The 69,771-nt window shown below is 43.0% G+C and overlaps 7 protein-coding genes and 1 pseudogene across 11 annotated transcripts in view; 4 read left to right on the plus strand and 4 right to left on the minus strand.

The window, feature by feature from the left end:
- Positions 1 to 79, plus strand: part of LOC133924911 (probable protein-S-isoprenylcysteine O-methyltransferase) — a 5,527-nt gene extending 5,448 nt beyond the window's left edge. The window contains exon 5 of the mRNA XM_062370646.1: positions 1 to 79. This exon is cut by the window's left edge and continues 241 nt beyond it. The gene's annotated coding sequence lies outside the window, so the exon portion shown is untranslated.
- A 1,327-nt stretch (positions 80 to 1,406) lies between these two features.
- On the minus strand, positions 1,407 to 4,580 carry LOC133924912 (E3 ubiquitin-protein ligase MBR1-like). 3 transcript variants are annotated; one of them, XM_062370649.1, is made up of 6 exons: positions 4,404 to 4,580; positions 3,446 to 3,881; positions 2,401 to 3,169; positions 2,182 to 2,253; positions 1,881 to 2,027; positions 1,407 to 1,784 (listed from the first exon to the last, which is right to left on the minus strand). In XM_062370649.1, exons 3-6 carry the CDS (start codon positions 3,154 to 3,156, stop codon positions 1,650 to 1,652), a joined length of 1,110 nt encoding a protein of 369 aa, XP_062226633.1. In that variant the 5' UTR covers positions 3,157 to 3,169; positions 3,446 to 3,881; positions 4,404 to 4,580; the 3' UTR covers positions 1,407 to 1,649. The 3 variants fall into 3 exon arrangements, with proteins under 3 accessions (XP_062226633.1, XP_062226632.1, XP_062226634.1); XM_062370648.1 differs by lacking the exon at positions 3,446 to 3,881 and having other exon boundaries at positions 4,404 to 4,579; XM_062370650.1 differs by lacking the exons at positions 3,446 to 3,881; positions 4,404 to 4,580 and adding an exon at positions 4,101 to 4,374.
- Positions 4,581 to 10,202: 5,622 nt separating this feature from the next.
- LOC133924914 (uncharacterized) lies at positions 10,203 to 14,370 on the minus strand. The gene is made up of 2 exons (XM_062370651.1): positions 14,007 to 14,370; positions 10,203 to 10,882 (listed from the first exon to the last, which is right to left on the minus strand). The coding sequence occupies exons 1-2, from the start codon at positions 14,089 to 14,091 to the stop codon at positions 10,692 to 10,694; spliced, it is 276 nt and encodes a 91-aa protein (XP_062226635.1). The 5' UTR covers positions 14,092 to 14,370; the 3' UTR covers positions 10,203 to 10,691.
- A 2,343-nt stretch (positions 14,371 to 16,713) lies between these two features.
- LOC133924915 (villin-4-like) lies at positions 16,714 to 27,767 on the minus strand. 3 transcript variants are annotated; one of them, XM_062370652.1, is made up of 22 exons: positions 27,650 to 27,767; positions 26,720 to 26,819; positions 24,203 to 24,271; positions 23,847 to 24,089; positions 23,588 to 23,765; positions 23,375 to 23,507; positions 23,060 to 23,222; positions 22,580 to 22,730; positions 22,388 to 22,488; positions 21,973 to 22,128; positions 21,161 to 21,229; positions 21,025 to 21,093; positions 20,790 to 20,927; positions 20,555 to 20,683; positions 19,599 to 19,746; positions 19,460 to 19,470; positions 19,226 to 19,366; positions 19,010 to 19,135; positions 18,791 to 18,856; positions 17,584 to 17,899; positions 17,309 to 17,475; positions 16,714 to 17,222 (listed from the first exon to the last, which is right to left on the minus strand). In XM_062370652.1, exons 1-22 carry the CDS (start codon positions 27,703 to 27,705, stop codon positions 17,109 to 17,111), a joined length of 2,844 nt encoding a protein of 947 aa, XP_062226636.1. In that variant the 5' UTR covers positions 27,706 to 27,767; the 3' UTR covers positions 16,714 to 17,108. The 3 variants fall into 3 exon arrangements, with proteins under 3 accessions (XP_062226636.1, XP_062226637.1, XP_062226638.1); XM_062370653.1 differs by lacking the exon at positions 19,460 to 19,470 and having other exon boundaries at positions 19,226 to 19,305; XM_062370654.1 differs by lacking the exons at positions 16,714 to 17,222; positions 17,309 to 17,475 and having other exon boundaries at positions 17,635 to 17,868.
- Positions 27,768 to 32,711: 4,944 nt separating this feature from the next.
- LOC133924917 (xyloglucan endotransglucosylase/hydrolase protein 24-like) lies at positions 32,712 to 34,011 on the minus strand. Its single transcript, XM_062370656.1, has 3 exons — positions 33,642 to 34,011; positions 33,344 to 33,543; positions 32,712 to 33,248 (listed from the first exon to the last, which is right to left on the minus strand). Exons 1-3 carry the CDS (start codon positions 33,924 to 33,926, stop codon positions 32,888 to 32,890), a joined length of 846 nt encoding a protein of 281 aa, XP_062226640.1. The 5' UTR covers positions 33,927 to 34,011; the 3' UTR covers positions 32,712 to 32,887.
- Positions 34,012 to 39,068: 5,057 nt separating this feature from the next.
- On the plus strand, positions 39,069 to 39,914 carry LOC133924918 (xyloglucan endotransglucosylase protein 1-like). The gene is made up of 2 exons (XM_062370657.1): positions 39,069 to 39,268; positions 39,369 to 39,914. Exons 1-2 carry the CDS (start codon positions 39,069 to 39,071, stop codon positions 39,751 to 39,753), a joined length of 585 nt encoding a protein of 194 aa, XP_062226641.1. The 3' UTR covers positions 39,754 to 39,914.
- Positions 39,915 to 56,107: 16,193 nt separating this feature from the next.
- LOC133924919 (WRKY transcription factor WRKY51-like) lies at positions 56,108 to 57,398 on the plus strand. Its single transcript, XM_062370658.1, has 3 exons — positions 56,108 to 56,774; positions 56,870 to 56,995; positions 57,091 to 57,398. Exons 1-3 carry the CDS (start codon positions 56,179 to 56,181, stop codon positions 57,287 to 57,289), a joined length of 921 nt encoding a protein of 306 aa, XP_062226642.1. The 5' UTR covers positions 56,108 to 56,178; the 3' UTR covers positions 57,290 to 57,398.
- Positions 57,399 to 64,177: 6,779 nt separating this feature from the next.
- Positions 64,178 to 69,771, plus strand: part of LOC133925603 (uncharacterized) — a 7,329-nt pseudogene continuing 1,735 nt past the window's right edge.

The raw sequence follows: 69,771 nt of genomic DNA on the forward strand, positions 1-69,771 counted from the left end.
CTGGAAACGTGATGTTCGTTAGATTTGAGCTGAACAGTTTTGAGGTAATGTTAATTTCTTGATGTTTGCTGTGACGAAATATTTTCTAACACAACTTTGTCTGTTTTTTTTTCAAACGATGAACACAACTTTGTCTGTGCGTCGAACGTGTACTCCGCATCCGCACGGACTGCATGCTTACTCTAGACGTGTAGAAGAAACCTATTCCATGGAATTTAAGTAGCATTTTTATGGCATGTTGCAGTGTTTTTCCTGTGATGCACAGCAAACTCTACAATTCGCTTCTCAGCCCAAATCTAATTGTGTAATTAGCTAATGTATAGCTTTGGAATGTGGACAATCCGAAAAAGTGTCATATTCTGTCAATCGAAACTCATCGAAGTTACTTGAATGTTGGAGGAGTCATATTCTCAGAAGCGATAAGAAAAGGTGTCATTCTCAGATGCTCCTCCTCCTGCCACTGCTGTGGTCATCAGTTTTCCTTTGCTTCTTTTACTCCTCCTGCCGTTTTCATCCTTGTTATCTTCTTCTCCTCGTCATTCTCCTCCCGGCTCCTCTTCTTCGTCTCCTTACCCCTGTCCCGCTCACCATTATTACCCTCCATCAGTCCCGTTTTCTCCCTGAAAAACCCCTATTTCCGAAATCGAACAAAACAGGTTAAGTAGCGTGTTACCACTATATATATATATATATATATATATATATATATATATATATATATATATATATATATATATATATATATATATATATATATATATATATACACACACACACACACGAATAGAAACATCAAGGAAAATCTAACCAACCGGCGTCCTTGTCGACACAAGGAAACCCTAATCCCGACGAGCCGGTCGAGTGGGAGTCTCATCACCTCCAAATTAACGCGGAACGAGCATACGCAACATGTTGCATAGAATTTTTTTTTCTAGAGAGGAGGCACAGAGGCGACTGCAATATGTGATTATTGTTTTTTGGGAGGAGTTTTTATGTGATTATTAAAGAGAGTGCCGATGGCCTTTAATAAATCTGGCCTAACACGAGAAAGTGGTGCTGTCCAGGCTTGCCGCAAGCAGTAGGGCAAAACTCCACAACACCAGCGGCAAATCATGTCTGCGTATGCTGCGATCCGATGGACTGACATGATTCGATCAATCGTCAACCCTGAAATGTCTCCTGCAAACAGTGCTATCCCTTTGAACATTGTACGAGTATTTTTTTAATACCTTCTTTGTCAATCTCTGTATTTGTCTAACCTCCAACCACTCCCCATATGATAGGATGTAGCTGGACACGGCTAACAAATCCTTATCCATGTTCAATGTTTCTAAAAATCTGCGCTTAACAATAACCACCCCTTGAAAATAATGTGGTGAAAATGTGTGGTATTTACACAAAGAGCATGAACTGAACACTGACTTCAACAGTAGAATAATGACAAAGTGAAATTCCACCAGAGTTATTTCCTGTTTCCTTGTCCTCACTGCAAGTTAAGAAACTGAAGGAAACCAAGAACCAAGGAAGTCTGAAGGTCCAAACAAATGATTCGTTTTGTTCTGGAAAAGGTCAAAAAGAAGAGAGAATACCATCTGTGTCTAGACATGAAGAATCTATACACTTTGCTGAAGAAATAGTAAAACACGTTGCTACTTGGTATTCAAAGCAACGGATTTGCAGATAGGGCACCAGTTCTTCTGCCGGAGCCAGTGCTGTATGCAGGAAATGTGGTAGTAGTGCTTACACTCCATCTTGCCCACCTCGTCACCGGCTGAGTACTCCTCCTGAAAAATGTTTCATTCAACGAAAAAAATTAGCATGATGCTGCAGGTCTGCGAATAGCACCCCATTACAGAACAATCAGATACAAATGAACTTGCCTGGCATATGCTGCACTTTTTGTCACAGTCTTCATGAGAACCTAAAGTTGTGGGCATGTAGAGGCTCCTGTTTAGGCACTTGGACAATGCATCATCTGAAAGACCAGTGTTCACAGTACCAATTCGATCCCCCAAGGCAAGCAATTCCTGCAATGCAAAGTGTCACAAATTATCTAACGACTGAAGAACAAAGCATGACAAACAAAAAATGTTGTGGACTGAAACGGGAGAAGACGAGGAAGTAATGAAGGAAATCAGCTAACAACATCGTCAGAGTAAGGGATCAGACATTCAGACATACTTCGTAAGACATGCCGTCGATGTCCATCCTCATTCCTATATGCCGATCATTGAATATGAAGTAGTTTTCAAGCTGCAAGGTACAATATAATTGCATATAATTTACAATGAATATATAATTGCTCCAGCTGCAAGGTACAATATAATTCCATATAATTTACAAGGAATATATAATTGCTCCAATACTTTAGCAAGATTGTGCTGCGATAGGATGCCTTACCTGTTCAGTTCCTACCATATCAAAGCGCCAATATCCATTTGAATCCTCAATGCTGTCCTCCAGAGACGAAAGCCCTCCTTGAAGGCCACTTCTGTATCTTGCCATGAATCCAGAAACAAACCCTTCAGTATACACATGGTCTCTTGTTATATGCTCAACTAGCAACAGATCATCGTCATTCCTCTCTGAATTCCTCCTAGCGTCTCCAGTGACATTTCTGTGCACACTGTCAACACCAGCACTTGCACCTTCATCTGCTTTTCTTATCCGCGAAGCATGCGATGGCCTTGAGATCGACCGGCTACTAGTGGAGGAACTAGCACTGAATCCATTTGGTGATGATGGGCTGTTCTCTCTTTTCAATGATCGCTTTCGTGATGCATTGACCCTCTCCTTAAGCCGATCCAGTAGATCACGCCCGGGAGTGTCTCTTGACCTGTTGCCGGTTTCACTACAGGGGCTTCCAGCATCCCTGCTGATGCTGTCTGAACCACTGTTTTCCAGTGGAGGCTTTCTGTTGGGCTTTCTGAAAATTTGTGATCTCCGAGGGGTAGCTGGTGTCGATTCATTGGGCACTGCTGCTCTGTGCATTTCCTTGCCTGTGCTTTTGTCAACCGAGTGCCGACTGCTACAACCGTGGCGCGAGCAGCAAGTGTTAGCCTTTTGGCGCGAACCGTCTTCTCTGAAGAGAAGAATTGAGCCCCCCTTGGTGACGAGAAGGCCACCGACTGTTCGTCTTCCCATGTGTTCATCCATGTCAGGTAATCACCTGAAATCGGAAATGACACGAAGAAGTCAGATTAAATCAAGGTGGTCATGGTCAAACTGATGAAGTTAATCTATTCTGGACACAAAAAAGTGGCCAATCGTGGTAACAGGCCATGTGTTTGATTTAGAACCTACACAGCTATTACTGATTCAGTGGTCCTCTCAGGCCTGGTTTAATTACAATATAACTGAAATATTGTTTAGACTTCAAACTGCAAGAAAAAAATCTTCAAATTGCACTATTAGGTATTAGCAGGCATGCATAAGAAGTAATCACCAGGGACCGTGTGGTCGCAGTAGGACCAAAATGAAGGTGGATATAATTCTGATCCTTCAGGCAGGTGATCTTCTCTGTAATTGTATTGTACCTTTTATTTAGCAGCTTTTCTTATATGTGATCCTGCTTATAATACAAGTATACAGCGAAAACCTCTTTTTATGTCGACCGAAGGAAGCTGCTACTGCAACCTTTTTCCCTTCTGTCTGAAAGTAGTGCCTATTCTCGAAAGGTCAGTTTGCTCATGTCTACTCCAGCACGGCACAGCACAGAACTGTATCAAAACCGAAAGGTGTACTGATTTTGCTTTTCGAAGATAAGAGGGAATCGGAGGGACTTGATGCTTTGATGGTTGACATATACGGATTCCGTACGGCACTACATGCATAGTTCAATCATACACCAGAAGAAATACAGTAGAATCTACGTCTTGTAACTGAAAAGAAATAAAACACTGAATAAAAATTTGATGGGTTTCAGGCAACAGAAACAATTGGAACATGCAGCGGAAAACGCAGCCTTCCCGTCTTTTAAGAGGAAAACAGAGCGTAAGAAAAAACAGGGAATTTTGAGGGTTAAACAGAAAAAGAAACTATTGCAAAAATAAAATGGATTGCAGAGATCAAGAAATAAGAAGTTTCATGGAGCCGCCAACCTTCCAAATCCCAGGAAATCAGTCCAACATCGGTACCGGTTTTCCAAACCATGCTTCCGTAAAACTCACACAGAACAACTACTGATGAACCCGGCAAGAAAGGCTAAAAAGATCGAACCATGTATCGGCTTACTCTGCCATCCTGAATCCCAAAGGCGAACCACGAACTCGCAGAGGGATATGAACGGACGAACGAACGAAGAACACCAATCCAAAGGCAAGAAAATAAACAGAAACAACAGAAACAAACATAACATCTGAACAAAATACTAGGAAATTAAAAGCAGAGCGGCCAAGACCAACCTTCCCTTCCAGCCTCTCCCTCTGTCCGGGCGATTCTCCTCCAATGGAACAGGCCACGACAGCGACGGGATCGATCTCCGGAATCGAAGAGAGGAATAGAGAGGGACGAGAAGAAGTCAGAAGTGATGGAGTTGTTATATTCGCATGGCCACGAAACCACAAGGGGAGAAGAGAGCAACGGGGGGCGAAGCTTACTTAAACAGAGAAGCGACGGCGAGGGAGACGAGGGCCGGCGTGGCGGGCAGGAGGGGACCGGAGGCGGGGCCCACGGAACAGGTCCATTCAGCGCCGTCGGATGACGCGCGAAAGTTAGGATCGGACGGGCCGAGGGAAACAAGGCCGGCTCAAACGGAGCCTCCGAACCGCCCCCACCACCGACTTTCCTGCCCGATAACATGCCGCCCGTACATGCGTGTGATCGAGTGAGTGGACCCACGGAGGGGCTGACAGGTGGGCCCATTCGGTTCCTTGCGCTTTTCCCCTAGTTTTTTTAGACATTTGTTGTCTGTTTTTCGTGAAGCAGTCTCAGTGTTTTTCGTGAAGCAGTTTGATGCACAATATATATTGCGCTTTGTCCGTTTTGCTATTTAAATAAATCAAGTTTCTGCCTCATAGATAACATAGCAGTTGAAATCAAATTTTATAAGGATTGTTTGGGAGGGATAGCAGTCGATCTAGAGCTAATGAGAAAAAGTCATTTACTAGTGCAGTATTTTTCGTGCATTTTACCCATATTTTTCAAATAAAATATGTTGTACGAAATGATATAAACCGTGCAGCATAAGAGTGATGCGCATCTCTTAGATATTTTTACATGTTCAAATTTGGTTGGTATGCCATGTTGTAAAGTGAAAAACCGAAGGCTAAGTACTAACTTTTTTAGTGTGATTGGTTATTTTTAGGACGAACAGTCGAGCTGTTGGTTACCAACTTGGATGAGGCTGTAAAGTGTGTGATGCATACTTAATTGTACACCAGTACTTAACTTTTGCACTCATTTCTCTCTCTCTCTCTCTCTCTCTCTCTCTCTCTCTCTCTCTCTCTCTCTCTCTCTCTCTCTTAACAAGATCACTCGTTCTTTTTCTCGTGTGTATGCCTTCTGCTTCTCCTAAAACCATGTGCTTTGCGTTTCCATAGAATCACAGTAGAGAGATTCTCAACAAAAAAAAAAAAATCACAGTAGAGAGGCTGTATACTTAATTTATAATTAGAATTTGCGCATAGTAATTCTTATTAGTCCTATCAGTTTAGCCGTGTTTATAGGATGATAATAAGTAACTTTCATTTGGATATATGCAGACGTCTGCAAAATATCCTAGCTGCACAAGAGATAGAGGTAGAATCTTCCTGAAAATGCTGGATAATATTTTGTAAGTGGCATCTCATCGTTCTGCGAAACGGCAATCGCTAGAATTGTTCAGATAGAGGATCGGAAAAAAGAAGCCTTTTTTATTTCCTGTAGTTCGTGGCTCACGACTTGCTCTGATTATACGGCACAAATACGCCTAGAAATCATTTTCGTACGAGTGAGCAGAGGTACCAAAAAAAAGTATACAGTTCCATCTTGCGCTTGTTTTAGAAAAAATATTTGGTGATTGTCCAGATATAGAGTCAAAATAATGAATATAATCTCATCGTCTCATACAAGAGTCACTATTATCCAAAAATAGCCAAGTTTGATGCATAATCATAATACACTAGAACTGGTCAGCAAACTAATATTTCAGCAGATACAGTGTGCAAGTACATGCATGACATACAACGATTCTTCACTTTATCTTTTGTTTGGTGTAAGTTACTTAAAGGCTATATGGTGTGTATGTGAGTGCAGTCGGCTTTGGAGTTGGAGTTGGAGCAAGACTGACTGAACCGTGCCACTAGCAGTGCGACAAAGACGGAGCAGGCCGGCACGAAAGGAAGGGCAGGCAGGCCAAAAGGAACCGGCATTTGACGTACGGGAGTCGCTGGCCGTCGCTCTAATTTAACGTACTCCTGCTTGCTTTCCCTGTCGATTTGCTTTTGGGCGTCCGGTTGACTTACCAGGAGCACATAAATGGCATAAGCATCAGTGCAACATGCATATGACATGCAGAGGTCAAGTGAATACGGAATATAATCACAGTATAACGCGAGAAGATGGGAACTATCAGTTTGCGATTGTTGTGCTGTGCTATACCGGTTGTGTTACCAGCAGACTAGTTTTTGAGACATGGACATGCTGTATAAGAGGCCATTGGGCTATGCTATAGCCTGACGACCTGCGGCAGTTTGTTTGGTATCAATCGCTGGCTCTGAACAATCCCAAGAACTCGAGAAGTGTTTGGTGCCAATCGCTGGCTCTGAAAAATCCCAAGAAGTGCTCTGTCAAAACGACCTTTTTGTCGTCTCCATTTGTTGAGTTCAGCAACGGATGTTGATCCAAAGCTGCAACGGAAAATTATCCTCCTCTTTTCTGCAACTGCGAGGACACAAATAGAAAACTTCCACCTGGCTTTGTCGAGTTCTCTATGTTTGATCTTGTAGTTCTTTAGCTCTGGTAAACTGGTAAGTCTGTAAAGCTTGACTATATTTTATTTCCTCAGCGTAAGAGATCGACAATTTTGGAAATTTCACTCACACTCCTTGCACACATGCATCATAGCAGCCATGACTCTGAAGGATTAGACCTCACTTTTCTGCATCTCCTTTGTATCATCATGATTACAGGGGGAATCAAACAAGAAAGCTACACAATTATACAGCTCGGAGCCTTTTTTTTTGTGTACTCTGTGTTAGACAGAGTCACACACATCAGGAACCCTTTGTCTTTGCTTTCCTTCGCATCCTCATGTCCGCCCTCGGTCTTCTGAACACAATGTACTTATTATATTCTCCTCGTGCTGTATCAACATCATATGATCGTGATTCTATTCAATTCTCGCCATGATGAATATACATAGGCCATCCGGTGTTTTATATTTCCTAGAGAGAGAGAGAGAGACATGGCAATTGGCAATTGCTTGTTTCAATAACCGTGGCCTACTAAGCTGCGTACTCATCTCTCTGTAATCACATAATGCAACAATCAAGAGAGCAATTTATTTGGAGTAGGTTTGATGCTTTGTTTTCGAATAGAGGTGTATTTCAGTGTGTTGGTGTGATAACTCAACACGGCACGGCACGGCACCATTTAGATGATAAACATCTTCTAGGTCTCTTTGTCGTGTTCTCTGATCAGCACTTAATCTTCTCCACAAACAAATCATTCTTCCAAGTTCTGGATAAGACAGCCTTTCAGTTGCCCCCATGGTCTTCTTAGGAGTCGCTTTCTTTCTCATGTTCCTTGCTGTTATGAAACAAGGATATACGGATTTGAGGTTCCAGTTTTAGCAAATTCAGGAGCTGCTTGCTGCTTCCCTGAATTAATCTTATTTTCGACCAACAATGTCACTTTCACCAGACCTGCAAGGTGACACCGTGTCGTTTGTATACAGCATGCTTAAGCTAATAGATGAAAAGAACCAAATGCCCAGCTCATGCTTCAATTCGGTTCATTAGTATAATTTCAATCTCCGTTTCAACTCATGTAACTCTGTTGTAACACCTCTAGCTGGTTCTCGACAACATTCAACCCCCGTAATTCTGTGACCTGCTAAGGTCGTTGTAAAACTTTCTTCCTTCCTTAATATAAGACGCGCAGCCCTCCTGCGGGTTCTAGAAAAAAAGAAAAGAACCAAATTCGCTTCTTATACGACGCCTGCATATTTCTGTCAACTTCATGATGAAAAATTTCAACAAGAGCATGTCTCAAGAGTGATCGATCGTGAGCTTCGGCGTGACTTCAATGGAATTGTGATTACCTTTTGGTGAAATATATGGAAGGAGCGGAATCGAAGAACATTTCAACACAAAAATGAAGTGGCGCTCAGGGTTGCTTTGTTAATCAAAGAGCATGTCAATGACCTCCTGGTGGCCTTGCCTTTCTCTTCATAGTCTTTCCGTCTGGTTGTAGCCTTTTTTCTTTTGCTCCTTCCTTGTGGCTTGCTGTAACTTCACTGGAGTTTAGGTGAACTCCAGTGCGGTTTTTAGTCTGGCCGTAACTTCACTGGAGTTTAGGTGAACTCCAGTGCGGTTTTGTCGTTGCGGGCCTTTTTCGTTCTTTCCGTTTCCCTTTTTTCGTTTCTGTATTCCTTTTGCTCCTGGTCTAATAAAACGGCAGCCCTCCTGCCGACTTTCTAAAAAAAAAATTTCAGCAAGTTGTGACAATTACAGATTTTAAAGATCATAAAGAAGAACTTTGAAACTCCATTTTCTCCATGTTGGGTACACTCAGAGTTTTCCTTAATAAAAAACTCTTCTTGTGTTCAAAACTTGCAGTAATATAAATGCTTCAGTTCGTCTATGACAATCATGAACAACTACAGTCCACAAAACAATTGGCCAAAATTTAAAATTAGACAACATACGTGACTGTATTTACCGAAATAACAATATATCGTCATATTTATAATTTTAGTATTCGTATTCGGCACCTCATTTACTGAAAATTGACTTTCAGTACATCGTACCCCGAAAATACGCGAGCCCAGCCATATTCGGCACACGGGGTGCCGAATATAACATTGTAGTGTATATTCGGCACACCGTGTGCCGAACATCAACCATAGCGCATTTTTATCATTTCATGTAATATTCTTGTTTTAATTCATTTTTTTAAGTAACAGAAGACCACCATTTTGAAGAAGAGTGAAAACAAAATTAAACGCACCGCTGTTACTGTTCATGTGGGACACTATTCATGACCGGACCATATTCGGCACACGTGAATATGGCATTGTAGTCTATTTTCGGCACACAGTATGCCGAATATGGCACTATAGCCCATTTTTAGCACACCGTGTGCCGAATACAATTGATATTCAGCACGCTATAGTACCATATTCGGCACCGAATATGATCGGGCCCACGTATTTTCGGGGTACGGTGTACCGAAAGTTAATTTTTGATAGATGAGGTGCCGAATACGGATGCTAAAATTGTAAATACGACGACAAGTTATCTATTTTGGTAAATATAATTGCGTATGTTATCTAATTTTAGATTTTTGCCCAAAACAAATCTGTCAACTTATCTGCAAGGACTTCGATTTTGCAGACTAGCAATAGTATGAATGCTTCAGTTTATCTCTCTGACAATCCTGCACAACTACCGTCTACAAATTTCAACTCATCTGCGAGGACTTCAAATTCAGAGATAAAAGCTGTACTTCTAGTCAAGAAGTAGTGCTTGAACAACAAGAAACCAAATGCTAGTGCCACACTAACCTGTAACATGATGCTCCATGTCACTACATGTTCAGATCAAAATCCCATCATTAAAAGGAGCTAGTGGAGTAGTGGATGCACAACCTAAGGTCGCCTCATGGCAAGGGAACTCATCGCCCATAGTGTGTGCAGCTTCTTTGGGGTTCCTCAGTTCTGTTAAATGTCAGCTTCTGATGTGAAAGAAACCCAGCAAGTTGCACCTGTCATGGTCCATTTACACACACACAATTGAACAAGAGTGAACCCTAACATAGTTTTGTTCCATGCAAATAAAAAAAACATTGTTTTTTTGCTAGTCAGATGGTCTCATTTACTTCGCCATTTTTATCCATTTTAAAGTAGAGCAGCATGAACAAAATAACCAGTGCATACTCCACCAACAGTCTCTCGCTTAGAAATTCTTCAGAATTTGTTTTTTTTTTTACGAAATTCTTCAAATATTGGTAAAGAGGACACATGAACCATACAAATGGCAACAGGAATGCAAAAGACACTTGAAAAATAAACCCCACTTGCTCCATCCTTCAACCGAGTTTGCGAAAAATTCAACACAAATGCAATGCAGTATGTACAAACATTCAGAGCCTCATGGCACACTTTACACCCTTTTTTCGATTACAAGATGATATACACACGCACATATCACTACATATTTACACCACACACACCTACAGATAATACCGCTGAAGACATTCCTATATGCGTAAATAGTGAGCACCAAGATTTAAACTCTAGTAGATGGAGTCGTAACCTCACGCCTCCGCCACCACACCAAAAGGTGGTTCCCTGCACTTTATACCTTGGCGCTGCTGGATTCGTCGCTCTTTCACCGGACGGACGGGGCAGGGGGATGCCTGATGCCTTGGCACCAACCGTTCAGTGCCAAATAATACTAGCTACCATCAGTGTTCGTAATTGCTTATTAACCGGCGCCATCAGACATGATGCGCAGCTTTCCGTTCCATGTCCATCAACGTCGTGGTCTCTATTGCGCGGCCGCGATCATCGACGATGATCGGCTGGACCACGGCGACGGCGGCCGCCGCTTGAGCTGCTGCTTCGGGGCGTGCGATGACATCTCCAGCTCGGTCCTCAGAATCTCGAACATCACCTGCACGTCCTTGTACCCACAGGTTTGCACATCCTCGTGAAGCTTCAGAATGCTGCCTCCACTGCCTGCGCGGGGGTTTCAGAGATAAGGATTTTGTCACTGTCATGGATCGTCTCAAAGGGAAAGAAAATCGTGATAGAGAGGTGGTGTCTTTATCCTCCACTTTTTTAGTGGAGGAAAACAAAGGTGATATGCTGACTACGTTTTGACCTTACGATTTCTGGTGGATATGTAGGAAATGTGATATTTGTGACACTGTTAATGCCAAAATAGTCATGCTGACTCTATCATACTATCATTATTACTTTTTTTTTGCCACGAGTACTATCATTATTTTCTCTATTCCACAAATAGAATTATGTTTATTTGTTTTTGCCACGAATGTTCATTGCCTCCCTCCTTCAATAATCTTTTTTAGAGGACATCTTCAGTACGTTGAACAGCATAACATCGTGGGCTTAACCAACATGGAAAAGGCACTGAGGCCCCATGTACTACGCTATGGCATCCTTTGGGTCTAGGCCCATACGTAGATGTATGTATGGGCTTTAACTGGCAATCTAATCGAAGTGCTGGACAGATCAACAGGGTTCCAATAGTGTGTTTCTCATTTGGAATCTCGGATACAAGTGTCGTAGCGACTGCTAGTGTTCATGGCAAGCTCCAGAAACCAAGAAACTACTCAAATTTTTGTTCCACGAAAAAGAAATTAAAAAGAAAAGGACTCGAATAGGGGGGAGGATGAACTAGCATCTCTTCCAGCAGGAAGTATATCGTTCCCACATTCGATATTCTACTGCGACAGCTACTTGTTGTACTTCATCCTTATCTACAAACAACCCAAAGGGAAATCAATCCCCTCTACTTTTCCTAAACCAAGAATTCCTCAGTTCTCACCAAGAAGTTCTTCACTTCTTGTTCCTGCACCACTACTAAAAAGACTTTACCTGAAATCCACAGAGACATGGCTTTATTCGGCTTCGATCAAGACCTCCCAGGTCAAGTCCAATCAAGAACAAGCACCACAAGAAAACGAAAAGGCCGTCACCCATCAGCCGTCTGTCGGTCACACTGGTAGCTCCAACAGGAAAGAAAAGCAGCGCGAGCCATAAAGGAACGGATCGGCAGCGCGCATTCGGCGGTTTGCAACGTTCCGATTCAACTGTTTTTCGACAGGGACACGCTTTGATTTCTGCATGCAAACAGACAACTACTCCGAGGTGACTAGATCGATCGATGGAGCGTACCTCGTACCCTTCAGTCTGATGATTAAACTCCACGTATGTCTCGTCAAGACATAAAGATGTTTTTATGGGTGACATGTATCCATCACCAATAAAACGTTTACAGTGAATTTGTTAATTTTTAAGCTCCGTTCAGTAGATGTTGTATAAATACGTATATATAATATTATAAATATATGTGTATATTTACGAGTTGTATTTGTATTTATAAACAAAAGTAGGTGGTTGTTAAAAGCTGATGCCTGATGGGCGTACCCCGTGGAAAGAAAGCATTGTAACCGCTGCAGGAAGAGAATCTCTCGGTGCAGATCAGCGGCTGCGCCGCCGCAATTGCAAAGCTGAGTTCATACCGCAAGAGCTAGCTCTGAATTATTGGAGGGAGGGCACTTTTCAGACTTGCAGGATCGGACAAGAGGAGCTGCAACAGAACGGAATAGAACAAGCAGGAACAGCCCACTTGACATCAGCTGTAGCCTTCGCTCGAGATTTGAGTGCCGTTGAAAGAGATGCGTGCAGATCTGGGATTAAAGACTAACTAATCGTACGGCACATTAGATGATGGGGGGTCATTAGCTGTTTGATCACAGGAAGATCTCAAGCTGGCACTGATGATCGCCGGCAGTACTGGAGTGGTGGCACTGGTTGGGACCCCGGAAATATCCTTGCAGCTGGAGTGCCTGCTAATCTTCACTGCGCCATCTGCCTCGTGACACTTGGCAGAGCCTATTCAATGGGTCTAGTACTGGTGGTATGGTACGAGGTACTGGAGGACCTACCGGTAGCAAGATCTAACTGTTTGGCGCTGCTGATTCCTTGCAAATTGCTGCAAAGTCTCTGTCGGTTTCCGTTTGTATTGTGCAGTACCCACAGTGAGGTTGAATTCCTCGGAGAAAATAAGGCCTACTCTTTGGAAATCCAAAGATATTTTTTGGGTCATTAGCAGCCAATAAGGGTATGTGTCACTAGAGATTTTTCATCTTGAACCCACATATTAAAATAATAAAATATATAGGAGAACTAGAACTTTGGAGAGTGTTAGCGGTAGCTGTGGAGGTGATGAAGGAAGATAATTTATATACTGAACTTCCAAAGTCTAACGACTCAGCAGCACTTCGGACGGGTCTCTAGTGGGGCGGAATCACATTCCATCATGGATAACAGGATAAGTGCTTGTTTAGGAATGGTCAACGAAGACACGCAGGAATAAGAGTAAAGGAATCGATTGCTTGATGAATGCCATAGTAGGTGTTAGAATTTAGACTAGCATAAGGTGACACTAAAATGGGTGGTTTCTAGAGGCCGCAGATTGTACAGTAGAGAATGATTGGATGTCTTTTTCAGTAGCAGCAAGAGAATGAGAAGAGAAAAGGAGGACCGAGAAAACAAGGATGGTTTTCAAACATCATGTTTGGTACTAATGCGAAATTTCTGAAATTTTGAATGCGAAAAGGAAAAAAGGTTAAGAAGAAAGACGATAAGCATGGCTATAGCTTCCGTGGAATCTGTAGGGTTCTCTTCTTCTAGGTAACTGCTGTTCACTCAAAATAAACTCCATCCTACTTAGCTCGGTACTGGAGCAGTTAAGCTCAGCGAGGTAGTAAAAAGAATCGATAAACTGAACTATAGTATAATCAAGATGACAGTGCTGAAGCAGCCAACCGTTTGTGTGACGTGTGTCTGTTGAATCGATAACGAACACAAGACCTCACTCACATCGTTTCCAGGAACAAAAGAACTCACGAACAGAGCCAGCGCAGGGAGATGGAGATCAACCACACCACTAAAGAACTTGTCCTGCAAACTAGCCGCAACTAACTTGGCTGGGCTCTAAGAATTTTCCCGCGAGAACCAGTTCTCCACCAGCTACGTGCTCAGGCAGCTACTTGGTCTCAGCCATTCGAGTGCAGTTTAGAGCGCTGCAGATGATGCGCGTATGGGGGCGTACCTGTCTTGCTCGAGCGGACGCGGGTGGAGACGGCGGCCCACGCGCGGTGCGTCGGGAAGACCACCTTCTTCCTCCACCAGGCCATGACAGCGCGCACCGGCGCCGGGATCCTCGCGGCGGCCAGCCTCGACGCCGCCCACGCCCTCCCCTGCCTTCGCGCGCGTCCCCCGCCCCTTGCCTTTTGATCTCGCCTCGAGCGCGCGCTCCTCTCCTCCGGTCACGAGGCTGCTGGTCGCTGTTGTTTATGGAGAGGAGAGAGCGGCGTTTGTTGGTTCGTTACGGCAGTTATATTGGCCTGGCCGCCGTCGGCTACTCGGCTAGCTGCTCAGAACTTCCTGCCTTTTTTTTTTTTTTTTGAAAGGAGAACTTCCTGCGTTTTGGATGTGCCTTTGCGAGGCTCGGCAGCCGGGTCAGCCGGTCTGGCGCTCTGCTCTGCTCGTCGAGCTAGGCTGTGTTTGGTTTGGTTCCGCATCTCTTTCATTCTGATACAGCGTATGCTTAAAATTCAAAAGAAGCTTATTTCGTTGTTTGCGTCTACTTTTGCAGTTTGGTTCGGCGAGGGTAAATATACTATCTCAGTTTTATTTGTTTCAGCTAAATATTATGAATTGTGATTTACAATCTACAAGCTAAAACAAAAATATACTCATCATAATCTAGCTTGTAATAATTCAACTCTTATACGGTAACAATCTACCAATCTGATTTCTATCAATTTATACAGATTATAACAATTCAACCATCTAATTTTTTAATATAATTTTTTAAGATACAGCTTCTTACAATCCAAGATCTATAAATTAGTATTCACAATCTTCAACTAAAACAAACATACGCTTATTCTAACGGATACAGACTTTTTATTCACTCATATATGTGAGTCTTTTGTCAATATCACGAAATCATCTTAATACAAATAACCAATTATAATTTTAACTCTTACATTCGCTTATATATCTCAAATTTTATCAACTAAATAAAAAATTAACTTAACATATCTAAACATATATAACTAAATAAACACTATTTTTAACAAATATAACTGTCTCCAATCTGATTATACGATACTACAAAACCTAGTGCGGTGAAACAAACACACACACCCTTCGCACCGGAACACGGCGCAAAGCAACAGGGACACCGGACACCCATCCTTCAATAGCCGAGCCACGATATGCCTCGTTGCGACACGCAAGTCGAACACCTGTGGGCCGAGAGACGCGCGTGGGTGCTTGGCTTGGCCATGGGATTTGACCTGATCGACACCCACACCGTCCGAGACTGCAATTGCTCTGCCCGGAGACCGCGACCTAACCTTGTGCCACGTGCTATATGTCACGGCCCACTCCATTCCATCAGGGTTAGGTAAAAGTACTAGTACGTGCTAAAGTTTGACACGCACGCTAGTTCGAAAACAAACATCCAATTGCGCGAGTTACGGCTACGGTTACACCGACAATCTGATATGCACATTTCTGAGCGTGTACCGAGTGATTGGTGGACTGCTCTACTACTTTCAGGGTTGGTTTGAAGTGTGTATAAGTTGGATGAAACGAGTAGCGGGGGTGTTTGAAGGAAGGAATTACTTCATGATTTCGAACTAAACCCCAAGAAGTCGCATCCAAACTGTTCCATAAAAGAAACGGATCCGAACTCTTGGAATGATAAGAAAAGCATTTACTGTAGTAATATATGTTATATCATAGCAGCTATTAATGTGAACACTTAAAAAACCTAAATTAGACGTACGAGAGCATGACTCGTAACTAACAAGAAACTTAGTCACATAATATTTATCCATATAAAAATATGTCACTTCTCTTCTAATATAAGAAGAGGAGAGGTTCATATGTTATATATGAAATCATGTGTTGTATTGAAATTATCAATAAAATGAAGTGATATTGGACTATATATTGTGTCTTCTGCGTGTTATTCATTTAAAATTATTGTTTAATTAGTATGTGGTATTGTAATAATTACATCATTTACCACGGTTTTCTCTCTTTTTTCCTCTAGAGAAAAACGGCTTCCTGTCCAACTCGCAAGTTTGAGTTGAGGAAATGATACACCTTCATCGATTCAGATTATACAGCAATGCTTCATCCTGCACTAGGCCAGACAAATCGCATAGTTGCAGCCTTCGCACTGTACCAGACAAACAAAATCCCTTTTTTCTCCATTTTTGTGAAGATGGCTTCAAATCGATTTGGCTGCCCGTTTAGGGAAGCGGCAACCGGTTCTACATGTCTTTGCTGGGTCATAGGATGCAGGGGGGGTTGCTTTAGGATTCGGATGGAATCCGCGCGCGGCCAACGCCTACTACACACACGAGCAGAAGTCGCGCGCGCACGGGAGGCGACGCCAGCTCTGCTCCATCCCCTCTCGCAAGTAGCAATCCGCACATCCACGCGCGGCAGCATTGGGGCTGTCGAGCCGTTGACAGATTGCCTCCTCACGTCGCGTGCCTGACCATCCAATGGGTGGATCCTTCCCACGCGGCCACGCGCAGGCGAGGTCCCTGGCCTTGTGTGCACTGCGCGCCCAACCCCGCATGCGATTTGGCCCCATCCGTGCGTCGTGTCGAGTGGTTCCTGGCGGCAATCCGCGCCGAGTCGATGGCTGTGGCCCGTGGATGTGGACCGTGCAGCTCGCCTGCACTCTGAGCAGCAGGGGCAAGTGCCTGCGCGTAGCACTGGTTCGGCAGGAAATTGTATAGCTTTATTGACGTAAGAAATAGAACATGTGAGGACACTCTGCAGGTTCGTCAATCTGCTGCTGTACATTCTCGGCGCCATTGCGCCAGACTACTACCAACTATCTCAATCGTGTGCATCTTTGCTGCCCGGTACAGATACGCTCGTCCAAACCAAAAATAGAAGCGATACATGATCGAATGAGAGCCCCACAACAAAACCTGTATGAGCTCTGAATCAACTAGAGAAAAAGGAAACAGATCCCGGAACCTATTTACTGAACGAACAAGTGGAGCTAGCAAAAGAATGGGCTCAGACTAGGAAGAACTCCAGGCACGAAAATTGATGTCCCCTGAAATGGTTGCTGTCTTCAGGAGCCAAGACGACTACAGCGACAAAGCGCAAGCTAAAAGAGCTTGAGATCAGACTTCAATTTGCTCTGCTTCCACTTGGGAAGCTTGTTGAATGCCACCCTTGCCATGCCGAACTTCTCTCTGAACTCGGCTGACGATAAGTAGGCCTGGAATCAGTTAATACACTACATGTCATGATCATCCAACAACTCTAGTCAGTATGCGAATGAGAAGTGGAGGATCAATTGCTCACCTCTCGCTTGGTCACATCGATGTCGGGGGTAGGATCTTCAGCTGTGGTTATCAGACGTTCATATGGGTAGATCGTGCGCCCTTCATCACCTTCTTGCTCATTTTCTTTTACATCACCATCGCTCGTGGCACCTTCCTCCTGTATTGCCTTCTCTTGCTCAGGGCTCGCTTAATTTTGCAAAAAAAAAAAAAGAGAGAGGAGAAAGGTAAGATACTGGAATACTTGCTCTCCATGTACTGGCAGAATTGAAACACAAAGAGTTGCATTCTTTGTACCTTTTACCGACTTTGGTATTATACTTTTCATGGGACCTTCAAAAGAACTGGTGAGAGCACTGATAGCTGATAGTTTGGGGGACCGCTTTGACTGATCAGGAGCTCCAGATTTTGGGAAAAGCTTTCTGATAGCAGGCGGAGGAGTGGAAAGGTTCCTGGTACTTGGGTTCTCAAAGGCAGAAGTTAATGCAGTGAAGGCTGGAGATTTTCCTCGAACACGAGGACGTTCTGGACTGGTAGACATGCTTCTCGGACGCTGAGATTTATCTTGTCCCGTACTTCTTCCTGAAAATGCCAGTGTTCGTCGTTTTGGTTTCTGACAAAATGGAGATGTTAAACAACCGAGTCTTTTCTGTACTTGTAGATAGATACGGCTGAACAAAGTATAGATTGAGTTGTTGTAACAAACTAGCTGTAATCTTGTTGTTGGTTGCGGTACTGTTTACCGCCCGACAACTCTATATAAACAGAGGCTCGGCAGTCAGCACAATTGCATGTGCGACAACCCCATATCCTCTCTTGATTTCTCATCTAGGTCAGTGTTTGATTTACAGGAGAGTGTCAGTAAGAGAATTATTTTTAGATATGTCAGAGATTTGTTTTTGGTTATTACCAAGTTCACAAGCAATGGATTTGTATGGTACAGGTAATCACAAGAAAACATTGGAGGCATGTAACTCGACCAGGCATCGAAGCAAAATAACATTAAATGAATACTTGAGATTCTGTCGTTCGAACCATTTGTGGATTTGTAGTTGAATACTACAATTGGTGGCACCTAAAATTATTAAATACATCTGAACAAGGAAAAATTGAAAACGTGCGATTGTAGTGTACTGAGCATACAGCCATGCAACTGAACAAGAAAAATGAAACATCAACCATTGTTTCCACTCAAATGCTGCTTTTATCAACTTTGTAGTTCCTATCTTAACTTTATGGTCAGCATGGTGTTTAGGGCTTTATGCTCATTTATACAGATGATAGTAATAGTTCCATAAATGCTGAAGACCTGAAGTCGAATGGTCGTGTGCATATAAGAACAACTAAGTATGAATACCGAAGAAAGAAAGATTATCTATAAACATAGAGAGATACAGACTAAGACACTCTTCATGAATAAAAGGGCTGTTTAGAGGTAATGAGCCAATAAAAAAGAAGTACTGAGATTCACCAAATATTAGAAGATGATTCGATTGATACTTACATCCGATGATGGAGTTGCTCCACCCTTTACAATGGCAAGCTTCCTCTGGTATGAACTGCCATGCATCTGCAACAAAAACAAAAGTGAATGTGATGCATTTAATATCAAAACTAAAATATGTGGTATTCTTAGGTGTTAATCACATGCACTAATCACACATAGGATAGTAACTGTTGTCAAATACACAGCAAGCAGGTGTAATCCATATCAACTACTTACCAGTGATTTTGTTGAGTCCCAGTTGAAGAACCTGGTAAAAAACTGTGGTTCACAACCTTCTGAAACTCTGAATATTGGTGTTTCTCGGGAGAGATTTTCCATAAGGAAATCAAGCACAAGAAATTTCTGGTAAAGTGGTAGCGAGAAACAAAGTAAGAGATCAAATGCAAAATTTCGAATTCCAATTATGATATACAGAGCAAACTTAATTATTACCTCCCCAATATCCATAGCTTGTGATTTCACTTTGGCATCCACCTCCTGGCCAACCCAAACAAATACATCCGAGCGGCAATCTAGCACGAAAATATCCTCTGTCATCAGATCATCCTGAGTAAAGTGATGTATTTCTTTGACCTGATCAAGCATATTTTGAAAGAAGGGTTGGTATTAGACATGAGACGAGGAACACACTTATCAACGAATCCTCCACATGTTTGTTTTTCTTACCTTTATGTTGCCTTCATGACCGCCCAACGGCAACATTGGTAGCCAAATAGAGAAGGAACAGAAGTGTCAACCAATGTTGACTAGTAGATTCACTGAGGAGATCCTTAGAAAAGTCAAATAAGGTCTTATTTCCGATTACCTTTGGATAGGATGCATGAGAAAAGATGAGGGTCACTTTCACGCTCTCTTCCTACTTTTTGGTTTGAATACTTGGATTTACCACCCAATAGTTCCCAGAATTGGTCTGTTTCTCTCCCCTCTTTTTGTGACCTGGAAGGTAAATTTGGCTGTATAATAAAAAACAGAAGCACGAAGAAAACGTTAGAATAAGGGATACGTATACCAAAGTCAAATCCATTAAAAACCGAATAACATCATTCAAATCCACTGTGATGGTGAGGAGGCTGAAGAGAATAGGGGAGGGGTACAATTGTCCAATAATCATTTCCTTGCCATCTGATCTGGACCCAATGAACACTTATGCACCCAAAAAAAGACACCCAATACATCAAGAACATACTAGAAGACACTCCATAGATCATACACACTAAACATTTGTCAGGGACAATAAATCAATCAAATAGATTTGTCCTCCATTGATGTGCTTGGCTAATTTTTTGTACACCCCCACCACCTAGGCTTGAGTCCTTTTCAACTCGATTTTGGGTGCTTATTTCTTCTTAATGCCTTAATGCAAAACCACCTAGTTCCTCCTAGGTTGGTCTAGTTTTTTTTTTATTTAAAAAAAATAGAATTATCGTGTCCGGCCCCAATACCAATAACCACATATAACTATAAGAATTATATCCTCACACATAGAAATTAAAAAAACATGTGAATTTATTCTGTTTCTTTGGCAGTTAGGGCACATAAATAATATATAATGCAGATATAAGCTCATGTTGCCCTTGGGCATTTCTTCATGGGTCATGACAGACTAACAAGCCCAATTATTCAAACTACATTTTGTGCACAAATATGAAAAACCCTTTGCAGTGTTAATCAGGGCAATATTCACACCTTAATTATATTTTCCGCAATAAAGTACAAAAAATAGTTTGAATTATATTCCGCAATAAGGAAGAATATTCACACCTTAATTACATCAAGCTGCCTCTCAACCAAATCATGATCCAGTGAGGTCGTAAGGTTACCAGTCCATGTGAACACAGTGTTTCCATTGTGTAGAATGTAACAATAAGACGAATTTAACGATGAAGCCACCTAATGAAAAGATGATATATATGAAGCAGCTGATTACGAAGAGTCGAAGATAAGAATTATGCTCTCACATATATCTTTACAAACAGAAGTGTGACTCTGAACATACTGCATCTACTTGAAGTGCTTGCATGTTTTCTGATCCTGAGCCTTGAATACGGAATAGAGCAAGCCCAGCTTCAGAGTAAGTATCATCGTCAATACCATTTTGAGCAACAAAATTCTTGTATCCAGAGCTAAGACCACCCTATATTTGAAAAATCAGACAGAAAAAGAGATGTAACGATGTAACTTTCAAATCAAAGTCAGGTCAGCTCAAGGATATAGACTGTTAAGTTGCAAACCTTAAATACTTGAAAACTCTGAAATATGACAAAGAACTGAAGTGGTTCTTTCCCTTCATAAAGGCGAGCCTGTGTGTAAGCAAGAATAAATTAGAGATTAACATATAATTTAATATATAGAAAATCATTTGATTACCTGGACAGCCTGGAACTTTGCAGCCTGAACCATCTTGCTAGCCAGTGACATTGCTGACACCCTCTCCTCCTGAAAGCAATTAAGATCAATCCATAAGCAAAAACTTTGCATCGAGAACACATAAATTAAAAAAAAAAGATGTAGTAACATCAATCACAAACTCAAGGTATGGAGATGTGGATGAGCCATGAGAACGCCTCCGAACGAATACGTCGGGAGTGATGTTATAGTTTGATTTTAGATGGGATCCGAAAAAGAAAGAGATTATCCGCTAATTTCCCTCCTAATTTCTTCATTTATTTTCCTCAGTAAAACATGTCTTATATCCGTAGCCAGTAACGAGGTGGGAATGTTGGAGGACAAGGATGGATAACAAAAGTGAGTAAATTATTCGAATTTTAGGGGTTTTTATTAGATGGGAGAAGAGTAGGGAAAGAGGTGACGCGGGAACCAACTCGTGTTTTATATAGTAAAGATATACTCGCCAGCGGGACCAGCTTGCGGAGGAGGGCAGGGTGCGGCCGCACCCTATGCTGGCCACCCCTCCTCTCGGGCCATGGACAGGGAGGCGGCAGCCTTGACCCTGGCTGCTGACACCTCCGGGTCAGGCTGCCCATGACAGAATCTCTGTTGACTGATCAATTCAGAAGAGGAAAGCCAACAAGCTTAAGATTGCTGAGCTCCTTTTAGTTCTTACAAACAATTTCACAACAGATTATTCTATTAGTGCCTAGCACCTACGTCCTAGAAGTTTATGTGAATTTAAATTCCTGAGGGTCATAACTAGAGCTGATTTTGTCCCCAGATATTACCTCAACACTCTTCTTCCCAAACCAAGTTCCAATAAGACATTCCTCCTTGTCATCTCCAGTATATGTGTATTGAAAAATGTAGCAATCTCCATTGTAAAATTTTGATTGATCAGGGTGTGACAGAAGAGTCTTGTCATTTCCATTGACACGCCAGACCTGATGCCAAAAATAAAGGAAAATAATTCACCAACAAACTTACACCAAAAGAAAATGGATGAATGCTATGAAATAAAATTTGGTGTATAAACTTGGGTTGGAAGGCAGGCTTCAAAGGAGATGGGAGTAGATAAGATCAATGGTAAATTGAAGTTTCCATTTATTTTTCATGAGTGCGTTTGGGAGGCTAGAATGGAATCTTCAAAAGATACCTAGCAACTCATTAAAAAAAATCCATAATAGTTTTCAGGAATAATACCTGTAAATGACCAGTGCAATCAATATAGGGCTGGGGTTCTTCTTTTACAGGTGCAGCTTTCATCAAGCCCTTAACATCTAATCCTTGACTTTTGAGGAGAGCTGAAACAACGGATGATACGTAAAGCTGTGGCATTTGGATAACCTTCTGGCAATGTGTTCAATTCGAACAGACAAAATTGTAGAAAATAACCTGCAACTTTGCCTCTTCCATCCTCAGATGACAGTTTCAGTTCAGGTGTTGCTGGCCACTCACTAAATTTTGACTTGAACATGACTGTTTCAAATCCTTCAATCACTTTGATAACATGTGATTTTGTTTGGCTACCATCAATGAGAAGTTTCTGTATAGAAGTAAAAGAAACTAAGAACGCACCAAGACAGAATAAACATGAATATGTTTTGAGCATCCAACTAGAAAGATTACTTTTTTCAAAAATAATCATTATGATATGTTAACAAGGTGTTACTTTTGCTGAGCAGTGATTACAACAATAAATGGCCAGGTTTTTTTCTTTTTGAGAGTGAAAAATAACTAGAGTCAGAAAGATGGTATATTAGTATATCCAAGTTACTCCTGCATATTCTAATCATTAGAGACGTCAAGCATGTACAATATTTTTGTATGGATATAATGAACAAACAGAAGCAATTTACGCTAAGAGGAAGATACCTCGGCGGCTTCACTTGCAGCCTTTCTCTCTTGCAAAGAAGTACTTCTGCCCATCCAAACATACATGTCAGCACCACAGTCTAGCAAATAGCATTTGTTTGACTGAAGTAATTCATGAGCCAGGGATTCAAAACTAGTGTTCTCCATCTTTCCTTGGTTAAAACTGAAGAATAAAATAAATTTGACTCAGTAAAAATCATAATTTCAAGAGGAAATTAATCAAATAGATGGCATCATTTATATAGCAAATAATTTATTCTCTTTGACAACTAACACTGAAGTGTTGTGGATATGGGAATAATGATAGTGGATTACCATAGCAATTTGATAACGATTTCTCTGTCTTCCGCATTATCCTCTGAAGATGTCTTCCTTGGAAGCGGCGCAAATCCACCAAACAAACCCCAAAATTCACCAGCTTCGGCATCAGCCATCAACTTTCCATCCTCTAAGAGAAAACTCCAAATTATCATATCATCTTCGTAATTGTGGTTTCGATATTGAAGGCACATTAACATAGTTGCTTACCAACAGCTGCAACTTCACACTTGCCCTCATGGAATGTATCTTTGATATACTGCACAATTTCAAGGGCTTTTGCTCTCTCTTGAATGCATGAGTTGGATCCATTGAATTGGTAAATTTTGGACTCGGTATCCAAAATAAATATGTCGTCGTGATTAAGGGATGAACGAGCAAAAGGAACCTGGTTTGTAAATAGAAAGCAGAATCAAGAAATGGGCAAACCTTAAACAGGAAAAAAAAGATAGCGATTTTGATAGCTTGCCTCTTTAACATGAACAACATGCTTTCCTCTGCACACATATAAGCGAGTAACATGCTCCTGCTCATTAACTTCTACGTGGTTGAACCCAGAAGCTACCCCTCCTGGTTGTGGCATGATACAAGGTCTAAATAATGAGAGAAACTTTTCAGTTTCATTGCCTTGAAATTCCCGGTACTGGACAGCACGCCCTCCAAGGGCAGCATCAAGCTCCACAGTTAAAATTGCAGCAGTTCCAGCCTCATCCTACCAAGAAAAATATTTGGCATTTCCGGATAGCTATTAGTTAACAACAAAAACTGTTCAGTACCCTTAATACAAAATCAAGTGATGCACTGTCAAATGGTTTGAGAAGCTACCTGACTAGTATCTTTACCAAGCCAATAATGGATGTCATGGCGAAAGGAACCATTTTTTAACGCTGTTGTCTGTAGGGAACATGAGGAATAAATATTCAGAGAACTAAACGTTATGCAATCACTGAGATCAACCATAAACAAACTGAGCTATCATGATGACAAGTTTTTGACATAAATGATATCTCGGTATGGACAGTGAAGCATATCATGCACCAATATGATTAGAGATAATTCCTAGTATGTCATTGAAAATTTTCGAAATCCTCAATTTGCCATCGAAAATTTTCTTGTCCCTCATGTGCCACTACTTGAAATTTTCCTTCCCCTGTGTACCATTGCCGTTATAATGGAGCTGACAGCAGTGGTGTGAGGATCGGTAACGTCCTAAGAGGAAAGTGAATTAGGACACTTAGAAACTATTTAGCTCCAAAGACTTCACAAGATAAATCTATCTCAATTTTTATTTAAATATGCTCTAGATTTATCTAGTGTGTCTACTCTACCGATCAAAGCGTTTGCAACCAATCTAAGAAGGTAAATTGCAAGTAAATAAATGCGGAAACATAAATAAAGTAGAGAGAGCAAACTTGACATAAGGATTTTTCCCGTGGTATCTATGGTATAAATGACATCCCTAGTCCATGTTGGAGCTCCACCAAGAATATGCTCCCGGTCGACACCCGATCACGGCTATTGAACCACCAAGTCACAAAGACAAGACCTCAACCTGGATGAGCCACCAAGGCAAGGCCTAACCACAAGCTTCTCTTTTGGTCCCTTGCCGCCGTGATCACTTCAGAGCTTGATTTAGGGTCTCCGCGTCCCCGTACATGTGTCTTGCCGCCGCTCCACACCAAGTCGGAAGGTCAACAAGTTGCCGGCGAGTCACCAAGACTCCAAGGTGCCGACGTACCTCTCGGTACAAAGTTAGATCATTTCTTGATTCACTCTCTAGGCAGCAATCACCTAGCAACACTCTCTCTAAATTTATAAGCACTAATCACTTACTAATCTTGTGTTTAATCGTCTTGGATGATCAATTTAAGCACTTTGATAACTTGAATATCTTCTCATATGTATATGGACTTCTCTGGACTCCAGCCCCTTCAAATGACTGAGTGAAGGGGTATTTGTAGCCTCAAACCTGCGGAGTAGCCGTTGCTCCAACGGCTCAACTTTACTGTGAACACCGGATGATCCGGTGACAACAGTAGTATAAACGCCGGACCATCACGGGTGTGTACATCAGTGGATACTAGCCGTTAGAACTCCACTCAAACTTCTTCTGAACACCGTATTCTCAGGTGTATACTCAAATCCATCACCAGACCTTCCAGTGAGGTATCTTGAGCCATCCGACTCTTTGCACCTTCTCCGTGTAAATTGCTCCAGTGAAGTCTCCGGTGTGCATCTCTTCATCAACAGACCATCCGGTGAGTTATCCTGAGCCAAACCGCACATTTGCAGCCTCTCTGTGTAAAATGTTCTGGTGCATTCATTCGGTGTTCATTTCATTCACACCGGACCATCCAGTGAGTTAAACTTTCTCTTCTTTTTCCTAGAAATACTCCGATGCAACTATCTCTATGATCACCGGACTATCCGGTGACTTCATCCTTCTTCTTTTTCAACAGTTGCATCCTCTCTGGTAGGAATGCCCCGGTGAGATCATCCATTGTGCACAAGCCAAACACCGTATTATCCGGTCAACTAACCACCACTCTTCAGCACTTGTAACTCTCTCTACAAGAATAACTCTAGTGTATATCTTCCGCTGATCACCAGATCATCCGGTGGGTTGTTCCACTTTACCTTATAAGCAAAAACACTCCGGTGAGTACACGGGTCTTAACACCGAACTATCCAGTGCCTTCTTTCTCCTCTGCTGAGAATACTCCGATGATTATAGCATTCAGTACACCGGACCATCTGGTGAGAACAAATCTTCTAGGACTTCTTCAATTCAACCAAATTTTATCCCGATTGCGGTAGCTTCTTTATATATTGTATCCATGAGACCTACTAACATATATTTTTGATAAACATGTTAGTCCTATTGACTATATTGTCATTAATCACTAAAATCACAATCATAACCTAATAGGGCTATTTGCACTACAAGTGACACACAGGGAAAGAGAAATTTAGTTTTTTCATCCCCTGTGTGCCATTAGAATTAACAATAGCGTTATGACAGAAGTGGCATACAGGGTAAGGACAATTTCAAGTAGTGGCACATGAGGGACGAGAATTTTTTTGTGGTAGATCGAGGATTTTGACAACTTTCGATGGCATATAGGGAATTGTCTCATGTGATTAAGGGATTCATCATATGATATAATAATGAGAAATAGACAAAGAAAACAAAGAAAATATTTTTTCACAGATTTATCAGGGCCTCTAAACTTTTGTTTCAAGCTGGACCAAATCTTTTACCATTCGCAATTATATATGATGCACCAATAATCTTCCAACAGAAAAACAGACATGCGTACCAAGGCATTAGTACTTTCATACCTTCAAGATGATATATGAATCACCAATGTAAAATTTTCCATATGAAGGTGTCGGCACAGGAACTGGCTTAAAATTCTCTATACGCCATATCTCCAGACCACTAAAATCAAATTAAGGATTACAATGCATGTACAAGGGACTCTTACGAACAACAAGAGTGCAGGGGGTACAAGTCTAGGTAAATGATGAAGAGTAACTTTGAAAGGTTAGCATCAGTGTTTGCTCGACCTTTACTTCAACTAAATCGCTATTTCTGTTTAGTTTGGTCTTCAAAACAAATTCTGTTTAGTTCACTCACCCTCTAATACAATGACTAATTTTCGCCCCTTGTAGAGCTGAACAATAACATCATGATAGTTTTATAGTTCATTTCAGTGACAGTTCCACTGTATTATACATTTAATCATAAAAACTTATGGCTACTGGCATATACAGAAGTTGAAGACATTAGAATACCTATTACACGTACTGTACATCATTTTCGAAACGTTATTGGTGATCCACTATCATGTGAAACTTTTAGCAGCATATCAAAGAACAATCAGGCATAGCAAGCGGCAATCACTACGCAAGATCAATGAAAAAACAACTAAGTGCTACTTAACAGGTTAACTTACAAACAGTTTTTTTTTTAGAAAGGAAGCATAGCTTCTAGTTTCATTAATGAAACCAAAATACAAAAACACATAAACCTGTGTCTATTGTTTGCCGAGAATAACCAGTGTGTGTAAGTTCTCTATATTTCTCAAAATAACCATCACCCACACTAATAAGCCGCTTGCTGTTACTGTGTTACAAACAACTGGCATGTACACTTGTATTTGTCTAAGAGAATTATCCTATGGTCTCAAAATGCATTTCAATGAGATCTTTGTTGCCAGGCCATGAAGAAATGCTATAATGCAGTCAGGGAAGCAAGCGAAAGGATACTCCTTTTGGCCAGCTCCGCGGAAGGCCGGGTCCAAATCCTTCATCGAAACTGACATAGTGGATGTAGCTAAAGAACCCTTCCTGATCTCGTATCAAAGGAATGCCAACATTCTGCTGCAAACAAGAAACAAAAACGACCGCTCGTGTTAGCACAGCGTGAAAGCCGAATTCGAAGGGGTTATAGAAAACCGCATTGAAAGGCCAAAAAAAAAGGAGGACGGATTCTGACCAGCTTTGCTCCCTTAGGCTCGTGTGTTGTTCTTGTCGACGGAGTTGGGGAATTCTTGGGTGAGAGAACCATCCGGAGAGAGGTGAGGGGAGGGGGCGAAGTGGATGACTATCCGCGAAAAACGGGTTCGGGAGAAAGAAAAGGTAAAGCGCGAGCAGAGTACGCATGCCTCCTTTCCCTCCGGCCGCTTCAGGCCATCTGGAGGGGAGTTGCATCGAGAGGTACTTATACTAAAATAAAACCAGTTTTTATTGTCACTAGGATGAGTAAAATGTTTAGTGTGTAGCGATCAGGTTCAACTTATAGACCGTTACTGCGATAGGTTCAACTTTCCGATGGTTACCGTTCGAAAATCATGATAACCGTGCTTACCGTTCCACGCCGATAATAGAAACCGATCAATTTTTAAATTTTATTTAAAAAAATCAAAAAAATCAAAAAAATTTAAAAACTGAAGACAATTCTAAAACCTTCTGTGATTTTTTTTTCAAAAATAATGTCGTTTGCATCATATTCTATAAGGAGAAAGTTTGAAAAAAAAGAAAAAAGTTAAAACGTGCAGCTCATTTATTAACTTCTATTTTTAAAAAAAAGCTTAACATGTAAACACATATTTTTTTACAGAGTATTTTAAAAATATCTTTAAAATTAGTTTTACTTTATTTAAAGTTTTATTAATTTCTCCATAATTTTTACAAAGTTCACCAGTATAGTGTGAATATGTTAAGAAACAGTATTGTAATTAACTTTTTCATGTTTACCATTATTTTTTCTACATAAAGCATAGTATAAATAAAAGTGGTTTCACTAATTTTGGAGGTGTGATGATTTATTATGAATTAATCTAGTTGTAACAAATTTACACAATCCTACATGTAACAATAGCTATTTCATATGTTCAAGTATTTTTAAAAGACATAGTATCATGTAAGAAGACTAAAAGAATTAGTTTCATGATTCTTAGATTAACAAAAAGTAATGTATGCAGTTAACTTGGTTTAGCAAATATATTTTTCTCATAAAAAAATATTCAACTTTTTATGAGTATAAATATGTTAATCATATAGATCATGTTACAAGAAAACCAAAAAATTTGTTTCACTTGATTTAAAGCTCGGATGAATTAGTTATTGATTTTACAAGACTAAGTTTTTTTTGGTTTTTTTTTTAACTTCACTGAAATTTAAGAAAATCACTCGATAAATCGCTAAAACTGAATGGTTACCGACGAATTCAAGCAATTAACGACAATGCAAAAAATGCGGAAAATATGCTCGATAAATCGACAAATACGCTCGGTAACCGTAGCAAACCGAGTGGTTACCGTTTGGTCGATTCGGTCCAAATTCTCGCCGAATTTTAAATTTGACCGAGTGAATTTTAAGCAAATTATTGCCGAATTTCGAGCAATTATCACGATAACCGTGATTTTTCAATTACCCCCGGATCTCTGTTTTCGTGCCTAAACGGTTTTGTAACCCCGGTAGCGAAGATGACTCGTCAAACACTGTACATGTAACTAACATAAAAAAAAATTACACCAAGCAAGCAATTAAATATGAAAAGTGTTTGCATCGGAGAGATGTGTTTTTATGTTGGTGCATGCATATAAGCATTTTTGGTACCAGAGCATGAACAATGCTATATATTTATAGCTATGTGTTTAAGAAAATAGAGTATTAAATATCTACATAAAAATTATAATTTTCAATACAAACAAATGTTACATGTGCTTACTAATAGTTAACTGTCTTATTAGCACTAATATAAATAGTGGTATTTAAGTAAGTACATTATCTTCGGTCTAAGCACATGTGCTAGTATAGTTAAAAAAAACTCTATAAGCATCTCCTCTAAACACTCGTGTTAAATGCTCTAAAGATGTAAACACCACCGTTGGTTTGGCTTCCTTTTTTTTTTTTTTTTTGAAGTGGAAAGAAATTCCATTAACCGTTGGTTTGGCTTTGAATCGGTTCCATCTCAACGGAGGGGATGGACTGATGCTTTTTTATTAAGCAATTGTTCTACAACAGCTAGCTATTTTATTTAGTGATTTCAGTCGAGTTTGAGGCCGCCAGATTTGCTATATGATTCGTGCTCTGCCTTGGGCTGATTAGTTTTTGGGCTAACTGGTTTCCCTTCATGGGCCTGATTCGTGTGTGTATTGAGTTTTTTTTTATAGCAGGTGCATGATTCCTCGGCCTGATTTGTGCTTTGTGGGCTATGTTATCTTTTTGTACCTGAATTCCACGTTTGTCCAATCACTAAAAAAACTCCAGATGAAATAATCATCGTGGTGAAGACAATTTAATTATTACCTACCATAACATGTGTTGTTTTTTAATTAAACGCTGATGGGATACCATGACGAGGGAGAAAGCATCCCGCAACTGGAGGACATGCTGCCCCCAGAGGCCGCACAATGATCTGAAGGTGGTTCACATGACTGGAGTATATGGCTACCAGAGTCTGCTTGATCTTGCTCTGTATATTTCTCGAAATGCCAAGGTGCTCGAGCGTATGGTCATCGATTCAATGGCGAAGAACTTGTTAGAATTATTGGCATCCTTACTATTTTGTAATCACTTTATCAATCAGAATGAAGTACAAACAGCATCGAAAATGCCACATGTGAAAAAAGAATATATCAAAGTATGTCAAATTACGTGGTAAAGCATCTAAAAGCTCATCCGAACAACAGTCATGCATACGGCTGCTGTAGCATACGCAGCAGGAGCGGCAACGTGAGTTGTACAGCGACAGCATGCTCCGTGTAGCTGCTGTTGTCGACGCATGCATACGGCGGTTGCAACTTTATATTCTTGATTTCCTTCCGCAAGAGACAACGAAAAAAATGAAACAATCTTTCCAACACGCGTTCCGGTAATCTGCACCCTCACATGCCGATGCCGATCGAATCGATCGCTTGATTCGCTTCTACTCTACGGCAACCCACACTCGCTGGGGTAGCCATCTGGGAACCTCTTGGAGTCACTGCAGTAGTTGTAAATCGTGTACTTGTCCTGCGCCTCCCTCAGCTGCTGCTGCTGCTGCTGCTGCTGCTTCATGTCGTCGAGTCCCGCTCCGCCGTCGAACCAGTCGCCGCCGAACGGGTCCTGGCCGCACACCAACGAGTACCGGCTCGGCTCGCAGCCGTAGGCGTGGTAGTTCCGGAAGTAGGCGACGAACGGCGCCTGCGACCAGTCCAGTCTTGACGCGCTCGCCCTGCGTCGCCCAGTCGTCGGTGTTCCAGAGGACGCCGTAAAGCCTCAACGGGAAGGGGACGCCGGCGTCCCAGTGGTTCTTGAACTGCCGCATCGCCATGTTGTCGACCAGGATCCTGAAACTCAGCTCAATGTTTTCAGCAACGTGCAACGCTCTGACACGTCACAAACTTGAACAGTTCAGTATTCAGCAGTGTAGTGCAGAAGAATAAAGACGGGCTTACAAGATCTGGCCTGGATTCCAGACGATGGAGTAGGTCCACCTCCTTGTATCCCCAGCTGAAATTACGCGACCACATCTGGGAAGGAATCCGGATAGCACATCGATCTTCTCTCATGCATACATGCATGCATCGGCACTGCTACCTACTCCCTGCCCTTTTCCCCGATTATTCTTCTCGAGCAGATCAGAACAACAAAAGAAAAGAGCAGTCATCCGGATCCGAATCCTCTGATGTTAATATCACAATAATTTTGTCGCTAACACGTGAATTCAACCTCACATGTCAGCAACGGTACAATGTTAGAGGATCCTCATCCCCTTCGGTCCCTCCACCAAGGACGCGACGCCAAACCAACCGAAGCCATTGCCTCTCTGTCTCTCACATCGCTCTCCCTCAAATGCGCAGGGGTCTGCACAGGATGAGAGTGCCGTTGCCCGCGCCCAAACCAACCTGCGCCGCGTGAAGCCGCGCTGATACACACCGCCACGCATGGCCACCGCCGATGTACACATCTCCACCGGCGCATCGCTCAGCCGTGTGCTCCTCGCGAGTCCGTTTTGCTACTTCCCAGAGCGCCTTGGTCATGGTCACTCCACCGGCTCGACCTCTTCGAGATTTCTTGTCTCCGATTGGACGGGGCGACAGGAGTATAGATGCACAAATTTGAGTATACATTTGCCAATCCCGAAATTTAAAAATAAAGAAATAAAAAAATCCTACATATTGTTGAGGCCGATGGGATCGTTTCGGCCCGACCGCCCGAGTATGGCACGGTGTGGCATGGCACGGGAGCTTTTTAATTTTTATATTTAAAAAATAAAAATTATAAAAATAGATGTCCGTTTGAAACAATTGAGAAAAGAGGCTATTGTCACTTATCCAACAGACGATAGATTTTGAAAAATAAATCTATTGCACTTTCAACAAGCGATATGTTAAAAAAAATTATGTTGCATCGTTCTCAAAATTCAAAATATTATTGAAATAGTTATAAAAATATTTGAAAAAAAGTATAGTGTAAAAGATACTATTGACCGAATATAAGACCGCACAAGCGAAAGTAAAAGTTGATATTATGATTAATTACTCGTATAAAGATAATTTTGTGACACTAATAAATAGATACGACTATATAAACAGATGTACTGCATCCACCAATACAACCACCAAACAGAACTCATTTCAAAATTATACGTATCCAGCAAGACACGACAAATTCATAAAACCAAACACACCCGCCCAGTCTCGTCAGCACACATCCGCGTTTTGCGCCAGTGGTCTAGTAACGTTGCCGGTCAGGATTCGCTTTTAGTGCAGTTACTGAACTTGTTCTATTGGTGCTGCAATGACCACACTACTGAACTTGCTCGAGTACAAACCACTGCTTTCACGAATCTTGTGCAATCAAATGAGCAACAGTATTACATACACATGTATATATGTTCTGTTACATAAAAGAATGGATCGGTATAAAAATGAAAGAGGCCAATGCTATACGTATAATCTGTCCTACGACTCTAATCGACTTTGCAATCAAAGCGCATCGACGTTTGGTTGGTCTCTACGCCATGTAGCACTCGGGCGGGTAGCCCTGCGGGAACCTCTTGGTGTCCGTGCAGTAGTCGTACACCATGTAGTTGTCCCGCGCCCACTTCATCGCCTGCTGCGCCGTCGCGTCCATCGCCTGGCCGTACCCGGACCCCACGGCCGCCGCCGGCGAGGCGTCCGCGGCGGTGAAGTTGCGGTACTGCGCCACGAACGGCGCCTGCGACCAGTCCGTCTTGACGAGGCCGCCCTGCGTGGCCCAGTCCTCGGCGTCCCACAGGCTCCCGTACAGCCGCATCCGCTGCGACGACGGGTACGGCACGCCCTGGCCCGCGTGGTTCTTGAACTCCCGGATCGGCGTCCCGTCCACGAGCACGCTGCATGCGCACAGTCAATTGTCAGCTCGGTGTCCATGGGTGAATCGGATCGGTCAGGAGAGGTTCGTCGATGGGATTCTGCTGCTGGTACTTACACGACGTGCTGCTCAGTCCACTCGATGGAGTAGGTGTGGAAGTCGGTGGTCGGGTCGAACCAGAGGTGGAACTGCTGCTCTTTGCCGCCGGTGCCGTTGGCGAAGACGTTGGTGTGGAGCGTGTACGGCTGGCCGGTCACGTTGCCCAGGAACTCGAGGTCGATCTCGTCGTGGACCTCCCATGGCCCCTCCGACATGAACTGCGCAAACATTCAGAAACCCATCGTCAGCTTGAACCAAAGATTGTGCATTGCCAAAAGGTGCGAGCAAGAGCAATCGAGAAGGCTGGGTGTCTTACGTAGCAAGTGGTGACCGTGCCCGCGGAGTTGTTGGGGATGAGCTTGATCTGCAGGTCGACGCGCGCGAAGAGGTACGTGTCCTTGCAGCGGAACCCCGAGCCGGAGGTGTGGTCCAGCGACAGCGTCAGGACCTGGCCGTCGGGAGAGACGCTACCGCGTCCGTTGCCCCACGTCACCTCCAGGCCGTCGTCGATCCTCCCCGCCGCCGCCAACGCCGGCACGCCAACGCAGAGCCCAAGAAGCAGCACCAGCACGCAAGCCCTAGAGCTAAAACTGAAAGCCATCGCCGTTGCTCAGGTCTTGCACCGGCTTGTCCAGAGAGAGTTGCAAGGTGAGAGAGATCGATGGTGTTGTAGTGACCGGTGTGTGGCCGAGGCTTATATAGAGTCCGGGGGGCGAGCGGTTGGGAGGATGGAATGAATTGATCGAGGCCGCAGCATAGCACAGACAGTGCGGAGCGCAGCGGCGAGGCGCATGTTCGCGTCTGGTTCCGGGAGTCGGGCTGGCGATGCGCGGAGGACAGCGGGGCTGCTGTGCCGGTGGCTGTGCGAGCGCGACTACGTGAGACGACGCTGGGACACCGTACTTTCTTTGGTGAGAAAACAAACGCGGGGACATGACAAAGGGACACGCGGTTTTTCTGAATTCGGATCGTGTTCCTTTCGCAGTGTCGTGCAGCTGAATGCCAGACGCCCGGACGCAGCCACCCGATTGAATGCTACGCGGCACGGCTGCCAACTGTAAGCCGCGAGCAGATTTCACGCGTGGCCAAAATGCGACGGAGCTAGACTGATCGGAATATCGGATCAACTCCTAGTAGTACCCTTTTTTGTGGGGTAGGGGTGGGGAAATTCTTGTCGATACGGTCATGTGGGTTTCGAGTTTCATAGGTTTACAGGGATGTATCAGTTGTAATTGACAGGTGGTGTAGGATGAAGAATGGTAATTAGAAGAAAATGAATAGGTATTTTATCGATTTCTTTTAAATAGAAGATTTTTTTTCCTTTTATCACTTAACATACCTCAAAAACTAATAACGAAAGTAAAATCGGAGAAAATCAAGTTGCTAAAGAAATATAAAAAAACACATAGCTCTCGTGGATGTTTATGAACTCTAAGTTCTATTGAAACTTATCTCACGGATCATCGCTACCAAAGATAACAATTTGAGAAAAGAAACCCTCGAAGCAAAGAAATGATCACTGATAGAAGAAATTCTTCAAGTTGATGATCTAAAGGTAGGAGAATTCAAGACCCACTTGTATACATATGTATATGAATTTTATGTCTCTGGCACCCATAAGAATAATTTCCCAAGACAAAAAATTTCAGCTCAACATCCGAAACAAAAATACAACGAAAAAGAGAAAAATTTGCAAATTTACAGAGAAACCAATAGAGAAAAATTAGAATGATGTGAATACAAGCATAAGAGTAAACACTAATTTTATTTCTTGCAGAGGTCAGTCCTATTTTAAGCGGATTAAAAAAAATCGAGCACAGCTCTCATTTAATAAATAAGCTAAGCACTCATCTTCATCTCCTCTAAAACCTTAACACAAAGTTCTTACATAAATGACTCAAGGGGCTCAAGTGCCTGATTTAAATGGCTCAACTAGCCACCCCTCTATCTATAGCTTAGTTTTTTTAACCTCTAAGTTTACTAGCTTGTTCACAAATACCCCTTTCTAATAATACACTTAGCTTGTTTCTAAAACATATCATTAAGAGTATTTTGGTCTATTTTTTCCTCCATCCATCGAACGACCTTAATGCCTTCATAACTTAGCTTCACCTCAATGCAAGTTTCACGATGATGACATGTGCACTTCTATCCTTCTCACGGTTTTGAGGCCAAACCGCGAAACCCCTTGCACGCTTCACAAAACATGACTCATTGCCACTTGTTTGACCTTAAGCAAGCATTCCGATGTCGACCCGTGCACTCCGTTTTTGTGATCTTGATCACCGGTAAGTCTCTCTCACTCTTGATCCCTTGAGCCACCTTGTCACTTGTACCGGCATTCCCTTCTCTTGACTTTGTCAACACGTCGTCTTCATCCATTTTCTTATACTTTGCTTCACCTTTATATGGACAGCTAGGATCACTTTTGACTCCGCTCAACCTCCTCGATTGTCCGGCATCAAGCACCATGCTTGTCCGTCGACCGTAAAGTTGCATCCATCGTCTACACAACATAAGACAAGCAAACATACATCTCTAATAACATATAACTCCACCTGCAGTTAGTCCAAATAGACATGTATATACATCAGTTCAAAGCACATCTCAGAAAAATTGTGACCACCGGATGATCCGACGCACACTCCTCCTGAGTGCCAGACCATTCGGCGTGTAAAACTCAGCAAACCCCTCTGTCCGAAATTCTCTTCTGCAAGAAATAGTCCGTGATCCTTAATCATCTCTGGAAAAATTAGTCTGGCACTTATATTTCTTAATCCCCAAACCATCCGGCACATATAAGTCCACCAGAACCGATTTGCAACCTCTCTACAAGAAAAGCTCACGTGTTGACTGATGCACAACGCCGGATATTCGGTGTGTACTTCAAGTTTTTCCTTCGGCTTAAAATACTTCGGCTTGTACTCTGTTTGAACGCTGGACCGTTCGACATGTATATTTTTCTAGACCCAGAGACAAACATGCAGCTCAATTTTCTCTGCAACTTTAGTTAACTATGATTATAATTTCAGTACATCTACATGCATTTACAATCCAAAAATCATCAAACAAAATTAACACACTTGTCAGTCACTCATCACATATAAACCGATGCATATTTCCACTTGTTTTCTCAATCTTCCCTCTGATAAGTGCATAGAAAACCCTTAAAGTATAAATATTTTAGTTTAAAGAAATCCAATAAGAGAAGCTCATCAAAGTGACAAAAAAAACTCGAGAAGTAAAAAAATATCACTTGGTATAAGAAGATTGCAAAAACTCTAAGAGAGGTAACGACACGTCAAAAACCTCAAAATCCCAATAAAAAACATAAATGCTCCCTCTTGACAAATGCACATTTTTCACATATTTTCTCCCCCTTTTATCATGCAAGATTATTCTTCATAGCTTAGTGCATATATTTCTCCCCCTTTGACACTACAAACATTAAAGACAAAACACCATGCAATGCATGAATATGCGATCCTAATGAACTTGTATAAGTATACCACAAAGCATTTGTAAATTCTGGAAACATCAAAGTGCTATGAAAAGTAGAATATAGAGCTCACAAACGCACAAAGACGCAACAAGATATAGTGTCATAAGAACATAAAACTAGACAAGCTAAACGGAAGAATTATTAGCGCATTTAAGTTCATATAACCGAATCATATTAAAAATGACCACCACATAAGCATACACTCGTGCCGAGGAAATACAAGTATTAAGAACTAATAAACTTCAATCGCAAATAAACAAAGATGTAATATTAAGTCACATTTCTTTGTTTTTTTTATCCTCAAATTTCCTCTTATCAAGTAATGTATCATGCGTCTGGTATGAAAAATACCTTGAGGCTTCAAGACAACCGTATTAGATTATATTTTGCACAAGAAACTTGATTTCTTAATATTATTTAAATTTACACAAATCATCAAATTTTCACATGATCAAGTCAAGTAGTGTATTTGCGACATAATGAACACATGTTTCTCTAAGGTTCTATCATGAGCTACCTCAATATGCCCTTCACCGCTTGGTGGTGAGATGTTCTTGGTGACGCTTGAAAGCGGACACACAAATGAGATAACGAAGTGGAGTTGCCGTTAGGTATAGGAGGGAACCAATCATGCTGATGTACTCTCGCTGGTCTACTTTCTCATCATTTTCATCCGAATCAAGCACGGTCGAGGTAGCCATCGGTGTCGTCAGGGGCTTTGCATCGCTCATATCAAATTTCTTCAGCAAATTCTTGATGTACTTTGTGTGGTGGACGAATATACCTTACTTGCATTACTTGATTTGCAGTCCAAAGAAGAAGTTGAGCTCACCCATAATCAACATTTCAAATTTCATGCTCACAGTATCTCATTACCCTTTCATTGAGGTCAACGATCATCATCTATGTAGGGTGTCGCCACTGACTATGTTGAGAGGCTTCGCGCTGCGAGATGACCCCACTCCTCAACCACCGCTGGTGCGGGCTCGAAAACAACTAAAGTAAAAGTAGATATTGTAGGACCATCTGCCGGTATAGAAGAAGCAGGAGCTAGCTTTGGAACATGTGTGATGGAAGGAAGTAGTGCATCATCCTCATCATCACCGAGAGCTGGAAGGTCGTCATCTACGAAGATGCTTTCGCCAATCTATTGGTCACTTGCACACTCAAAAGTAGAACTAGCACACGGGGTTGATTAATAAAAAATCACATCACAGGATTCTATGATGGTGTTAGTGTCAAAATTATAAACTCTACAAGAATAACCATAAAGGGAATACCCCAAAAAAATCCATCGGAAGAACGCAACTCGAATTTGTCAAAATTGTCATGCTTCAGAATAAAACATCGATAACCAAAAACTCTCAAATATGAAACATTCGAATTCCTCTCAAAGTGTAACTTATAAGAAGTTAAATTCAAAATCGAGTGCAAGAAAATCATATTAGAGATATAACAAGTTATGCTAATAGCCTCTATCCAAAACTTTGTAGGAGTCATATACTCATCGAGCATCGTTCTAACTATCTCCACTAAAGTACAATTCTTGCTCTCAAACATGCCATCCTGCTGAGTAACGCGTGAGACAGAAAATTGATGCTCAATACTATATTCAAGATAGAAAGCATAAAAAAGATGGTTCTTGAACTCAGTGTTAATATCAATATGAATTGTTTTCAATGCACCATGGTTTTACTTGAACAATCTCAAAGTCAAGCTCTAAAAGTATAAAAACACTTTATCTTTACTAAAAAAAGAAGACTTAAGAGTAGTAAAAGAAATCATCAACAATGACAAGTACATATCACTTCTCACCCGCCGAACGAACCCAAAAAAGATCAATAATATCCATTTGGAGAAGTTCTCTCGATCGTGCAGTTATCACCAGATTAACTGGTGGATGGGACATGACAACCATCTTATCATGTCGATAAAAAGCATAAACAAGATTTTTTTCAAATTTGAGTGTGGACAATTCTCATATCAAACCTAAAGCACTCAAATAAAAAAGTAAATCAAAACTCTTGTTTCATAGTCTCCTATATCATATCCAAAGCTCAAAAAGAGTTAAACAATTAAATATCCAAAAGAATCAACAATTAAAAGAAATCAACTCTCCAACTCTAAAAAACCGACAAATCAAAACTTACTATCGGAGATGCATGGCTGCCGGTGTACGCCGGGTTCGTTGTTGACTTTTGACACGTGTAATCTTTTGATATGCGTGAGTGCGTACCGCAGATGATCTCGGAAGGGTCATGGCAGTACCACGACGAGATCGACCTGGAGTTCCTCGGCAACGTCACCGGCCAGCCCTACACGCTCCACACCAACATATTCGCCAACGGCGTCGGCGGCCGGGAGCAGCAGTTCCGCCTCTGGTTCGACCCCACCGCCGACTACCACACCTACACCATCGAGTGGAACCCCAAGTACATCTTGTGAGTACCCCAAGAAGACCCAGGTCCCATCCTAAACAATAAACTCAACTGTTCAACTCGTTCGTTTTGTGACTCGATCAGGGCATGCATGCATTTGCAGGAATAGAGTGGACGGAAAAGTTATCCGTGCGTTCAAGAACTACCAGGACCAGGGCGTGCCGTTCCCGACGCGGCAGCAGCAGCGCATGCACGGCAGCCTGTGGGACGCGGAGGACTGGGCGACGGAGGGCGGGCGCATCAAGACCGACGGGTCGCGGGCGCCCTTCGTCTCCTACTACCGCAACTACAACGTCACCTGGTGCCAGCCGTCGCCCGGAGTGGCGTGGCGCGGCGACGAGCCCAAGGACTCCACGCGCTTCGACCTGGACCAGCGGGAGCTAGCCGACCTGCAATTGGCAAAAGACAACTACATGATCTACGACTACTGCTCCGACCACAAGAGGTTCAACGAGACGGACTTCCCCAAAGAGTGCTACTTGCAATGAGGTCATCACGCGTTCATTCATCGGGCGCTGCTTGGTTGCCAATTGAGAGGGGATCGATGGATTGCTGAGTTTCGATCCAATGATTATTTTTGTACATCTGAAGAAACAGGTGCAATTTCGATTCTTTATTAGATTGGTGATTTGGTCTCCTGCCTGCCCCCCTGCCCCCGCCGGGTTTACTTCTTCTTCTCCTCCTCGGATCATCAGCTGTATCAAGACTTCTCTGGCAGAATTAATGGTGTTCTGTTTAGAATTTATTCGTCATGTAAAACCATCAATAGTTTCACATTGTTCCGAAAAATCAAACTGTATCATTGACATCAACTCTGCTTCTGCATGCATTACACGGTTACAACAGGATTTCTTCAGAAATCCACCATTTCCGTTCTGAGTACCAAGTATAGAACTGTCACACACACACACACACACTCCTGTGTAACGTTAACCGGTGAGCCATCAGCTGTGCTGGTCGACGGGCAGCTGGAGGATGTGCCGCCGTCGGCGCCCGCCGGCATGACGCTCGCGCTGGCCCCGTCCCCCGTACGACGCGGCGGACCAGTTGGTCTTCACCCGCCCGCCCTGTGTTGCCCAGCTCTCGCCGTTCCACAGGCTCGCGTGCACCCTCATCGCCTGCCCGCCGAGGTACGGCACGCGGGAGGAATCGTGGTTCTTGAACACGCGCGCCGGCACACCGTCCACCGACCAGCTGGAATCAGAGCATTGCGATTGAACATTTCTTTTTAAGGATCGTGTGTTGGTGAGACCATGTAGGAGATCTAGCTAATGCATTCATTTCACTACGGTCAAATTTAGAGGTGTAAATTAATTAACATAAAGATACCTTCCGACACTCTTTAGTTCAATCAATTGCACTAATTTTTTTAAATTTTATTTAATTTGAAAAAATTAGTCTTATTAGTTGAACTAATTTGATGCGATTGTGATGCGTATTAAATTTGGTGAGATTTGATTCAGATGGTCGAAATCATTTAGGCAGAATCTACTATTTGATTTCGCATAGAGAAATTAATTCTCATCTTTGACATTTTTTGTGTGGCTAACTTGACCATGTTATCAGACCATGGCAGGCTTCGCGTTTTTCCAGCTGTTTTAAAATAAAACGAAACAAAAAACAACAACTTGCATGTGCTCTGCTCGTGTTTCGAAATATGCTAACTAACTACTGAACACTCCTGCACATCTCTGTAATCTCGAAGTAACCATCTGACGATTCTCATCACCAAACGTGTGGTAAGGTCATTTCTAACACTTTGTTTCTTAGTGATGTCTAACAGAAGAGATAGTAAAAAATTAATGTTAAAAATAAGTTTCTAATGCGTGCATGTGTCTTGCTAGTTTCAAATCTTTTTAAAATAATTTATTGTCTCACAGGATTATAAAAAACTAGTTTCTTTTAAAGAAATAAGCTCATCCTCTTTCATCTTTAAATTACTTATTACATCATCTTTTTCTTAGGTGGATACTTAATTAATATCTAATAAACTAGCATTGAAAGTATCCTAACAACCACTTCCTCACCCAAAAAAAGAGTATTGTTTTTTGTTCGTGTAATCAACATGTTTAAAGGTTGATCATCAATATTTTTAAATATTTTGGTTGAATCTTTGAATGATATAGCTAGATTTATTTTGAAAAATAGTTTAATAATATTATAACGTTATTATATTTTTATACTAGTACTTATTAGGGTCAAAGTAGTACTCAGGTGGAGTGTTTTTATACTAGTACTTACTCGAGGAAGTAGTATTAATAGCAAGTTGCTGCTCATGTGTCATTTTTTTCTAAAAATGTGTCATTTTCGAGGAACCAAACCGACGACGAGGCCGTACCCTAGTGAAAAATGGTGACAAGTATCCTTAACTATTTTAAGGACAGTCTTTTATTGAACCTATTGAACTTTTTTCTGACATGAACAAATTTAGGTATTATTCTCTCTCATCGGTCGCTTTTTTAGGATAGTCTTTATTGAACATTTTTCTGACATGAACGAATTTAGGGTAGCATTCTCTTTCATCGATCGCTTTTTTAGGGATAGTCTTTATTGAACATTTTTCTGATATGAACGAATTTGGGTAGCATTCTCTCTCATCGGTAGCTTTTTTTAGACCATCATCGTGGGGGCAAAACCAGGTGCCTACGTAGATGGTTGCGGCCGTGCCGACCGAGTCCCCCGGCACGAGCTTCGTCTCCATGCTGAACTCTGCGAACAGCAACTCGTCCTTGGACTGGAACCCGGAGCCAGAGGAGCTGTCGAGGATGAGCGTAACCAGCTGCTGCCGTCCGCAGGTCTTTGTAATACCATTGTTTATAAGGGCCTTTGCATCGACTCAACCGAAAATTTGCCGTTTTGACGTAGACTCCACCTGAATACATTTGTACTATTGTTCAGCTAGATATTAGCGATTCTTGCTACAGGATTACGCCATTCCACAATCGTTGTGTGTTAGTTACCAGTTTCAACGCCTCTGTTTAATTAACAAACAGATCGATGCTCGATCGTATGTCGGATGGCTTAATTGTTCCATTAGGCATACAAGTTATAACACGCAAATGATTAACAATAAGGTACCGACAGGCGCCTAGGGTTCCAGCGTCGCTGCCACCCAAGCCCCCCCCCCCCCCCTCGTTCTCCTCCTCCGACGACCTCGCCGGCGGCGAGAAGGAGCGGGGACCCCTTTTTCTTGGAGATCTTCTAGTTTTAGTAGTTTTTAGCTTCTAAATGAAGTTCTCAGAGTGTGTTTTAGCCCGTGAGTGGTGGTTCCGTCCTCGGTTTGCTTTGTGCTGCGTCGGCCGCCGGATTCCATGCCGGCGCCAAGGTTCTCTGTGCCTTCACCGCTGGATCCGAGGACTCTGACACCGGATCCGCACGATTCAGTCCTTTTGCTTGTGGATCTGTGGCCTTTGAGGCTTGCCTTCATGAGCTCGCCGATGCATTCGAAGCTGGTCTTGCCTCCATGGAGCTCTCCGCCGGCCCCATTGCTAGCATGCTCCATGCCAGTTTCGCCGTTGGCACCGTTTGCCGCCAAGGGGTGGCCGTCTTGGACGGCTCCCTCTCCGACACCATCGACATTGCGTGACCGTGCCTGTGTACCTCCCCTGTGGTTGTTGAAGATGTTCCAAATTCATTGCCCAAGACAAAGGCCGACTTCTGACGGAGCGAAGCGGAGGCCCGTCGCCGGGAGGCTTGGGCCGGAGCAAAGCGGAGTCTGAAGTCGGCCCATTGGGGTGCGCCCTCCTTCACTCGGGGGGGTGCGGGGGGCTGGCCCCCCGCGGTACGGTACATATACCCGTCGCTAGGGTTCCACTGCGATCGATTCATTCATTCTCTTGTAAGCCGCCGCACGGCGTTGTAACCCGACTCTTGATAATAGTGAGGAGTGTTTGCTGGCTGGCGCCCGTGGTTTTTCCCCTTCGAATTGGAGGGGTTTTCCACGTTAAATCTTGTGTCTCCGCTGTGATTTGATCGTGTGTTCTTCGTCGTTTATTCGCCGTCATTCACAACAGTGGTCACGTCCGAAGACCTTGGCTTCACTGCACGGCAATGGCCGGTGGTTGCTGGCGTAGGAACCAGCACGGTGGCCGCGCTACTCCTGCGTTGCAGCCTCTGGTGGCTCTCCGGTGTCGAGGCGGGCGCAGTGGTGGCCCTGCTTCTATGCGGTGCTTGCGGGGGGGGGGGGGGTTTGGACCTCCACTGAGGCTCGCCGGGCGGGTCGGCTGTCCTCTCGCGGGGGCTCAACATCCCGTTGTTCGGACTTTTCTAGTGGCTGGCCATGGGGTGACCCTCGACGCCGGATCTGTGGCCGACGACCTGCTTCAACATGGCACCGCGTTCGGTGGCGGTGGCACCATGCCAGTCCTGACTCTTGGCGTTTGCATTGCTATTTTTCTTGCCCGTCCTCCTTTTCTTCTGTATGTTAGGTTCATGGGTGGCTTCGCGACGTTAGGATGGCCGTGAGACGATACAACTGTGAGACGGTGGTGTTGCATCCGGTAGTGATGGCTTCGTGCTGGTCCTGGGTCTTGGCGTTTGCGTTGCTCCTTCTATTACTCGGCCTTTCTCTCTTCTACAGGTTAGGTTCGTGAGGAGCTCCGTGACGCTAGGATGGCCGTGGGATGCCACAGCTGTGAGGTGGCGTGATGCTGCTGCTTTGGGCTTGTCCCATGCGTGGGCTGGTCGTGTGCGAGGGGCCAGGAGAGGGAGCTGGTCGCGAAAGCTTTGCCTGATTTTTGACTGGCATCAATGACGATGACACCCTTGGGAGCCATTCTCCTCCTTAGAGGTGTTGTCAGGTCCTCGCTCCCCTCCTTTGGAGCTTTTGGGTGAAAACTTGATTCGGGTAATCGGACGAACGACGACGGTGACTCGACGTCGCGTCCTCTTTGGATACATCGCTCTGGAGGTCCAGTTCTCGCGCCACGGTGACCATTGGCTTAATGGTGGCTTGGTCGAGCTTGGTTTGATCGACCGGCTTCTTCTATAGGTTTTTCCATACGTCCTCGGTTCACGACAACTCTTGATTCTAGATTGGCGCTTCTCGTTTGCAATTTGTTACAATGTGTGCTCCTTCAAAGCGACACGCTGCCGTCTTATATGACTGTGAGGTGCGGCGTGGAAGTAAGGCTCCGTCAACCGAGTTGAGTTGTGGTGGTATAGGGGCAGGGTTCCACCGACTGAGTTGTGAGGGAGACAGTTATTTAGTTGGTTAGCGCGCGAGTTGAGTTAGATTGGACTTATCTGTTTTCTGTTTGCGCTTTATGGTGTGGGTGTCTGTTTCAAGTTGAGATCGTATTGTTGTCTCGGAGCTATCAGCCGGTTTTCTTTTAAACTGTGCAGTTGTGAGGTTTTCGAACCTGATTTTTCTTATAAACTAAATTAATTCTCTTCTTTTATTAAAAAAACAACAATACTCTTGCGGTAATTTCGAAAAAAAAAAATAACGATAAGGTAGGAGAACTTTATGATCAAAAGCTAATAGCTGTACCGCTGGCTAGTTCGTCGATCTCAATGATTAATGGCGTCGCACTTCATGCATTAGCGTCGCGTGTTGCATGATTGCATCTCATCTCGATGTTATCTTTGAAAGTATCCTATATAAATCTGATTTCCAGATCGATCCCATTGCTAGTTCGGCGTAGGTTGCAATCAGGATGGGACCACAGGACGGGTGTCGGCGCGTAGCTGATCCATACCGAGTCTGCTCACGGGTCTCGCTCCATTTGTCGAATGGGGCACTCGCAACCTCACGATACTTGTTACAAAGTTAAAGTTGTAGCTAGATAAACCACTAACAAGTGACAAAGTTCTTTCTTTAATAAACAAAGAAAGAGATAATATAAAAAGCAAAGTCCGTGATCGGTGCATGAACAGTCTTGTCTCCACTCGACGTTCATGCCGGTCCGTCGAAAGCTTCAGAGCGTACCACGCGCTCAAGCAGTGCAACAGTAAGGTGTGCTTAGAATTGACATAGGAAGTCGCGAAACTCATCTCTAAGTTCTCAACCTTGACCATACCACGACTGCTTTTTCTGCAGTCATCTTCAAGGGGAAGGGTGATAATATTTTTAAGTCATCTATTTTTTTTAAAAAAAATCAATGATAAATCTGAACTGGCTGACACCAACTCACTTCCCCATCTCCCGCCCGCTTTCACTTATCTTCGGTGACGCTCCTGCCACTAGATCCGTTGGCACCGTCGGACCGTCTCCACTAGCCCTTGCCTTGGCACAATCCACCGGATATCTCCTGTCGCCTACGGCCAGCGGCTTCCTCACCGCTCGCCCTTGGACCGGACTTCCTCTCTAGAAACTCTTTTAAACTCGATAGCCAGGAAGTCACTGTCGCCAAACGATCGCTTGACCTTTAATATCTAAATTTATCTAGTAAGTATGGAGAAGTAAACACGATGAGTTGGTCGTTTGTGATGCCTAACAACCAGCAGGGATACAACGTTCCGTGATCACAGGGAATATTACTTGTTGCGTCAGTCAGCACTCACCAGTGGTGAATTGCAGTACTATGAAGTTTGATGACGCATCAACTAATAATATTACAGGTGACGTGCCCACCTGTCATCCTCATTTGGAATGGTAGTTTACAACTCACGCATCTTTGGGATGGTACATAGAAAAAACTTCTTTCGACTAATAATTTTGGCTCACCGACCCGTGTACCATCAAGGGGGCTTGAGCCCCCTATCTCCGGTCACATTTGAGAGTCTTCATGCCCTCCGAAGAAGAAAAGGAGAAGATGAGAAGGAAGAAGAAGAAGATGAGAACAAAAAAAAGGGAAAGAAGAAAGAAGAAGAGAAAAATCTCTTATATTTTTTGGCTTTAGATCTGCAACTGGTTTTAACCCGTTCAGTTCATGCATCTAAGTGTAAACGTGGTTGATGACTAGATTTTTTTTTATTTGCCGTACCTCATGAAGAGCCCTATGATGTATCTTCCCGTCAACTCTAAGAATTGTTTTCGAGGTTTCGAGGTGGGGTTTACCAGGAGACTGATAGGTTTAGAAAAAAGGACAGAGAGGCAACCGGGCCTGATGGTGGAGGCGGCACCGTGGTATGAGCATCACTGGGTGTGATGGTGGAGGATCAACGACACATAGAGCTAAGATGAGGCTACTAACCGACGTCCTATTAAAGATAGGTTAGTGTGACGATGGATGCCGCAGGATGAATAACATCAAAAGACGAGGAAAGAGAGCGGGATGTAAGGTGTCAGGTGTGCATAGTTGAAAGCTCATGTAGAAGAGGAAGCTAGGCTCGGGCTCGTTAGGATAGCTCGTCGGCGTTGAGAAGAAGCCGGAAGAGCAGCAGTGCGGATGCTGAAAAAAAAAATACGAACAGAAAAACAACACACGCACACGCACTGACGCACGGCACAACCTCTCTCAGAGCTCTGCGCATACGCCCCCGATCCCGGATCACCCCGCCGGCCGCCACCTCCTTCCTCTCATCCCACTACCTCCCTCGGCCTATCGTTCCCCGTAGGATCTCCTTTTGCGCCACTAAAGAAGTATTTGGTTGCTCCGCTCTGCTCATGCAAGCATCCGTCGGTGCAGGCACGGGAGGGTGCAGGCGAGAGGGCCGGTCCGGGCAACCAAACACGCGGTTGAGCGGATGCGACTGCACCGACGGATGCTTGCACGAGTGGAGCGGAGCAACCAAACACTTCCTTAGTTGCGCAAAAGGAGATCCTACGGAGTCCGCTCAGTCGTGTGTTTGGTTGCCCGGACCGGCCCTCTCGCTTGCACCCTCCCGTGCAAATGCATCGAGCGAACCTGGCTCCACGTGTACGCAGGAATCAGGCGTACGGGCCTATCTCGCCCAGTGAAAAAAAAAACTATGCGTGATATTTTTTAATTTAACTTTAGATTTTATTTAGAGGTACAAGAGTGATCTAAAAATTCTAAATATTTTCGTGAGCAAACTAGAGCTCACTAGCAAACCATTTTAATTAGTTTGATTAAAAAAAGCCTAAGTTAATATTTAATTAAAATTCTCCAAAAAATATAAAAAATACACTAATATTCTTATCCTGTGATGTACTAATTTATAAAAATATTTTCTACCCTATGTTATTTAAGTAAAAAAGTAAGTTTCTTTATAATGCAACATATACTCATGCGGGCAATCAAACACAATCTCTTGCTAACCAAGCTAAGCAAATGCAACCAACCAAATAAATTCTACTGCATCTCTCCAGCCTGTCTAAACTCAGTCTACATGACTCATACGAATCAAACTGAGGACATATGAGCAACCAAACAGATCATAAATCCTAATGACCCGCGCCCCTCTCCATCTTCCATCACTGGAGAGCGCAGTAAGAACATTTTTTGATTTGAAGAATTCTCAATACGAACTCGATCGGGGTACTAGTACCACTTCTGCCTGAATTCAATTCGGTCTCTATTTTGCCCAATGCAGCGCATCCTAGACATCCTAAAAATATCATGGCTTCGTTTCTAAAAATAATACCGCTCCTCCTTCTCCAGTCTCCACAGCCACAACGAAATAACGCCGCCTTCTCCAATCTCCATCCCGCGATCTCGCCCCATCTACCCGCGATAATCCCCGCCAGGTAATGGTAGCAACGGAAGGTTTGATATTTTCCTGAACCCAATCTGTTTTTATTCATATATTTTTGTGTGATTTTTCCTTTACCTGTTTCCACATCCAATCTGTGCTGAAGTTTTGTCCTTTTAAGATTTTCTCCCAAGTCCCATCTAAAAATTTGCTGTTTTGCTGGTACTTGGTGTGGAGTTATGTAACACCTTGGGTGCCATTACAAGTCTGGAACTCTCCTAATCTATCTATAAGTTTGTTGAAACATAAAAAATTCAACAGCACATTCCTTGTAACTAGAGATATAACTGAGCAAATATCACACAAAAGATATAACTATATCATCACACTAGCAAAATTAAACATACGAGGAACAAACATCGATCATACATCTATGCCACAACGAGATAGATATACAACATAACAACTAAAAAAACATCAAACTGACATTACAACTTAAAAGAAAACAAGTGGATGTGATTTGTGCAAAAGCCATGGTGCTACTCATCCCGCATGCTCGACATCACCACAAGGCGTACTGAAAAGATAGTAAGAGTGAGATTTAAAAATATCAGCAAGTGAATTGTTTTAATAAGCTATTGAGTTACGGTTAATTAAACATTCATCTTTAACAAATATATTAAACCAAACATGTTAACATTATCCAGAAAACATAAATAAGTCTGACGATACAACATTCACGTACTATCATATGCTAGTTAAGATTTCATCTTAGCAATATCATTTAAAACGATATTAAAGACTTCCTAGCATCATAAGATTGTCATCGATGTATTTAAAGTAAAGATATCCATATAAATACACATATATGCATATGTCATACTCTTTCTCACACTTACCCCTCCACAAGCAACTTAAGTATGTGTATGATATCTCTTCTTGGGTAACATAGGGTAACATATGGTGTTGTACTGGTACAGTCACAAACGTTACGCAACATAACTTCTAATGCATGAAACGGATATATATGACATGCTTTACGCATAAGTAAAAACATAACTTTCAAGATAAAATATTTTCATGAAAATACGTATGGATATATATCGTACCCCTCCATGAGTAATGTAGAACATTGTACCAGTACAATCACGGCCATTAGATGGCGACGAAACTTCTAACGCATGAGATATATATGTGCGTCATGCTCCACGCATATTCAATAACATACTATGATAAAAAAACAACAACTGCAAAGCGATATATTTCGCTTCCTTCCCTTCTTAATTAAAGATTAAAGCAAACTTTAAAAAATATAAATATTAAGATAATTAGCTAATGCATAAATGGAAGATATACCTTCAACCGTATGAATATACTTTAAGTATTGCATATAAAGAGTATGAACGTCTGTAAGTAAATAACATACCCCACTTCTTTAACCTTATAATCCATAAAATCATCAAATCTTTAGAAGGTAAACTAAAGTAATATGCTCACAATCAATTTAATAGATTATTAGAGAGTACAACAATTAAAATATAGATGCAATCAAATAATAAACTATAGAATAACACAACCACTACATTCACTTTCCTTCATCGACAATAAAAACAAGAACTAGATACGTCCCGGAGTGACAACACCTGAACAAGTATGTAAATTAGCACAAAAATATTGCAACAATAAAAATAAAAGGAGGCACAAATGCCTACACCCAAAAACCCTGCAAACCCGACAACCGAGGTCTACGACTCCATATCTTACACTTAACTTGTAAGACATTAAACAAGAACCTCCACTAAAAAGGTTGAAGACCTAAGAACAATAATAATAACATTAGAACTAACTCTCACCACATAACAACACCGATTAACCAAAACTTCCTAAACCGCTCAACCAATATGAACAATACTAGCACCATTAGAAGAAAACGACTAGACCTATAACTTTTTCTTTTAAACTTATGGATGCATTTGACACCGATTCCACCTCAATTTTTAAATTAAAATTCTCTCTTCTTCTCTTCTTCCTCTTCCTTTCCAATTCTTTTCTTTCTTTCTTTCTTCTGGCCGGCTGGCCCTGTGTTCGGCAGGCTCATAGGTAAGTTAATAGCACTTTGGGCTTGTAATGATCCCGGAGTGCGACAAGTTATGATACGAAATTTATGTGCCCCACCTGTGCTGTTTTGCTGTACGGTGATTATGGAATTGGGAATTGGGATTCATTCTCTGAACCAATGAATGAGCATACGATTCGACACTGAGCTTCCTTGGTTCCCATTTGAGTTTGAGCTGTTGGAGGGTTGCACTTTTTAATATTCTGTTGGTCGAAGCCGCTGCCATCCGGCTCTGACAGGTATATGGAATTATGGATAATGATTCCAAGAGAGGAAGACCAGACCCAAGGCTCTGCAGCTTCACCATCTACGTCCTGAAAAAGTGCTATCGAAAGTGTTCTTCGTTGTGGAAATTGATTCTCCTGGAGACTGACGACCGAGTTATTCACTTTGTTCCACAGGATATCCTACGCGACATACTGTCGCGATTAGAGTTCAAAGAAGCTGCGGGGACGAGCATACTGTCTAGTAAGTGGCGACGCCTCTGGAGATGCTACCACAACCTGGTCTTCACCAGGGAAACAATGTTTAGCAGCGGCAGCAATGCCATCCGAAACCGACGAACGTTCATCAGCATTATTTTTTTTTCAAACACACAAAAGCTTTGCACGTCAATTTTATAGAAGAAGAGACTCAAAATAAGCCGAGTTTGAGTACAACGTGCAATAGCCAAGCACGATAAACCAGAGTTAGGTTGTGATTTGAAAAAAAACAACAACAATACAACAGGGCAAACAATAGCGTCCTGCGTCAGCTCAGGTCTACCAGTCTGAATAAATTTGCGGTTAGGTTCAAGCTCCGCGAACCACAGACCCACCATGCCGATTGTCGATAGATGGGTTAGCTTCGCTGCTATGTGGAAAGCGAAGCACATTATCTTCGATTTCTCTCCGGGGTCATGGGGCGATGACCATGACAGCAGGTACATCTTCCCGCTGCATCATTTCAGCGGTTCCAGCAGCTCTTCTGTTAGATCTTTTCATTACAAAAAAAGCTCTTCTATTAGATCTTTGTGCCTCATGTGTTGTCTGCTTGAAGGCCCCACACCTGACAACCAGCACCGATACAACGATGCGTGGTCACAGAGAAAGACCATTTGTTGCGTCAGTCAGCACTCGACAGTATTGAACTGGAGTGCTATGAAGCCTGATGAGGCATCAACTAATTATCCGGGTTCACTGAACCGTGCATCATCAGTCAATTTTACCCGTTCCGTTCATGCATCTGAATGTAAACGTGGTTCGCGACTAGTTTTTCTTTTTTTTACTTGATGTACCTCAGACACTCGTTCATTTGTCAACTCGGTGCGCGTTGGACCAGCTAAGCATAGCTCTGTGACGGGCACGGCACGGTTTTGCTGTTTGCCAAATCATGCAGAGAGTACTCGTAGCGTTCAAGAGCTCAAGATGGACGCAACAACTCCACTGGCAAAACTGGTCAACCTAGCCTTGGATCCTATACTGGTACCTGCAACTTTTTAGAACTAAAAAAAAATCTCCTAATAAGACGCGGTATTAGGCCTCCCAAAGTGTCATTCGAGGCCTACCAGTTTGTCATTGTAGCCACAGAAAACATAGTCTAATTAGCAACAAAATATTTTCCATATCCAGTATAAAATCGATCAATATATTCTTCCAGATAAAAACTACTCCCTTTGATCACATATACTTACGTTTTGAACAAGATCCGATTAAGATTTTCAAACTTTGACTATCACTAATTTTTAAAATACTTAATGTGTAAACTGAAAATCATATACGTAGATTTGACTCGAAAAATACTTTCATACATCAAAAATTTATTATATTTTATAAATATAATATTATAGAAGATAATGATCAAATATACATATTAAAAACCGTGCCGTATCCAAATCTTCAAATATTTTTTACCAAGCGAGTATCATGTGGGACGGACCAAAGATACGGAAAACTGCACATCCCCATCGGGCGCAAGTAAACGGAGCACACCCCCGCGGCCGCGAGCGTGTACGTGCAACCGCGCGCACAAGCACGAGGCAGGGAACCCAACCGAAAAGGCGAAAGGCACACGGCCCGCATGTTCGCGGGAACAAGTGGGATCGACCGAGCTTGCGCGAAGTCAGCGCGAATCCGATTCCAACCGCACCGGCACACGCACGCCTGCAGCTGCCGGCCGGTGCAAGCTTTTTGTGTGTGCTCACGCGCTGCTCGTGAGCGAGCCGCGAGCGCGACGCCAAGCCGCGGTGAGCGAGCTTCACCGGTAGATCGCGAACCCAACGCCGGGGAGGACCTGATATCGTACGCCGTTGATGATGTGTGAATCCAACTTCACGCGTCAGCGATAAAATTACCATGGGTTAGCAGATTGGGATCCACCACGTGTACCTGGAAACCATCGAACCGATTGGCCCGTTGGTCTGGGCAAAATCTTGCCGCCGGTTGCTTCTGGAACGAAGCTTTTCTTCGGTTGGAAAGCTGGAGGCACGATTCGGTTTGACCTGCCGGATTGTTTAACTAGCTCATAATGATTTCATCAGTACAATTTTACCTTTAAAAAGTTGTACAGTACTATTTTATGAGGGAGAGAGAGTCAACTGTTTGCCATCTTATCCTGCGTTTTAATACCTGTTCGAAAGCCCTAAACTCATTTTTCTTTCCGTAATCGCACAGGTTTTCCAACAAAACGGGGAAGAGACGCGTGGAAACGGAGGATAGAGTTGACTTTCGAGATGATTGGATGCCAGTATTTAGCTATTTACATTTTCGAGATCCATAATTCTATGGTACTTAAGAGTGCCATCTGTTCACACACGTGCCAGCAGAAATAGTCGTTACCGGGTCCACGACCCGTTACGCAGAAAGCAAAAGCAAAAAAGCAATACGGACTCGCCTCGGCCCCAACGCCCGTTTACTTCTTCAAACCGAGCAAAGCGACGATGGCCCGCATCGGGCCCATCACCCGACGGTCAAACATCGCATCGGACGGATCAGCTCACCTCACCCTCTGATCAGACGCTTTGTCTTTGTCCGGGCCCCATGCGTCAGGAAAAAAGGGCGCTAGTACACCTGCCTTCGTGACCACGTATGGTACTGCTTTTCTTACCTCACCGCTTGCTCTGATGACTTTCTCACTTGGCTTGTATTTTAGGCTGTTTGGTTAATAGCCATATTTTGCCACTGTTTAAGGTTAATCACATTTAATCAATTTAGGTAGCCGTTTTGTTGGTAGCTACGTGTAAATCATGCCAAACCTTTTTTTTCAAATTTGTCCCGTATGTCATAGACGCAATAGGTTATGGCAAGATTCTATTAGCTAGCTTAAAGTGTGACGTTGATTTTGTTCATTTCAAATGTGATAATTTATACAAAGATATTTAGCAAGCTTAGACATTCTTATATTATGAATCAAACCTGCACTTAGTCACACCCTCTCTCTACAACTAGACTCTATGGCTGTCTCTGTACTAGTCTCTTCTTTCTAGAAAGAGAATTGCTTTTGCGAGATAAAGTAAACTCGGCGACCTTGAAATTTGCTTGCTCATTCCTGCTTTATTTGTTTTGAAACGATGGGCGTCGAGACAAATCATAATCATGATCAATGTCAAAAGGCACCAACCTCTAGAAGATAAGTTGTTGACAACAATACTGCAGGCTCGATTTGATGTAAACTCGTGGTTTATCGAACAAATATTTGTGTGAGAAAACACATATTTGAGAGTTTTTTTAGATCAAATGATGGAGCCACTCGATTAGGACTGCATTATTAACCAGTTTACTACTCGAGTGAAGCATCGTTAGGTGGGGCAAAAAATAAAAATCGTTCCCGATGGGGTTCTTCAGCTAAAACCACCAGCAATGCTACTGCAACCACTTTGCATGGGAACTGCAATTGGTTTGTACTTTCCAGATTTGTCCAACTGCCTCCTGATTTTCTTATGCAACTTCGCATCTTTGTTGGGAAAGATTTGCCCAACGTGACTTTTTACTTGTGAAAATGAAAATACAAACCCGAATCATTTCTTAAGCTGTAAAATTGTCATGATCCCACTTGCATTTGTTAATTGTTGGTAAGTGTAAACGTATTGCCTGGGTTGAAGAACAAGCTTGCTCAAGAATATAATTCAAACGCCAACATCTCGCAGTTTGAAAAAAAAAATCGTTTAGCCACTTGTCACAATAATTCAAGTCCCGATCACCCCAGATATGCTAGCTCTCACATACAGCTCGTCAACGGGTTAAAGAAATACTGAAAGCTGGAGGGTGCGAATGGTCTCAAAGTGGGAGTGCAAATACCTCTACCCATTAATTAATGGGTACAAAATTAAGCTGACAATATCTCAAAGGGATACTGCTAAAGGCAGAAATAGTGCTCCTTTTCTTTTTTTTATCATGCGAATTATCTATTTATTTAATAAAGGCACACATAATTATTCCCCGAACCCGCCCCTCTCCGTAGTTGACTTTTAAGCCAAGACAAACAGGTCTATTGTAGTATTTCTCTCTCTATGATACTAGGAATAAAGGCTTAGAAAATTGATTTTCTTCTTATCTTCAAAGTCTACTATCTCATGGCCATGGTGTCATTATCATTCACACCTACATTTAGCATTTTACACATAAGACCTCAGCTTTCTCAATTATAGGAGGACGATTCAATTGCAACGCTGAACACATTGGTTTTGGGAGGATCAATCCATGGAAGAGATTCACAATTCAAATACTAGTAAGTACAATGAGAGAAAGGATCCTTTTACAACTACTTCGCATTTAATATTCAACATATTAGTTCTTGCGGGGAAGAAGTTACAGTGTCTTAATACGAATGACATTAATCTCCTTACCTATTTGAAAGCTCCAAAGTTTGATGTCTTTGGAATATGAACCATCGACGGAAATAAGTAGCCACATACACCAATAATTATTGTTCGATCATAGAAAATGTATTTCATGTTTATTATGATGGTGCGAAAACAACCTTTTCAAGACATTCCCATTTATTTAAAAATTATTTTCTCACTTGACCACACAACATGGAGTTGGACAAATCAATCTACTTGGAAGCCTTCACACATATTTAAAATTGATTGAGTAGATTTTTTATTGTTTGTTGTCTCCCCTCCACTAGGAAGTTGAATCTTAATGCCATCAAAAGCACATTTGTTCCTTTAGACATGAACATTTTGATAAGAGGATCAAACAGTAGAGTAACTAAACTATTCGACCTGAAAAAGAAAACCACTATAGTGATACACAGTCAAGAGGGGTAACGTATCCTGTGAATCCGCCGCACACGCTGCATCCTTCCATCTGCTCATCGTAGTCGCTTTGATCGAAATCCAACGATAAAGCGGTGTAGCGGGATATCTCAGTTGTTTCTCGCCATCTTGCACGCTCAAGCGTCACGCCGTCAACGTCAAACGAAGCAGCGGCACCAACCGATGCCATCATACATGCCAAATGAAGACCCGACACATGGTCCCTGCCGTTCTTGGCGATGATCGGAGCTGGTTGTTCGGTTGTGATTGGTGTTGTCGTCTCTGTGCGCGGCCTGGCGGTTGGCGAGCTTTGGGGAGGGATCGACCCTCGACCGACGAGTTTTGGGGACGAGTCGTCTTTGACCAACAGGCGCCGCCACAGCCGGAGCGAGCGGGACCAACAGCATTGCCGTTGCTACTAGATCTCTAGGTCTCCGCGACCAGAGCGGGCGAGACCAGCAGTGCTGCTGCTGCCACTAGATCCCCAAGCCACCACCGCGTCTTGTCGTTTCAAGCAGGGACTTAGGCACCGAGGAGGAGGGAATAGCCGAGCGACACCGAGCGAGGGAAGGAAGGGTGGGCGGCACAGGGGACTTCAGCGCGTCTAGAGTAGGTTGGGCAATCTGTGCATGTGACGACGGCGGTTGGAGGTGCCGCTCTGTTTGACGCTGATAGTGTGACTCTCGGGTGGGCAGAAAAGCGAGAAACAACAGAGATATCCCGCTGCGTTTCTCTATTGTTGGATTTGGACCGAAACGGCCATAGCGAGCAGATGCAGGGATGCAACGTGCGCCACAGATTCACATGATAAGTTGCTCTCAAAAAAGGAGAGGAGAGGGTGACATATCTCAAATTCTGTATGACTCCAATGGTCTTTCCGAAAAAAGTGATAAGCCCCATTGACTCGCATCTTCTCCACCTCTCTCCCCAATTCCACCTATAAAGCCGGCCACTTCCTCCTCCCCACCTCCACCTCCCAACCCCAGTCTCACAGAACCCAAGCCAAGATCTATTCCGGCGGCCATGGCCGTGGACCTCATGGGCTGCTACGCCCCGCGCCGCGCCAACGACCAGCTCGCCATCCAGGAGGCGGCGGCCGCGGGCCTCCGTAGCCTGGAGCTCCTGGTGTCGTCCCTGTCTTCCCCGGCCGCCGCGCCGCACAAGGCTCCGCAACAGCAGCCGCAGCAGCAGCCGTTCGGCGAGATCGCCGAACAGGCCGTCTCCAAGTTCCGCAAGGTGATCTCCATCCTTGACCGCACCGGCCACGCCCGATTCCGCCGCGGGCCCGTCGAGTCGCCGCCTGCTCCTCCTGTAGTCGCTCCTGCTCCTCCGTCGCTGCCTGTAGCGACTCTCAGTGTCGCGCAGCCGGCACTGACCTCGCAACCGCAGAGCCTGACGCTGGACTTCACGAAGCCGAACCTGACCATGTCGGCCGCGACGTCCGTGACCTCCACGTCGTTCTTCTCGTCCGTGACCGCCGGCGAGGGGAGCGTGTCCAAGGGCCACAGCCTGCTTTCCGCCGGGAAGCCGCCGCTGTCCGGGCACAAGCGGAAGCCCTGCGCCGGTGCGCACTCCGAGGCCACTGCCAACGGCAGCCGTTGCCACTGCTCCAAGAGAAGGTAGCACCCTTGTCCCAACACATGACCAAAAAAGAAATAACTTCTTTTTCATCATCTCTTCTAACCGTGGATTTGGTTCTTGATCGCTCTTGCAGAAAGAACCGTGTGAAGAGGACTGTCAGAGTGCCGGCGATCAGCTCCAAGATCGCCGACATCCCGCCGGACGAGTACTCGTGGAGGAAGTACGGCCAGAAGCCCATCAAGGGCTCCCCCTACCCACGGTAAATTTCCTCAGCCACCACTCAAAGATTCAGCACGACCCTTTCTGTCTATGCGGCGCAAGGATCTGAGCGTGGTTCTGTTCATGTGGTCTCAGGGGCTACTACAAGTGCAGCACCGTGAGGGGGTGCCCGGCGAGGAAGCACGTGGAGCGCGCCACCGACGACCCTGCGATGCTCGTGGTGACCTACGAGGGCGAGCACCGCCACACGCCGGGAGCGGTCGCGCCGAGCCCGCTGCCGCCGGTGTCTGCCGCCGCCGTAGCTAGCGTTCCTGCCTGCAACGGACTTGTCTAACTAGGATTAGCTTCCTTTTCCCCTTTCTTGAGTTGCTTCTCAATCTGTTGTCCGTGTAAAAAAAGAAACAAGATTGTAGAAAGAGGGAGAGGAGACCTTGGTGCCAGAATCTTGCTATTTTCTCCGTGCCTCTGAAACAATTTTGCATTGTTCTAGATCGAGTGAGTTCACAGGAAGTTCTGTGGCATCTGACCGTCAGATCTGGGTACGACCACACACACATCTGTTGGTTGTAGCTGCTGCCACTAAGAAATTTCAAGTACTAGTTGACAAATGTTTGCAAATCTCAACCGTCAGCGACATTAAATCCAGCAAGATCTGGCAGGCGGCAGACCTCCATCATCCGGCGGGCAGTCACCATTAGTTAACAACGACGGAGCGCGAACATTTGACTCGATTAAATACGATACATTGCAGTGGTGCTGGTTAGGTTCTGTTTTTTAAGCTCTGATTTTGTGGTGATAGCGATTTTATGATGAAGTAGAGTGAGAGTGATTTTGTGTGTTGAAAGTGATTTTGTTTGTAAAATTGTTTGATATGTTAATGGTGGTAGTGATTTTTGAGAGAATATTATATTGAAATTTAGAGAACATGAGGTCCCTAAAATTGGCAACCAATCCGTTTAGTAGTGTTGAGAACAATTCCAACGTGAAATCAGCTTCTAATAGATCTACACATCAGGTCCCTAAAAAAAGAGGAGGACGAGCCACGAAGTCTACGCAGCCGCCAATAATGGCGCTCTTGTCCTTCCTAGGGCTCTTCTACTTTTCTATCCTCCCAATGTGGGGCCCACGAAATGGGCTCCGGGTCAAAGGTGACGGGTGAGGGGTCGCTTTCCTGGCTGCACCCCGTAGTTGACCGTACTTTCTCTCTCTCTCTCTGCCATCATCGGAGTAGGAGTGAGTGCTGTTTTCTTTCTCCTCTCCCCTCCGCTGCCCTCCTCGGCGACAGGTCATTTTTGTCTCCAAGCGAGGGCGTGGTGGGGCCCACGTCGCAATAGGCCGAAGAGGAGAGGGAGACGCGGGGGAGGGGAGGGGGCAGAGCACCCATTCTTCAACTCCTCGGTTTGCTCGCCGCCGTCTGCCTCTTTTGTTGTTTCCGGAGGGGCCTCGCGTCGGATCCGTTGACCTACAGAGCCTTGCGAGGCTGCGAGATAAACACTACGAAGCCTTGCTTGGCAGCTACGCCTGTCTAATCTGTTCCCCGCTTTCCTTAATCTGTTTGGAGATTGCTGTGGACTCAAGCAACAACACAGAAAAATACCGTCGAAATAGCAGTAACCGGCGTTTGAATTGTCCTTGTTAGTTGCATGTGGTGCTTTGATGAGAAGATCATGGTTGCAATCATGTGTTTTCTTTTACACGACGCGCGTATTTTTCGCGGTTCGTCCTCCCGTTTCCACCTTCTCTTTTAAAATCTTAGATGAGATGGAACTCTGCTAGCATCGATGCTCAACGAATAACCTTGCAAGTCGTTTCGGAGCAGCCTTGCTTCTAATACTCCACTCATGTTTAATAATTGGTGGTGCTCGCTGTTTTACCTGCACAGATTCTCCTTCTTCCTCCTCTTTTTAAAAACCTTCCCTAGTGGTGGTAATAGGCAATAGACCTTGTATATCAAATGATAAGACTATCTTCAACTATTTTCCCTTCATTTCATTTCATTCCCTTCCCGATTCCCTTCCTCGTTCTCAATCCCTTTATTTCCTCTCATCTCCAACAACATCCCTTCGAGGGGAATCGCGAAGGGAACAGAGAGAGAATCCCGTCATGAAGAGAATGACCCTGGAAATCCCGTCGTGAAGGGAAACCGTTGGAAGCGCTGAAGGAAACGGGAATCCCTTCACGACGAGAATCTGCCCGTAAAAAGACTCCCTTAGGCTTGATCTAATACTACTACTAATCACAAGTCAATGAAGCTAGAGTATTGTATTGTGAGAACTTTGCCTAGGTAGCTAGCTAGGTTGTAAAACTAATACCACTAGTGTTGTTACTTTTATTTGAAGCTAGGGAACATGGCCGGTGGAGGAGGAATGACTAATGAGATCTTGACAACTAGAACATTCTTTGCATCTGCCCCGGCTTTCAGCCTAACCCATTGCTGAAACCCCCATTTCTTTAATCCCAGCAAGTCCCCGGGTGAGCCGATTTGCCCTGATCGGATCATCAGCCGATGCAAGATTTCAGACATGTTTGGTTTAGCCTAATCTTACTACACCTAACCTTAGTTATATCATAAATTTTTAAACATCTATTTAGTTAACAGCTACAACTATAACAAAATTATACTTTATTAGTCTTCTGATCTACACATCATACACTCTGATTTTTAACTATTTTTACTATATTTTCTATAGCTAAAAATTTATTAATCATACTTTTTATATGAACTACACTTGCTGACTAATCTTATCCGCAAACCAAACATACCACATCTCCTCTCCTTGCCCGGCAAGTGGACTTTCATCATGGGCTTGGTGTGACCTAAAGCTACGACTGCGAGTGCTCATCTTAGTAACGCAATGCACGCTTGACAAGATGCCATGGAGGTGGGCAATATACTAATACCAGCAGTTAGGATTGATGCCACATCTGTCGAGCAGAACACTAGCACCAGCCCACACTTTTTCCATGGTTACTTGTTTGTACTCTAATTGTTGTGGCTTGCCAGGTCATTGGTTTTCCTTCTGCAGTGCAGTGAGTCACTCGCTGTGAGCTGCAACAGCTGACATGTGATGTGTGAGTGACTGAGTGGCATCCCGTCCACCGGTCCTTAGTCGCATCACGATTTGTCGATCGGGTCCGGTGGTTTATGTGCTCATGGCACCATGACTTTAGTTTCGCAAACAAGATTGGTAGTGGAGATGGAATTGTACTAGTAGAATATTTGGACTTATTTGGTCATCTCGTCTCAATAAAGCCCCACTGCGAGGCTTTAATTAGTTGTTTAACTCTAGTGCTAATTGTCTAGGGCCACATTATTTGACTAGTCACCACTGGTTTGGTGCCTAGTGGTGAAGACCTATCTGCACAAAGACCTGTCCGTTGATTTCCACGCCAGAATAATGCCCGAATAGAGTGCGAACAATTGGACCAAATGAAGGTGATTCTCTACTATTTGAATACGGAGTAGTATATTATACTTTGATTCGTGTCACGAGAGGGGGGCAAATCGCAATTTGTGAAAGATTATCATTGAGAGGGGACATCAGACAGCTCGAGGGTGGTGCCCCACCTCGCGGCAAGTTGCATGTTGATTATCGTTTGCTGGCCATGTTCTCTGGGATTAGGATCTATCGAGTAACCACTGTTATCAGATATAGTTAGAGCTGGGAAAAAAATACTCGAGGTCAAAAATTGAGCCTGAACTATCTGAGACCGAATCCAAATTATCTGATAACCGAAATTTCGGGTAGTATTTCGGGTATGGATCTTAGATGACCGATTTTTTTTATGTTCCTCGGTTACCGAAATATCATTATGTTCTTTTCATTTAGTGTTTCTCGGGAAGAAAAGTGTTCTTTTTTATTTGATGTAATACTGTTTCGAGAAGAGATATATACATATATGTTTCTATAGCGCAGGTTCCCTCATTTAGTGCGTGAATTATGATACATTATACAAGATTATGAGACTTAATTTTATTGTACATCGGTTAATATGGGTAGTTTAGGACAAACAAATTTGATAAGGTGGTAAGCGACAACTTTATTAAGGGCATGTGGTGAGCTTTTGCTTTTTTTTCTTTTTCTTAATAACTGTGCATAAATATAAAACATCAAACACAAAAATAACAAAAGGAGTAGCATATAAAAAATTTAGGTATTTTAGGTATTTCGGGTACCGAATTTTAGGTACCTAGATTTTTTATCCTTATTTTGGGTACTAGTTTCAGAAGATTGAAATTCAAGATACCTGAAATAACCGGACCGAAAATTCGGTATACTTGAACACCCACCCCTAGGTGTAGTTTAGGGTGTGTTTGGTTCACGAGATGGGGTGGAATGTGAGGGGACGATATTTGTTTTTGGAATGTTTAGTTTAGAGACAATAGGGATGAGATCACTCCTCCTAGTGAATATTCTCTTAATATGTTGGATAAAGTTATCCCTCTAAATCGGTGAGACGAAACCATCCACTTTCGCTAATCATAACCATTAGTAAAATAATTAGTGATATTAGTATATTTGTATCATTTTTTAGTATATATTACTACAAGATTAGAATTTATTACGGTTAATGTGCTAATTAGTGGCAATTAATGATAGAATTAGAGTATGATTAGGGTTAATTGGCATATTTTATTGTTAATTAGTGATGAGTATGGCAAGAGTAATATTAATACACGTTAGTGCATGTTGATTAGTGTATTATTAATGATTATTATTTAAAATTAAAAGATATAATTAGTTGATGATTCTCATCCACATCTGTTCTTATCCTTCTAACCAAACAAAAAAGAGGTTCATCTCATCCATCCAACCAAAAAAAAAAAGATCATCCCATCCTAAAAACAGAGACGACCATATCTCATCCCACTTTGCCTCCCAATCAAACACACCCTTAGAGCTCCCTTCATAAAATAATTGCACAAAAGAGACACAATATAGGGAAAATCTTTCTCTTATTATTCATCTGTTTTTACAATAAAGGGTTATGTCATATATATGTAGTACAAAAATTCCTAAGAGATAGAATTAAATCTTTCAAGAGATCGAGACGGGTCCACATTCGGTTCTAAAACTCCAGGTTTCTTAACACCCCCACTTGAGCACTTCTCGTGAAATACATATGTCTAATCAAAACTCAAAAAAAGATTTCTTAACACTCCCCCTTAGCCACTTCTCACGAAATGCATATGTCTTATCAAAACTCCTTAAAAACCCAGTGGAAAGAATTAGGAGAAAGATTATATAGCTCGCGACATGGTCACACGAATTGCCTAATTAAAAACCTTATTATGAGAAACATCATGAAAACTGATCTAAGATAAAAAAAAAACCCCAAAATGCTTCATATAATCTTCATGATTAATTTTGGACATTAAATCTTCTTGACTAAGATTTAATTCCTTGTATTGGTGTTACGTGAAAATTCTCACTCTGAAATGTGCAACTCTCTAAGCCTCATCATCCTAATAGCACGAACATATCTTTCAAAACTAGACGTACGGAAAGACTTAGTGAATAAATCCGTAAGATTTTCACATGATTTGGTATGCATTACCTTTACTCCATTCATCCTATGTAATTCATGAGCATAAAAGAACTTGAGGTTGATATGCTTCGTTAAGTTGTTTTTCATATATCCCGATTGCACTTGTGCTGCACATGCAACATTATCTTCATATATAATGGTGGGGTTGCTAGTAGTGTTCAACCTACATGACTGCTGGATATGATTGATCACTCTTCTAAGCCATGTACATTTCCGTGTGGCTTCATATAAATCTATTATTTTCGAGTGGTTTGTTGAAATAGATACCAGACTTGGCTTTGACGATTCCCAGAATATTGCAGTTTCACCATATATGAAAAACATAGTCAGTATGTGATTTCGCTGTATACGGGTCTGACAGATATCCAGCATCTGTGTATCCAACCAGACTTAGGTCGTGATTCTTTATTTAGAAAAAACATATATCTTTGCTACATTGCAAGTAACACAGAATATTCTTCACTCTATTCCAATATTTTTTAGTGGGCTCTGCACTGTATCGTGCAAGTAGGTTTACTGCAAACGCTATGTCTGATCTAGTGCAATTAGCCAGATACATCAGCGCACCTATTGCACATAATATGAAAATTCCGGTCCCAATATTTTCTCCCCCTCTTCTTTAGGTCTATAGGGATCTTGATGTGTTTGTAATGACCTTCCGACAATACGGATTTTAGAGAAAAATAATTTTTTAAAACCAAACCGCTCTAACACCTTCTGAGTGTAGTTTGACTGATGTACAAAAATTTCATCTATCACATGCTCTAACTGCAGGCCTATGCAAAAGTAGGTTTTACCCAAATCTTTTATTTAAATTCAGACTTCAAGTACAAGATTACTTCTTCAATTTCTTCTTTTGTACCGATGATATTAGGATCATCTTCATATACAGAAATTCATTCTGGGAACTGACTGTTTTAACTCATATAGTGATTTCTTCAATTATACGCTATAAAGATGTCTATTTTTTTCATCCTGATTCGGCAATGGTATTCCTTCAGATACCTTTATATAAATGTTCGAATCAAGGCTCCCGTAAAGATATGCGGTCACAACATACATTAATTTCATTTTTCAACTCCAGGTTGACTGCCATCGAGGTTAAATATCTAAAGTTAATACCACCCATCACTAGGGAATAGATTTCTTCATAATCAACGTCTGGTCGTTAAGTGAAACCTTGTGCAACTAGTCATGCTTTGTACCTCACATTTCATTACTTTCATTCATCTTATGAACAAAAACTCACTTGTATCTCACTCGTTTAATGTGGGGAAGTGTGCGGCATACTAGGCTAAAAATCTCTCTTATGTTCAGAGATAACAGTTCAACCGTTATTGCCTTCTGCTAGTCTTTCCAACTGACCTCATTCTACATTCAGTGAGTGATGTAGGCTTAGGGTCATAATCTATAACTGTGAAAAATTTATTTATGAAGGATATATCAACTATTATGGTCGTTCTGTTTCAGGATTCCGCTGAATCCACATAGTTCATTGGTATTTCATCATGAGTTGCACTTTTAAGTGCTTCTATATCTTGCTCTTCGTTATGTCTTTCAGATGCACTTTCATATGCTTCTTCATTATTTCTTACTATGGAAGCAAGGTCTATTAGTTTACTAGCGTCGATTTTGCGCATTTTCGCAGGTTTCTTCCTGTGTCGCTAAACCGATGGTCGTGCGGCAGCCATTGGCCAACGGGACATTGCGGCGCACCGACCAGCCGGCATTTCAGCCATCTACGGTGCAGGAAAAGCGCACGTCCGGCGATGGAGGTGCGTCACGGATGTAACGGTGCGGCCGATGATGGTGCCGCTTTGGGCGGCACAGACGTTGTGGCATCGCTTCGAGCGGCACAGAGGAGGTGGTCTCCCGTGGCCCTGCGGCACGGCGAAGCGAGAGGGCCATCGGCTTCCATGCCGACGGTGTGCTATGTTTTTTTCTTTTTTTTCTCTCGATATGTGACGGTGGCCTTCGAGCCACCATGTTCTTGTGCAAAGGGTCGGCCGCCAGATTTCGACCGGCGGCGTGGTGGCGGTTGCGGGCTCCAGCGGTTCTACGCCGAGCACAGATCCGATGATGGTACCCTGATGCTATTTACGCTAATGTTCATTGCTACGATATACAAATCTAGAGCAAAAACATTAGATACAAGAATACGTACTGATTCGATCGTACCTTTCAATTCTTGTGAGCAAAACGATTCGATTCCCTAGCTTGGTCTTTGGTAGAGCTTCATGCTAATAACGTGTTTAGAAATCACTGCTACAGGGTATAGTCGAGATATCTCTGAAGAAAATAATTGCACAAAAGAGACATAATGTAGAGAAAAACGTTCTCTTCTTTATTAATCTCTTTTTACAATGACAGGTTCTACCATATATATATATATAGTATACAAACTAAAAAATAGAATCTTCAGGTTTTTTAACAGGATCCTCCGTGTTTGGGTCAAACGGCACCCCTATGTACTAGCTTCGTTCCTTTTATGTTGTCTCAGACAGTTGTTTTTTTCTAAGTATTTGTTATCAAAAGTTATTAGAAATAATTATTTAATACTTTCCATGATAAATATACTAATATCATTTTTACATGATAAATTTTAGTACCTATATGTATATTACTGATTAAATTTTATAATTTCTTACTGCACATGTCTTTAAATGGCTTCTAATTTAGAATAGATATAGTATAAATATACGACACCAGTTGAATTGCCAATCGGATAATGGATGTCAAAGCAAGCGCGCGAGCAAGCATGGTTTGTTGACTTGCTTCGTTTTGGGTTGTTATTTATAATCAAAGCGTCCGCGACCGCGATGCAGTTAATATGATCGAACGGCAGAAAGACATTGAAAATCCATTGTTAGCCGCCTAATCAAGGTTGGTTAGTTTTTAAGGGAGTAGTGATGGAGGTTGATAAAAACAAAATTAGCGAGGCATCTTATAATCTTTTATAAAAATTTTATAGTATCTTATAATCTTTTATAAAAATTTTATAGTATCTTTTAATCTTTTATAAAAATTTTATAGTATCTTTTATAAAATTTTTATAGTATCTTTTATTCTTATTATAATAAGTTTTATTTTTTTAAGTAGTTATTTTATTTTCTACCTCTAATTATTTTCTATATCTTTTTAACTTACAGTCATCTTAGCACACAGTAATAGGTATCTTCTGCATAGCCGCATCACTGTATGGGTACTGTAGGGCTCGAAACCGCTTCCGCTGAAGCGCGTTTGCGGCCGCCGCATCACTGTCTCGGGCACTGAGTCGGCCTGACATGCCACGTCCTGAAGGAGTGAAGCCCAAACGCGCAGGAGGACAGCGTCAGCGGGACAGGACAGCCCACGCGCCGAGGAGATGCGCCGAACGCCGACTGCCGAAACCGACGGACACCCGCTGGACGGGACGTGTACCCGCGGACTCGAACACCCGACGCGCGTCCGGAGAAACGGCCAAACCCAACCGCATACGAGTATACGGCGTGCGAAACAAAAAAAGTCTTGGCGCGGCGCGCACCGCGCACTTGTCTTCTCGGAACACGCAGCGTGGTTGCGGTGGCGGGGCCGTGACGCGTAGCCCGTGCGTGCTCGGTGCCCATCACACGCGTGGAGACGGCTCGCGCGGCTTCCGCAGACGTGCGGGCCGAGGAGGCCGCGCCGAGGGAGAGGAGAGAGGCCACGTTGCGTCGGCCCGCTTGCGCGCGCGCCGTAAAGATAACCCGGGTGATGAGCCGGTGAGCCGACGCCTGGCGCAGAGCGCACCGAGATAGCCCAAAGTAGGCCTGCGCCGTTGGGCGGGGCTACAACTTTGCAAAAATAACGGGTAGGGCAGATGTGGATTGGGCTTAACCATTGCTGGGGCCCTTGGTACCCCTGCTCAATTGACGGGCCGACGAACATAGGGCAATTTAGGCCGACCACCATCGATTCTGGCCGGCTCCCTCCATTCCGGCGTCCCTCTGGCGCCGGTGAAGGAGCAACAACAAGATTCAGAATTCTTTTGGTTTCGAAAAACGTAGTGCGATATATTTTTTCAGCTTTAATAGTGTAGGTTACAGATTGCAGATAATATGATTGTTTCCTCAGCAAAATAAGTGCATTACCTGCAAATCTCATGTCACCAGAGGCTGCTGCGACTTTCTGATAAAATACATGTCGACCCCTCAATACGGCTGCCTCAGCCTAAAGCCTGAAAGCAACATTTATTTTATATAAACTAAGTGAAGCTGCCAAAATTCTGAGGTTTGAAGTTAGAGTTTTACAAACAAAAAAGGCAATTAACAGTAACATACAGAACTACTATATTTTAAATTTCAGTTCAGCGAGCTATCAATTTAACATTGCAAGATGATCAAAAATAATATTCTCATCAGAAGAAATGCTAAAGGTAACCCATCTTAATCTCCTGATGCTAAACATATAACTTGATGGATCTCCTAAAAGACAGAAACTTACTGGTAGTAATATCGGAACTGAAAACCCCATATTTGTTTGAATGATGACAGCATTGAACACTTCAAAATACTTGTAGTATGCCACGAAACACGTTAACCTAGATTAATTAAACCCATCCTTCGATCCAGCACAAAGTTTGACAATTTTACAACACATCACTGCAAGCACAGGGAGTTTTGCATATTTAATCCCCCAGATCCAAACAATGCCACAACAAAACATAAAAATTCACGGACTAGCATATTGACATAGAATCAGTGAACTCATCCGACGGATAAGATCATATAGGGAGAGGATGCTGTCGGCGGCCTTGATTATCCTGTCGATGTTCTCATGCGTAGTCTGGATTGCGTGCGTCCTCACCTGCAACCCCACCAGACAGAAGACATCTTCCCTATCAAATTCCACAAATGAAGCTGAGGTGGTTGAAATGGGAGAGAAGACGAAGGGGTGGTACCTGGGTGGGGCGCATGGCGGTCTCGAGCGCAGAGAGGCGGTGGTCGAAGGAGCCGAGGACAGCGACCATGCCATCCGTGTTCCCCTAGATGTTGCTATAGTAGTCCTGCAACATGGTTGCACGCCACGATAGCGCGTCCATCTCCTGCACAAGCGCGGCCACATGGCGCGAGCGGGCGGCGGCCACAGCGTTGGGGATCTGGGGGGGGGGGGGGGAGGCAGGTAGCGTGGCTCGGTGGATGGACGCCCCATTATTGAAGCTTTTGGAAGGAAGGGACCGCGCGGAGCCGCAACAGCGAGGAGCGATGTGGTGGTGGCGGTGGATGGCATTGACGTGTGTGTCGTGTGTCACCATGGAGAGGAGGGGATGGAGAATCGACGTTGCACGGGCCGTGGTGCCCATCGATGACGAAGCAGGAGGAGTCGAGCAGCGCGAGGTTGAGTCGATGGCCCGAGCGGGTGGCGGCGACGTCGGGGATCGTGGGGGATCGGATGGCGAGCAACTGGAGGGACGTCTGATTTGGGATCAGGGATGGCATACAGAACCCTGAGAGCAAACCCACACCCGGACTATCGCAAACAGATGGCTATCCTTTTTTTGGTGACGTGGCTTCACAGTTGAGGATCTTTACCTACCCGGCTCTAGTAATATAAGATTTCCTCTATGGTGATGCTCCCATTTGGAGTCTTTGGTCCCTTCCTCATCTTCTCCGGGTCGGCACAGGTGACGATACGTTCTTTGTCGGGATTCTAGGAAGGTATGTTTACCACTTCCTCTGAGGAATCGGGTTAGTGTTTCGGTTATACCCGTTTCGGCGGTTTTGTCTCCTTTTGGATTGTTTAGTCGTCCTGCGACTCAGGGTCGTCGTGATGCTAGGGCAACAGATTCCTTGTCTCTCGGCAAGGGTACAACCGGTGGTCATCAAGAAATGCCTGAGCGTTCAACGTTTTAAGAGCATGTCAAGTTCGATGTGCTACTTGTTATAGCAATGGAAAATTTCAAAGCTTCTTCGCCGGGAAGGGTATCAGCTTCAAGCTGTATGCTTGACGTGTCCTTTTGCCAATCTTTGGTGCGGCGATGGTTCGTCAGGTGGTTGCTCTGATCGCCGATGACGAAGACGGCCGGGAGAACCTTGCAAGGACTAAGGTGTTTTTTTTTTATATAGATGTTTTAGTAAAAGCTACAATGTAATACTTTATATATGTGAAATACAATCCGGTTTCTAAACAAAAATTGACGGGCCAGGCGTAACACTAGGACTCACTCAACTCTAGCGGAGTCTAGCTAGCACTGGCCATTTTGAAGTGAATGGTGGCATATGGCGTGGGCTAGCTTTTGAGTAAAGACAAGCTTGCTCGTTGCGCCGATGCTCGACATCTCCGCTACTACCTACTTCAGATATTCAGATCAAACTCAGCCTGTAAGTTTGTAACGAAACGATCCTCACGGCTGATAAGCTAATCGAAAGAAATTGGCCATGCAACACAACATGCCCCCTCTGTGAGCAAGAACCGGAGACGGCGTTCCATCTGTGTGCTTGGAGTGCAGCTACTCAAGACGAGTCTGGGAGAAGGTTAGGATTTTGACGTCGGATGCAGTTACGGTACCAGAAGCTGACTTGCCGACGCTGGAAGATTGGTGGAACCGACCCTTAGGGTCTGGTTGTTTAAGCTTTTCTTATTGATTTCTTTGAAAAGTTGTATTTTTTTCTTCTGAAAAGCTATTTTTGATTTTAGTTATTGATTTTTATAATTTTTTTTTTATTTCTTAGCATACTACTTCTTAAAATAATACTTTCAGTTAGTTTATCAACTTCTTCATTTTCTCTGAAACAGACTTTTGTCTTTTTTAAAAACTATTTTTTAATAAATCCATTTATTTGATCTTTTAACTTCCAGAATTCTAACAAAATCAGAAAGCAGAAGCAGCTTGAAATAAATAATCCCTTATCCCTTCTGCCTGAGGATCAAAAGCGCACAACAGCAGCGATTTTGCTTTACACAACTTGGAATATCTGTAAAGAGCGTAACTGGCGTGTTTTTTAATAGCAAATCTTTGCAGCCGAACATGGTATTCGGTTTGATCAAGGAGGGGATCAGCCTTAGGCAGCTCGTGCGTGGTGCGTCAGTGATCTTCTACTTTCAATGGATCCTAGAGGCGTTATTCTTGTTTATTATGTAACCCAGATTATTATTATGTTGTTTTTAATTTTAATTATAGATTCTAACTACAAAAGCGAAAATAAACCATAACAATCTAAAAGCTAATTCTTATAATACACGAAACCCCACAATCCATATCTGATAAAAACAAACTTCTCCACAAAATCTAGATTGTGATAATTCACA

Source organism: Phragmites australis, chromosome 7 (assembly GCF_958298935.1).
Source record: "Phragmites australis chromosome 7, lpPhrAust1.1, whole genome shotgun sequence".
Classification (NCBI taxonomy): Eukaryota; Viridiplantae; Streptophyta; class Magnoliopsida; order Poales; family Poaceae; genus Phragmites; species Phragmites australis.

Excerpts from the sequence above, each read along its gene's own strand:
- LOC133924918 (XM_062370657.1), top strand. The coding sequence starts at position 39,069 with ATGATCTCGGAAGGGTCATGGCAGTACCACGACGAGATCGACCTGGAG. Across the intron at positions 39,269-39,368 it reads TGGAACCCCAAGTACATCTT|GAATAGAGTGGACGGAAAAG; the intron begins GTGAGTACCCCA and ends ATGCATTTGCAG.
- LOC133924912 (XM_062370649.1), bottom strand. The coding sequence starts at position 3,156 with ATGGATGAACACATGGGAAGACGAACAGTCGGTGGCCTTCTCGTCACC. Across the intron at positions 2,028-2,181 it reads TCGACGGCATGTCTTACGAA|GAATTGCTTGCCTTGGGGGA; the intron begins GTATGTCTGAAT and ends TTTGCATTGCAG. Across the intron at positions 1,785-1,880 it reads AAAAGTGCAGCATATGCCAG|GAGGAGTACTCAGCCGGTGA; the intron begins GCAAGTTCATTT and ends AACATTTTTCAG.
- LOC133924915 (XM_062370652.1), bottom strand. The coding sequence starts at position 27,705 with ATGTCAGTTTCGATGAAGGATTTGGACCCGGCCTTCCGCGGAGCTGGC. Across the intron at positions 23,766-23,846 it reads ATGTTGTTCATGTTAAAGAG|GTTCCTTTTGCTCGTTCATC; the intron begins GCAAGCTATCAA and ends TTTACAAACCAG. Across the intron at positions 19,747-20,554 it reads GGCAGCTTGATGTAATTAAG|CCAAATTTACCTTCCAGGTC; the intron begins GTGTGAATATTC and ends TTTATTATACAG.
- LOC133924914 (XM_062370651.1), bottom strand. The coding sequence starts at position 14,091 with ATGGCCTGGTGGAGGAAGAAGGTGGTCTTCCCGACGCACCGCGCGTGG. Across the intron at positions 10,883-14,006 it reads CGTCCGCTCGAGCAAGACAG|GCAGTGGAGGCAGCATTCTG; the intron begins GTACGCCCCCAT and ends ACCCCCGCGCAG.
- LOC133924917 (XM_062370656.1), bottom strand. The coding sequence starts at position 33,926 with ATGGCTTTCAGTTTTAGCTCTAGGGCTTGCGTGCTGGTGCTGCTTCTT. Across the intron at positions 33,544-33,641 it reads GCACGGTCACCACTTGCTAC|TTCATGTCGGAGGGGCCATG; the intron begins GTAAGACACCCA and ends ATGTTTGCGCAG. Across the intron at positions 33,249-33,343 it reads TGGACTGAGCAGCACGTCGT|CGTGCTCGTGGACGGGACGC; the intron begins GTAAGTACCAGC and ends GTGCGCATGCAG.
- LOC133924919 (XM_062370658.1), top strand. The coding sequence starts at position 56,179 with ATGGCCGTGGACCTCATGGGCTGCTACGCCCCGCGCCGCGCCAACGAC. Across the intron at positions 56,775-56,869 it reads TGCCACTGCTCCAAGAGAAG|AAAGAACCGTGTGAAGAGGA; the intron begins GTAGCACCCTTG and ends TCGCTCTTGCAG. Across the intron at positions 56,996-57,090 it reads AAGGGCTCCCCCTACCCACG|GGGCTACTACAAGTGCAGCA; the intron begins GTAAATTTCCTC and ends ATGTGGTCTCAG.